Below are 72,089 nucleotides of genomic sequence, written 5' to 3'. Positions count from 1 at the left end.
TTATGCATTGTTTTCATATTTTTAAACAACTGTTTAACAACTTCAAAAAGTATCTTTCCTCCCTGGAAGGACTCTTATTCTTCTCCTGAAGTACATCTGGCTTCACACAACGAGCACCTTCCCACCCTCAGATGTGATCTAGGACCAGAACCACAGGATTATCACCTCTCCAAAGGGGTAAACTGATAATCCAAATAAATCCACAAAGCTTCAATCTGCTCTTACCAGGTCGAATCTGTGTATTTACAGATTCATACTTCAAGGCTGTCAAAATCCCACTCCAGTAGATGCTGCTGAGAATTTAAGTGCCCAGCTGTCTCTGTAAAGCACATATTAATAAGAATTAATAAGAATATGTACAAAACATAACCCATCCTTTTTCCTGCCATAGTCAAAATCGAGATGGTGTCTGTCATGGAAAAAAGTTTCAAGCTAGGTTTCCTTTTTACAGTACAGTACAGATTTTTAAAAATATTTATGCATAATGACTATCAATTTCCTAACCTATTTGTTTGATGGGGATTGGGAGCCTCTGCAATTCATTCTCTTTGTGATAGTGGTTCATTAGATCACTTCAAGGAAGGGTAAAAAATCAAATGTGAGTGAAGGACAAGAGCTGCACATAAGCCAGATTGGTTAAGGGTGGACAATATCTTCCCTGAAGAGGCTTATAGGGTTCTTGCAATTATTCAATCTCTTCATAATCCATTTACTGACACTATTTTCTTTTGTTAACTTATTAAATTCCAATTCTCACAATGGCATTTTTCTTTCTGAATCATATTCTCTGGATTATTATTTTAAATATCTGGATTACTATCCCAAAATTATAATCACTGAGTTAATATGCAGAAACACCTTTGTCTCAGTCATATTGAGAAAGTATGTACCATCTGAACAGAAATAATTCCTAGTATCTGGTTCTCCTGCAGTGATGGCCTGCCTCATATTTATCACTTGCAGTTCATAATGTTGTTACGGTTGACAGGACAATATGTAGTCATATCATCAATATTAGAATCAAATGCTGCTGATTAATAGTGCAATATATTGGTACTCCAACCACTTTTATGTTTTTGAGGAAGTTCTTACTAGTGTTTGATGAAAATGTTTGAGGAGGAGTGCAAAGAAGGGCTAACCCTTGCAATCTAAATCATCACGACTTGCAGCACATCTGACCAAGAGGCCCTGGCAGAGATAAACAAAGCAGCTTTAAACCTTTAAATCTTTAAGGACCGCACTTTCCCCCCACGGTGATCGAGAACGCCCTTGACCGCGTCTCCCTCATTTCCCGCGACACATCCCTCACACCCCGCCCCCGCCACAACCGCCCCAAGAGGATCCCCCTCGTTCTCACACACCACCCTACCAACCTCCGGATACAACGCATCATCCTCCGACACTTCCGCCATTTACAATCCGACCCCACCACCCAAGACATTTTTCCATCCCCTCCCCTGTCTGCTTTCCGGAGAGACCACTCTCTCCGTGACTCCCTTGTTCGCTCCACACTGCCCTCCAACCCCACCACACCCGGCACCTTCCCCTGCAACCGCAGGAAATGCTACACTTGTCCCCACACCTCCTCCCTCACCCCCATCCCAGGCCCCAAGATGACATTCCACATTAAGCAGAGGTTCACCTGCACATCTGCCAATGTGGTATACTGCATCCACTGTACCCGGTGCGGCTTCCTCTACATTGGGGAAACCAAGCGGAGGCTTGGGGACCGCTTTGCAGAACACCTCCGCTCAGTTCGCAACAAACAACTGCACCTCCCAGTCGCAAACCATTTCCACTCCCCCTCCCATTCTCTTGATGACATGTCCATCATGGGCCTCCTGCACTGCCACAATGATGCCACCCGAAGGTTGCAGGAACAGCAACTCATATTCCGCCTGGGAACCCTGCAGCCATATGGTATCAATGTGGACTTCACCAGTTTCAAAATCTCCCCTTCCCCTACTGCATCCCTAAACCAGCCCAGTTCATCCCCTCGCCCCACTGCACCACACAACCAGCCCAGCTCTTCCCCCCCACCCACTGCATCCCAAAACCAGTCCAACCTGTCTCTGCCTCCCTAACCGGTTCTTCCTCTCACCCATCCCTTCCTCCCACCCCAAGCCGCACCCCCAGCTACCTACTAACCTCATCCCACCTCCTTGACCTGTCCGTCTTCCCTGGACTGACCTATCCCCTCCCTACCTCCCCACCTACACCCTCTCCACCTATCTTCTTTACTCTCCATCTTCGGTCCGCCTCCCCCTCTCTCCCTATTTATTCCAGTTCCCTCCCCCCATCCCCCTCTCTGATGAAGGGTCTAGGCCCGAAACGTCAGCTTTTGTGCTCCTGAGATGCTGCTTGGCCTGCTGTGTTCATCCAGCCTCACATTTTATTATCTTGGAATCTCCAGCATCTGCAGTTCCCATTATCTTTAAACCCAAGTAGTTTTGACAGAAATATCCTTCCAAGTTGCCTCAAGAAATATTACTAGTATCTTAATTGCTGTGGTCCATAACTGCAACAAACAGGAAACAAATCCATTATTTGCCAGTGTGAAGCACTATATTGTGTAATTAGTTGATGCAAATGATCACAATGAGGGAATCTTAGTGTCCACAGCAAAGGCTAACTTTGCTGGAGCACAGTGTGCAATTGACTGCACTCTTCTTGCCATCTCCCATAATTCATTTCTCTCTCAGGAGATTAGATGGCTGTGGGTTTGTATGGCAAGATGGAGGGAAGAGGTGTTTGATCATGAAGCTCCAGCATTATTGAGCCTGGGACATGCTTTATGGGCCAGCTAATCTTTATTTGCCCATTAATGTTGTATGTTTGTATGTGTGAAAGCACCACAGCATCAGTTTTGGTAAATTCAGGCAATTTCACACAATCAATGTTCTAATGTGTTATCACATGTGAATTTGTTTTTGTCAGCCATTGTCCAATTGTTGAACTGCATTTCTTCATCCAAAGACAATCAGAAGCTTTACATCACTAATCACTTATGGATCAACAAATAGAGACATTTTTAAAAGACATTTACTTTTACAAAGTGCTCGTCTCCCTAGGACATCAGAAAGCATTGCAGCTAAGGGCACTATGGTATAAACGTACTCATCAGGAGTGGGGGTAGGCCATCAAGCCATTCAATAAGGTCATGGCTGATCTGATTATAACCTCAAAGCCACATACCCGCCTACCCAGGATAAGCTTTCAATCTCTTGCTCAACAAGAATCTATCTACCTCTACACTAAACATATTGAGGCATCCTGCTTTCACCACCATTTCAGGGAGAGAATTACAAATATTCACAAACCTTTGAGAGAATAAAAGTCACCTGATTTCTACTTTAAATGGATGGCCCTTATTTTAGCTGTAGGTTTTTCCATTAGGAGGACCATCCTCTGCATATCCACCATGTAAGGACACTTCAAGATCTTATCAGTTTCAATCAAGTCACCTTTCACCCTTCTGTGCTCCAGTGGATGCAAGCTTACTCTGTCCAATCTTTCCTGATTAGATAAGCCACTCATTCCAGGTATTAGTCTAGTAAATCTTCCCCAAACTGTCTCAAATGCATTTGCATCCTTCCGTACTGCTCACAAGTCTCCAGATGCGATCCCACATGTGCCATATAACTGAATCTTCCATTTTATTCTTCCTGCCAAAATTGACATCTTCTTGTTTCCCACATTATACTCCATTTGCCACATCTTTATTCACTCACTTAAATTATTGATATATTCTTGTGATCTTCTTGTCGCCTCTTCACAACTTATTTTCCTACCTAGCTTTGTGTCATCACCAAGTTTGGCAACCATACCTTCTATCCATTCTTCTAAGTTACTAATCTGAAATGTAAACAGTTGAGGTGCCAACACTGATTGCTGTAAGACATCATCCATTACATGTTGCCAACTAGAAAAAGATTCATTTATGCTAGTCTATGCTGCCTGTCAGTCAACCAATCTAGCTATGACAACATGCTATGCACTAAGCCATGATCTTTTATTTTCTGCAATGACTTTTGTTGTGGCACTTATCAAATGTTTCATTTTTGTATGGTCTAATCTACTTGCTTACTTAGTGCAACTCATTTTACACTAATAACAAGATGTGGCTTACCATAAGACATGGTTTATTGTCACTAGAACATCAACTAAGTAGATATGCAATTTTACATGACCTGTCTTTCCCTCTAATATCCCAAGGAACCTAAGCCCATTCATTAGTTTAGACTCGGCTTTGTGAGTGCAAGAGGGTTGGAATATAAAAGTAGCGATGTGCTTCTGAGGCTTTATAAAGCTCTAGTTAGGCCCCATTTAGAATACTGTGTCCAATTTTGGGCCCCACACCTCAGGAAGGACATACTAGCCCTGGAGCGTGTCCAGCAGAGATTCACACGGATGATCCCTGGAATGGTAGGTTTAACGTATAATGAATGGCTAAGGATCCTGGGATTGTACTCATTAGAGTTTAGAAGGTTGAGGGGAGATCTAATAGAAACTTACAAGATAATGTATAGTTTAGAAGGGGTGGACGCTAGGAAGTTGTTTCCGTTAGGCGGGGAGACTAGGACCCGTGGGCACAGCCTTAAAATTAGAGGGGGTAAATTTAAAACTGAAATGAGACGACATTTCTTCAGCCAGAGAGTGGTGGGCTTGTGGAATTCATTGCCACGGAGTGCAGTGGAGGGCGGGACGTTGGATGCCTTCAAGGCAGAGATCAACAAATTCTTGATCTCAGAAAGAATCAAGGGCTACGGAGAGAGTGCAGGGAAGTGGAGTTGAAATGCCCATCAGCCATGATTTAAATGACGGAGTGGACTTGATGGGCCGAATGGCCTTACTCCCACTCGTATATCATATGGTCTTAGGGTCTTAAGATGTAAAAAAGCTTACACTACCCAGAGCACAGCTGGTTGAACTGGAGCGGAGGTTGTCCTTCCTGTTCCCAAGGTTTTTGCTTTGTGTGTGTGTGTGTGTGTGTGTGTGTGTGTGTGTGTGTGTGTGTGTGTGTGTGTGTGTGTGTGTGTGTTTGTGTGTGTGTGTGTGTGTGTGTGCGCGCGCGCGTGCGTGCGTGTCCATCCATCCTCTGGTTTGACTTGCTTCTTTTCATTAATTATCCAGGTCATTTCCAAGTATAATGGCTTAGCAGTAGTTTCATGTAACAATGTAATTAGCATAATTTAAATTGAGTTTCCAATAATGTGCAAGTTAGGCTGATTGGCCATGCTAAGTTGCCCATAGCGTCCAGGGATGTGCAGGCTAGGTGGGTTAGCCATAGGAAATGCAGGATTACAGGGATGGGGTAGGGGTGAGTCTGGGTGGGATGCTCTTCAGAGGGTCCGTGTGGACTCAATGGGTTCAAATGGCCTGCCTCCACACTGTAGGGATTCTATGATTCTATCTCAGGAAGTGTGTCAAAAAGCATTGGATATTTTAATTTCCAGTATTGATTGAACCAGGCTGCCTGAAAAACATTTCTGCTGAAATTCAGATCTATTGTTCCACCCAAAACCTTCCCGCATTGTCTCATCAACAGCCCATTCAATAGTCTATTAAGGTGAATTGCTTACATATCTGTCTGTCTTGATTCAATCTGACGGTGAATACTACAACCTTCCTGGCTTAATATCTCAGTTCCACTGTCTCATTAACGTCTATTCAATATAATCAGCTGAGGTAACTGGTTTGCACACCTGTCTGTCTGGCCTGATCCAATTCCCAGCATGCTGCTCTGCTGGCCAGTTTTCCCAACATGCCTTTCAGTTGGCCAATTTTGCTTTCAGTGTCCCAAAAGGGCTGTTATTTTACATAAAAGGGACATTCCATTACCTACATTTCTTCCCCTTTGAACCAGTTCTTACGAATTTGGTTCACAGTTTACTTGGCTGGTGGCATAAGGTGGACATGCCTGAGGCATTGAAATCCATTACATTAAAAAAAATCAAAAAACTGTTACATCATAAGGTTATATAGAAGTTACACAAGTAAAAAGTTACATTGTTACAATAAATCCACGACTCTTGTGACTAGTAGCAGAATACATAGTTCACAGTGTATCTGCAATACAAGTCACCAGTTGCAATAATCAATGTTGGAGGTCCTTCATCATACCTATCTATGTAGATTGTTAATTTTGTTCCACTCCCAGGGATCATCCCACCAGACAGTGACTCTAATTTCAGCTATCCTACCCTTTGATTCTTAACGTGTTGTACTATTCAAGGAAAGGTTTTATGGTTGCTGGCTAATTGTAATCAGACCTGATCCAATCTCTTCAGCAGGAGTTTTACTCCCATGTCATATTTTTGGGAGTAATTCCCAAGTGTACCCATTAAATTGTCACCCGCATCAACAGGAGTTATTTCCCTGATATGAATGGCTGTCTGTGCAACTCAACCTATTTATGTGGGGATGTGAGGAATGATACTGAGGTGGTGTTGGGAACATTACACATCATTGCTTGAATGACATTATGCCACAATATTTACCCTCTTCCCTGCAGACAACTTGAGTGATGTTGGTTATTAGGCTCCGAGCTTTGCGGGCACAGTCTAAATTAATGCTTGTCCTGAATCCATACAGTCCATGTTCATTTGAATAGACCAGGCATGGACATATAATGGTCTGATCAATTTGTTCAGTCACTCTAGAGTGGTCCCCACCAGTGTCTCCTCCTTCTCAACTGTATTTGGTAGAAAATCCATAGCCCATCCCGTCCTACCCCGATACATCATTGATCAGGTCTCTTTCCATGTGGATATTCGGGGCTGATCCAGGCTTGCCATCATACTTCCTCATTCCCAGTCCCAGGATTGTCTAAGTCAGGTATGTGTGGGAAAGGGCTCCACTGTCACAGGTATCAACTTGTGGCAGATGTCGTTAAACAGCGTCATGCCTGTGGGTCTCAATGCAAGTCCATTCCGTGGACCAGGAGTGATGACAGATCAAGCTGGGGTGGCGAGGCGGGGAGGGCAGCCAACACTGCCAGTTTCAGTTCAGATTCTAAGAACTCTCCCCTATTTGGCTTTCTTGGATGCCAATGCCCTGTTTCTAACCCCTTCGCTGGGCTGCAGGCTAAGCAGTCTATCTCTCTGCAGCCATTTGTAGGAAATCCCCATCATTCCTCTGCAAACCTTACACTCGCACAATGAAGGGTGGAACTCGCATTGGGTTTCCTGTACACAGTCAGTTGGTTATTGCACCGAAAGTGATCATTTTGCTGGGTGAACCCATAGAATCCATCCTCACATACCGCAGTGTCAGCTGGATAAAGCCACAGAGACCTTGGGTACGTGGGCTGCCCATATGACCTTGTAATTTACAGATGTAGAAGTATATGTTGCCTGCAGTCCATCTGATCACTTGTATTTCTCCTTGAGGTAAGCGATCTGAAAACAAAATCAAGCATTGTTTCTGTGGGTATCACAGTTTAGTCTTTGAGTCCCCTTGTCATTTTAATGATGAGAAAATATTAAAGTTTGAAACCCCTTTAAATTTTAGGTTCCCAAATCCATCATCCATCTCATTTTAAAATTCAAATCAGTGCCATCATATCACAGGCCTCATGCTCCCTTCAGGACCAGAAGTGAGCTAGCTAATGATGTGGTCTAATCTGGTGTCAATGTACCACCCTTCTTTTCCTTCTTCCTCTTCCTCCTTTGTGGAGAAGTCTTTTGAAGTGAAAATCGCGGGGGAGCAGTGTCTCAATCTCTCTCTCTCTCTCTCCCTCTCACATTCTCTCTGTTCAGGTATGGAGGAAGAACTCTGAGGAGCCAGGCAGGTTGGATGCCCTGTCAGTTAGGTGTGGAAGACTGTCCATGGTTTGATTCTCAGGTTGCCTTAAGCCCGCATCTCCTGCTCAAGGGCATCAATCTGTACATGAACTGAGTAACAATGTATGGGTTGCCCCTGAACAATTTAAGCTGATTTATATGATACCATCTCTGTTTGCCTTTTTCCAGCTGTAATATGTAGACTGAAGGACTACAATGCCTGCACTCTCACACCCTCCTGTTGTCCTGTACACAAATACCAAACGCTATGTGCTGTTGGCCTCCTATCACCTAAGAGGAGCCATCAATAAAAATTCTTGGACTTTCCCTGTCAATGCTGTCAATGTTACAGGAGAACTTAGAAGAAAGAAAATCCATTTGGTTCAGAACCCTAACTTCCCACAGCACACGAAAGGCTCAGGCAGTGTGTGGCCATTTCGATGCAAATGATAAATGGTCACACAGAAGCATGGCTCCTACTGTTGTTGGTTAGGAGATGGAAAAGGGAAATGTAGGAGACATCATAAAGAAAAGCAACACACAGATGGCCCCTGTGGCCTGGAGGAATGAGGGGAAGGACAGAGGAAGGAGTCTGTCACAAGAAGCTTGGGGCTATGAGACAAAGGGGCAGGTCTGGGTGATAATTCCTGCTTTGTTTGTGGCCAGCTAGGACACTTTGCCCGGGAGTGCCTTTGAAAGGGCTCCAACCCCATAAGAAGGTATTGCACCCTTCCGCCCCTTTAAGGGCCAGACAGGTGAGCGCCCATTAGCATAGTTAATATAGAATCTGGGGACCCAGGTTCTGGGTCCACCCTCCAGCCACATGAATGGTCAATAATGTGTCCTCTTAAACCAAAATTGAAAGAGTGGGCAGTGATATTGATGGATCCCTGAGCTGCTGGAGACAGACCCCTTCCTCTGCCCTGCCCCTCATTCCTCCAGGCCTCAGGGGCCATCTGTGTAGTTGCTTTTCTTTATGATGTCTCCTGCATTTCCCTTTCCCATCTCCTAACCATCGACATAGGAGCCACACTTCTGTGTGAGCATTAATCATTCACATCGAAATAGTCACACACTGTCTGAGCATATGGGTGTGCTGTGGGGAGTCAGGGTTCTGAGCCAAATAGATTTCCCTTCCTCTAGGTTCTCCCATTCGAGAGCTGGCCCATAGAGAGTACTGAAAATAGCAAACAGATGAACTAGATAATGCTCTAGGATATTGTCCCTTTTTCTAAAGGCTTTTGTGAAGGATCTCAACCAAATTACTCTGATTGTATCCCCACTGCCTCTTTAAGGGCTATTTTCAGTTCCTATGAAGTCCCTCTACCAGTGTCTTGAGTCTCCAGAGGATGGGTTGATCTGACACTCTTGTCACAGCCTAACAATTCAATATTCAACCCCCATTTTAGGCGGATCTGGTGCATTTGATGGATAAATTCTTCTGCTGAATTACTTGGTTTAAAAGGATCATGCACTTTCAGCATGCCCCACAACAGGCTTACATTTAAGGGCATGCTGCATAGTAGGGATCTGCAGAAATTTTTCAGCCTTCCCCTCTGCTGGATGCGAAAATAACTATAGGGTTCATTGGTAAGGTATCAGAGGCAGTGCACTTTTCAAACGTTGCAGATTATACGCTGGAGGTGGGTCTGCATCCTGTGACTCCTACCCATCTCTGTGGCTGTCTCAAAGCGGTACTGCCAGACAGCCTCATGTACAGAATGTCCTGAGAGATGTCAACATCGACTAATTCTACAACAACACTGTCCACCCTATAGGTCTGCAGATCAATGTATCGGTTGACCTGAGGAGCAACAAGAAGACATGGCTGGCACTATCAAAACATTGACCAAAAGCATCAGTCTATGCATTTGATGCATTGGTCTCTCTAAACATGTGCAACTGTTAGAGCAGCAAAAATAGATGACACAGACTCCTACAGTGTCTTAGAAGGTGGGTTGCAGCTTGGATATGCCTTGACAGAGAACTTCATGCAAGTTGGGCTTGTACGCCTTCAAACATTCAGACATGGTGCTCAAGGTATTTGGCATATTGAGAAATAACTGCTAAACAAGCCACATATGTTTCCTCAGGTCTGGCAGCATCTGTGGAGGAGAAAACAGAGTTAACCTTTCGGATCCAGTGACCCTTCCTCAGAACTGAATATTCCTCAGACCTGTTCTGAGGAAGGGTCACCGGACCCGAAACGTTAACTCTGCTTTCTCCTTCACAGATGCTGCCAGACCTGCTGAGCTTTTCCAGAGAATAAAGGAAAGAACTGCAATGCTGGAGATCTGACACAAAATTCAGCATATCTGGCGGCATCTGTGGGGAGAAGCAGAAATAACGTTTCGAGTCCAGTGGCTCTTCATTAGAACGATTAGCAGCTCAGGGAAAAGTAGTATTTAGACTGAAGATGGGGTGGGGAATGGAGGAGTAGTGCACAGATATGTGAAGACAGAGGCCAAAGAGCTTGGCTATTCAATTTAATGGCGATTGATCTGATCCTCGACCAATTTCTTTATATTATATCTCATAATACCCTTGCCTAACAAAAATGTACCAATCTCTGTCTTCAAAGCTCCAACTGGCCTCCTGAATAGCATTGTAGTAATTTTATGAATAAGTCCACCCATTATTGCCTGGCCTGCTTGTGGAAATAATTCATAGTAGAAGTGAGAAAACATATCATTCTCTCGTAAACTGGTTCTTGCACACTGTCTGGTAGTCAATTGTTTGGAGTTCATGCCTCAAGGAAAATGGGAGCCTGTGCAAAATTATGACCTTCCTAAATGCCAATTATTTTCCATTATCTCCTGCCTCATCAGAGTGAAGATCATGATGATGGGTGTTCTTTTATTGGTCTTATCTCTATCACTCAATTTTTGCCACCATTTCTTGCAAAAGGTGAAGGAGAGATACATTATTTTATTCTTTTATGACGTGTGGGCATTACTGGCAAAGCTAGCATCTATTGCCAACTGCTAATTGAACTGAATGATTAACTAGGCCATTTCAGAGGACAGTTAAAAGTCAGCCACACTGCTGTGGGTATGGCATCTCACTGCTCAAACCCCAGGCGATTAGGAAATAAAATGGATTTTTATGACAATTGATGATCATTCCATGGTCACCATTCTTGAGTGCAGTTTCCAAATTCCAAATTTCATTCGTTGATTTTTAAATCCAACCAACTATCATTGAGAGATTTGAACTCATGTCCCTTGAATATTGGCTTAGATTTTTGGTAAAAATTAAGCTTACTCGCCCAGGATCATATCCACTGGGCCATTATCTCTTGCCACTGGCAAAGGAATTGCATGCATTTTATGACTTCTACAAGTCATGAGGATGAAGTACAAGGAAGACAACACAAGAATCGGAACCTTTTCTCTCAGAAGTTTTGACTGTGAACTGAGGAAAGCATCATCAACTTCAAATGAAAACATAGAAAGACAGAAACAGGAGTAGGCCATTCAGCTCCTTATGCTTGTTGTACTATTCAATAAGATCTTAGCTGATCTGTGCCTCACTTCATATACCTGCCTTTGGTCCTTATTCTTTAATAACTTTGCTTAACAAAAACGTACCTATCTCAAATTTAAAATTAACAACTGACCCTGCCTCTGCCATTTAATGAAGAGACTTCTAAACATTCTCCAACCTTTGTCTGTAGATATTCCTAAAATTTCTCCAACCGGTAAAAATATCTTATCTTTATCTACTCTATCTTTTCCTGTTTTTATCTCGAAGGCTTTGATCAGATCAACCCCTTCTAAATTCTATACAGAACATGCCTAATATATATAATTTCTCCTCATAATCTCTGATGCCCACGAATCATTCTTATAAACCTATGTTGTACTCCTTCCATGGCCAAAAGGACTTACTGTGAGTGGAAGCAGCGAATTCTGCAAATGACTGGGTTTTCTGAGTCAAAATTAGATATAGCCAGTGAGCAATGTGTTGTCCCTTTCTCAGCTCATCGGCTGTTGGAACCCTCGTCCATGCTTCATCACCTGTATACTCGACTACTCCAATGCAAACCTGCCTGATGTGCCTGATTTTGCCTTCCATAAACTTGGGATAATTAAAAAGTCTGCCTCTTGTATTGCAGCTCACAGCCGATTCTGTTCTGCTATCAACCCTCTGCTCACTGACTTACATTAGCTCTTCATTCAGTAACATCTTGATTGTAAAGTTTTCTTACTTGTTTTCAAATCCCCTCTCTGGATTTTCGCCTTTTGATCATTACAATCTCTTCCAGCTCTACAACCCTCCGAGATATTTGTACCTCAAATTCTGGCCTTATGTGTGTTCTCAGTAACAATTGCTCCAACATTGATAACCCTGCCTTTGCTGCTCAGCTTGTGAGCTCTGAAATGTCATCCCCACATCTCTCCACCTCACTGCCTTACTTTCCTTCTTTAAAATGTTTCTTTAAAATTACCTCATTGATCAAGACTTTGGTCATCTGACCTAATATTTCCATATATGGCTCAGTATCATGTTGTTTCATGATGCTTCTGTTTCTTGGAACTTTCATCATGTTGAAGGAATAACGTGAGCAGAAATTGTTGATATAAGGACAGTGGCTGTTTTAAATAATAAATAAGGAAGGAGAGAGAGTGCTACCAAGCATAAACGAAGATAGGAAAAGCTGTACACAGTATCCCAGTCATTGCTGTGATGGCTTGGATTGCAATGATTTCTTCACAACAATGCTAGCAATCATGTCTCATGTTGTGGGAGAAACACATCTCTCCTGGCTCTGATCTTGACCAGTAACACCACCAGGAATCAGGAGCAAGTTTTCATGTTCTTCCAGCCATCTGAACATTCCAGGAAATTCTCCAGGAGAAGTTGACAAAATTTTGAAAGTCAGTAAGTTCCCTTTAATAGTTGCATTCACATTTTAAGTATAAGACTTGTACATAGTTTCTGGTGAAAAGTATGCCAAATGGGTGAGTTAACAGTGTGTTGATCGCACGACCACATCAGTCAGTCATACATTTTACAATAAAGCAGAGCTGTTATCATTAACTGGACCTTGCACCAATGGCAGAATTTGAGTCTGTTACCCACCTTGGACTCCCCTCCTTCTCCACTCTCTTACTTATCTCAATCTTGCTTCAGTGACTCTTGGGACCTCATCATCATTCTTATTTTAAGTGTATCCATTTTTGTTAAGGAAAGCATATTAAGTCACTCAGAAGTTTTCGCATATCAGTTGTACTTTGTTCTTTGTGTATTCTATTCAATGCTAAACATACATTCCAATGCAGTGTTCACAGATATGAGACAATGTGTTATTTATAAAATCTGTATGGCAGCACATCATATGCTATTCTGCCATTAACATAATTTGTGCGTAACCTGGCACTTCACCCTTACACTACATGATCTAATGGCTCTAAACAGACATATCTTGAGATGACTTAAAGATCTCTTTTGACAGCATTTAGAAATTCTTTGGTCCTCTACACATGCAATAAAAACTCTGAAAGAAATTACAATTTTCCTTTTTAATTTATTTTTACAAAGATTGCTTAGTATGGTATTTTAGAGTATGAAATACACAGGATCAAAGTCAGTACAAGTTTGCAAGGCTATTAAAAGTGTAAAAGCTAATCTGATCATTGATGGTACAAATTAGCTCATTGAGAAATACGAGTAATGTGTAGTTTTAATAAGATATTGCAACAAAGTTTAATTAATGAAATAAAATCCAAATCAATCTGATCTCTGAGAAGGTAGAACTCAGTCCAACAATTGAACTACCCTGTCTATTTAATAAAGGAGTTATGGATAAATACCATGGTTTGAGTGTCAGTTGTTGTATTATACAACCTTACTCCTCATATGGTCAAAGGGTTATCATATAGCAAATGCCCATATGCCAGCATAAATTTCATGTGAAGCAGCATTGGCAACATTGAAATAAGAAACAAAGGAAGTGGGACCGTGCAATCCAGGTTAAAAATTCATTTCTTTGATAATACGATCCGCTTAGGCTAATTTGCAAGTAACTGGAACTGCATGAGTGACAGTGAAATGCAGGGCATAAACAATCTTAGCAAGCCTCTGAATTTGTGGGTATGTCAGGCAAATTTAAGTTCATCATAAAAGAATTCTCTGCAACTGTATTTCAATATGACATTTTTATGGTTTCTTATTTTCTAGCCCATTGCAGTCCCAAAGCCTTGGCATGATTTATGCAGCCTGGCAGTGGATAATCTTCTGTATAAGATATACTGGCCTCTGGAGATTTAATTTCTTTCCTCACTTCTGCTGACAGCATTTGCGCTTTCCTTCTATTCTATTTTCATTTCTAATGAGATATTGGACTTTGTTCAGCGAGAGGTGATATTTCCACATTTGCAGTCTGACAGGGAAAATCATCAGATCTCAATGGTGAGGATGCAAACCCATTTAAGCAGTGTCAAAATATTCATGGAAATCCATTGATTTGGTCAGTCAAAATTAAGAAACTATTTGGTTAGCTCAGATTTAATTTTGGTAGCATTCTGCTTCAAAACCAGTCAGTTACAGTACAGCCTTTGGTCTACACGGTTATTACTAATGGCTATAACAGTCTGCATTTCTTAGAATTATCCCTTGACGTTAAATCATATTTTATTGTGTGCTGTGTGGCAGTTTATGTTTATTTTACAGATATGAAATGTAATGGGCAGGACACTGTAAAAAAAAACACAATCTCACAATATAAAAGTATACCTTTTATGTTTACGACATGAGTAAATGGAAATCACAAAAGCTATACTGCTGTCATGTCTTTAAACCTTTCACTGCTGTTGAAAATATTTTTTGTCGCCCTCATGTACACTGAATTTAGGCTCACCATTTATGATTATTCTTACAACTTTGCTAATACTGTAATGCATGGTTGGCTGTACATTGCAGTAGGGCATACAGAGTTGATTAAGCCCCAAGTTAATATCTGAGGACTTTAATCAGCTCTTACTCCTCCACTCAATTATATAACTCATTCAATCACACACTAAAGCACACAGTCACTGGGATTCTAATACATTTGTGGTGAATTTTCAAAGGATTTTAGGGCATTTTCAAGAATAAAGTTATTATTCAAGAAGAGTCTAGCAAGCCTTCCAGTCGATAAACTCGACTTAGTCATTTTCTGACAGTAGTAATACCTATTCTCTTCAAAAAAGAGGATCAAATGAACTATTGAGCCCACTATATGAAACAATTTGGTCAAATTCCCTCTTAAAATAGAACTTCACTTGCTGCAGGTAGCTTAGGAAATCAAACATGAGGATCATTGGGCCCCAGCGGAATAATGAAAACCTCACTGGTCTCCATGCCTGAGATCCTAATCTGGACAAACGGCAACTGAAACTCCACATCAGGTTTCACATTTTCCTCTTCAGTTGCCTCCTCCGCAAATCAACTGTCTTTTGGTAAGAGCATTTCACTTTTAGTATTTCATTCCCATTTCTAACTTCTGTCATATTTTTGCTGTTTGAACCCGTCAACAAAGCTAAGAACATGTCAAATCATACCACAACTTTGGAAGCCTCATTTAAGCCACCTCAAAGATTTTTGTACAAAGAAAACGGCTGATCAAGCAGCCTTCAACTAAACTAACTTCTATCGTATGTTAAATATTTTGTCTTTTGTAGTTTTTGCAAAATTATGATTAGATGCTTATCCATATTGAAAAAGAGGCATTTGATCAACCATTCTGAATTTTAGACTTATTCATCATTTGCCAAGATATCAATGAAATGAAATTCTCTATGTATAAGTTTAATGTTATATTTGTCTTAATACTCCATTACATTGTAGATAACCTTGATAAATATCCAAAAGGGAAAGTAGGCAAAACAGCAAGCAGTTTTCATAATTTGATGATAACTGTAATACTCTGCATATGACAAAATGAATAGCATGCAATTCTATGTCATGGAATTCTATAATCTGTCAATCAAAAACTGTCAGTATCTTTTTATGTTGTTAAGCATCAACCTCCTTTGGAGTGAAGAGTTTCATCTTTGAATGAAATACTTTAATGTAGTAGGTAAGTTCCTAGAACTTGAGGACCATTTTCCATAAATTGGGGCGTAGGGATCCAGACCCAAAACGTCAGCCTTCCTACTCCTCTGATGCTGCCTGACCTGCTGTGTTCATCCACCTCTACACCTTGTTATTCCATAAATTGGGTATGTCTTTTCAACAAAGGTGGATAAAGATGTCAAAAAACTCATTATTGCCTTAAAGGTACTCATTCAGCCTTCAGCCAACTGAAGCAAAGAGTGTTTGAAGGCTAGGATTTCAAACCAAGACTGAGATCAAATTTCACCAAGCAACAGTGATCCCCGTGCTACTAAATATTTCGGAACACCTCAGAGTACTGGAAAACTACCACCAGCAATGCTTTCACAAAATCTTCCAAATCTGCTGGCCAGAAAAGCAATCTAACAGCAGTGTCCTTGCTCAAGTTAACATGCCCAGCATCAAATCTCTCAAAACCAGTTCTACAGGGCAGGACATATCATTTGTATGCTTGGAAACAGACTCACAATACAACTATTATGTACAGAACTTGGTCATAGTAGGACACTTCCAAATGGAAAGTGGAAAGCTTTAAGGAAGTCATCAAAGTTCCCCTGGATGAGCACACATCCTCACGGAGTACTAGCAGGTGTTGGCTTGTGATGGGCCTAAATGTGGAATGTTTGTCCAGAAATATGCCAAGAACACCAACAGACAATGTTGGAAACATGCAGAGTTGAAGCGGAGCTTCAGAGAAGGCTCATAAGCCTCTGAATGCCTTGCCTGTGGAACTGTTCAAACAGCACCTGGCCCAGATAAGGCAGGAACTACAGATACCGCATTGGATTTGATCAGTCATCTCTGAACCAATTGAACCAGAGTAGAATAAGGTCATTCTGTATTCTGATGGACTGCCTAGGGAGAAATATGCATTAGCTTTCATAGTAGCAGTAGATACAGATATCCATAAATAGTACATCTGCTTCCTTACCCCCAAGCATGAAAAATCCATGTGGTACGTGATGATCTTTTGGCTTTAAGAGGTGTATTTTGTCCTGGTTTTTTACAGAGAGGTTGAAACAGAGGTACCAAGTGGTCTGTTTCAAGCCAATAAAGTAAACAGCTTGTGAAGCCTTGGTTTTTTTTAAAAAAGTTGAAACAACAGTAGCAGCATGAAGGGCTAGGGTCAAGTTCGAACAGAATCAGGATTTTAGTTTAACTTTCTGTAACTGTTGGGGTTTGAAAGCTGCTATATGTTTCTCCCTGCTACAGCAAAATATTAGAGTTATCTTTTTCTCTCTGAGTTTCCTCTTGATGCTCTTTCTATCTGGACTGTTGCAGAGTACTCTGAACTAGTTTTGGAGACATCAACGTTATATCCTGTTTTGGCAGGAGTGTTGCTCCATTCTCAAAGGGTGGAGCCCTCTGGACGAGATGACCTTTCCACCTAAAGGCGTCAATATTTTTGGGATGTCAGTGTCAGTGCCTCAGACGGTAGAGAGAACAGAGGTTGCACAGGCAGCCATCTCTACAAGAAGCCTTCTGCCAACATAGAGCTGGTTCCTTCCATATTTCATGAGAGTGATAGGTGATTGTCTGGCGGGCGAATTTTAGTGTGTATGCCACCAGTGATCTCCTGAAAACCAGCCATTCAATGCTCTTATCTGTCACCTGCAACAGAACTTGTATGTGATCTCACCTACTATTGAGCTCAGAGCTGAACCAACCTTTACCCCTGGCCTGGCTAAGGACCACCTGTTTCCATTCACATGACTCACTACATTCAAATCCCAATTCTATACCTGCCTTTACAGTACATGCAGTGCCAGTATCTGCGTTTATGGCTGTAAGCGGCCAGTCTTTTCATCAATGCTGTTCTTGCTCCCTCACAAATTTGTCTTCATTTCATGAGGGCAGTTTTTACTTAATGCATTTTACTGTGATGAAATGTTTCTTTTGTTTGTATGCAATTTATACTGAGAGGAGCCTCCACTTGGTGAACATTGTAACATTCTGGGAGCAGACAGCTGCAAAAGGTTGCTACATTTGATTGTTCCCAAAATAGTTTTAGCTACAATTAATTTTGTCAATGAACAAGTGTGGAGCTTGTTGCAAAGTTTTCAACAGGTCACACCAAACAATTCCAACCGTTGGACTCACACTTCATTAAGGTCAGAGACATATAGAGGCAGAAGGCAGGATTCATGCAGAAAAGAACTGTTAATCCAAATTGCTGAGCAGCAGATATCGTGTGACTGGCTTTGTGTAGTCAGACCTCAGGAGGAAGTTGAGGAGTTCGTAAGTAGTAGAGATGAGAGAGATAGTAGAGATGGGGCTCAGAAAAATCAAGAGCAGTTGGAAAATTGTGTGTCAAAAGACAGGGAAGAGATTCTCAGAGTAGTTAGATTTTGGAGCTTGTTCTCTGGAAAAGTCTGAGGACCTGAGGGGGCTCGGAAGATGCAGTGTGTCTTTAATAGTTCAATGCAATTGTGAGCGAAAGTGAAGTAAACCCACATGCAGCTTTGAGCAACTGTGCAAGATTTGAGTGCAGAAAAAAATCCAGAGCTAACACTGCTTGATGATGCTTGCTGTTTCTGAAAAATTAGATTTATAGTTGTGAGTAAATACTGGGATGCAGTTTCCAGAATCCAAAGTGGGTGTAGACCTTGGAAAGGAACGTGAAAAACAGGAATGTGAGCAACTGCTGAGACAGACCATGACAGAACAAATCTTCAGGGTCTTCCAATGCCAGGTTGTTAAACAATTAAAATCCCTTGTGAAGTTTTTGTGATATTTGGTGAACCATGGAATCACTAAGATCTGAGGGAGTGGAGAGGGAAATCCATGAATCTGAATAAATTATATTTGCTATTTGATGTGCTCCATGGGGTGTTTCACTATAGCTTGCGAGCTGCTTATAATTGCCTCAAGTTAATTTTAGGATACTAGAAAATAAGACATATATTTCTTAGTGCAGGCTAAACCCTTTTTGTCAATAACCTTTGGTTGATTTGAGTTAGTTTTATTTGTAATGTAGTCAACATTCTTTGTTGTTTAAATAAATCTGTTTCTAATACTAAACCATATAGTCTAAAACCACTAAGATAATACCACTAACCTGGTTAAATTGAAAATTGGTTCTGACCAGTGGAGGAGTTGGACATGAAAGTAAACTGTGTAACCCCTCCAGCCTCATTTGTAATACTTAGTTCACTGGAATTCAAATTTCTGTTGTGGGATTCAAACTCATATCCTCTGCATTATTTCTACTTCTCTTTTCTTGTTTATTTTTTCTTTACTTATCTTACATACTTACTTCCTTTTACTTCTCATGGTCAGCAGTGAGGAATCCTTGCGCAGACTAAAGTAGGCCCAAAGCAGGTTCAAGTGAGCCCAGTTTGGACTTGCGTGAGCCCTGTGTGGACTTCATGGTGGCAGCAAGTGAGCCCAGCGCAGACCTCTTGGTAGTGGTGAGTGAGCCCCTGTTTTCTCAGGTGAACACGAGACCTGGCATTGGAATTGGCAGCTGCAACATCGGCGGAGGCAATGTAGGCAAGATAGGCTGGGCAGCGGAACATGGTGCCTGAGGATTGGCGACCTCATTATTGGTTGGATCTGGTGCTGGCAGCAGTGGAACAGTGACAGAATGGCATCACAGCAACATCATTGAGGTGGACCCAGTGGTGAAAGATGCAACTCTGATGTTGGTGGTCCCAGTGCAGGCAAGGTGTTGGCAGAGGAGAATTGGCCCAGTAGTGATAGATGGTGCCTGAAGAGTGAAGACTTCAGTGTCGGTTGGGTCTGGTGTGGACAGCAGTGCGGCAGTAGAAGGGGGGACGTTGGTGCAGGCTTTGTTGACGATAAGCTGGCTCGGGACTGATGGACTTTCTTTAAGCTACACCTTTCTTTTTTATTCCTAAAACTATTCAAAATGGCACTGAATCGTGGCAACAGTGGAAAAGCTTCACACTGTATTTGACTGTTTTTCTCACTGTAGAATATATGTGACAATAAAATCATAAATTGTGAAATCATTTGCAAAGTCATGCAATCAATATACTAACTTTTTTTATTTAGTCAGGGGAACGTGCGCTTCACTGGTTGCTTCGTATATATCTATTTGCCCTTGAGGAGGTGGTGCTTAGCTGCCTCCTTGAACCACTGCTGTTGATTTGCTGTAGGTAGATGCCCCACTTCCACTAGGGAAGGATATCCAGGATTTTGACCCAGTGACTCTGAATGGACATCAATAAGTTTCCAGGTCAGGTTGGTGAGTGGCTTGGAGAATGAGCACATGATGGTATTCCCATGGATCTGCTATCCTTGTCCTTCTAAGTAGTTAGTAATCATGGGTTTGGAAGGTGATGTCTGAGGAGACTTGATTAATTTCTGCAGTGCAGTTAGATAACACTGATGCTTGGCAGTGAATGAAGTGGATGCTTGTGGATGTAGTGTCAACAAAGTTGCTGTTTTATCCTGGATGGAATCAAGTTTCTCCACTGTTGCCGTCAACTTTTCTACATGCATGCTGTACAATTCCATTACTGCTCATAGTGTCCAGTTTACCTAATTTCAAATTTCCTATGGGATGTGATAATGCGATTGTTTTTAAGCCACTTTCCAAGTGTGAGAGATGCCTGCAGCTTTTATTGTTGTGTTGTTCTCCTATATATTTTACTTTTACCTGTGTGGCAGCCTCCTGGCTGCTAAAACACAGGAATTGGCCAAGCAGCAAGGAACTCTGGGTACATTGGCCAAGTAAACACCGAAATCACAAAACCCACACACCAGATACCGTGCAAACACAGCAGCCAGGTACTAACGAAATTAACATAATGTAAAAGACAACAGTTATTCTGGACAGACATACCCAAGACAACTAATCCACTAAACAACGGAAAGCCCAGACAGGAAGGCACCGGGTCCTGCTATGCAAACAAACTAACAGTAGTATATCTTCCAAATGATTGACTCAGTTTCAAATTATTAAGTTTATCTTCCTGATCGGCCAGAACGATAGAATTTTCCAGAAAACCATCTAAAAGGCATCAAATCAGGGTTCACCTGCAGACCACTCCCTTGGAAGACCTTGGACCCTCTTAGACCTTCTAAGGAGGCAGAGAGCCACTGACCATCTGGAGAGAGAGAGAGAGGAAGAAAGCAGTTTCGCAGAACCAGCGAGAGAGCATTTGTGTAAATCTACAATAGACTCAGGAAGTGTTGTATCCTTAAGGGGCCAAGTAGGACAAGACAGAGTATGTTAAGCATTGAAAGTTATTGCAACTTTGTTCCGAATAATTTTGCATTGATGCCGGCTAGAGTTCATATTAATTTGGCTGCTTTGGTATTGTGGGACACCTGGGCAAATTCATTCGTAACATTCTGGTTGGAGTTGTCAAACTTGTCTTAAGGAGCCAGGAGACAATACCTGATTCACTGAGTGCACAAAAATAATTTAAAGCTTTTAGATCTAATAATTCTTAAGTTTAACAGTTATACATTCCTGCAGTGACTTAATATGAAGGAGCATATAGGATGAAATGCTTCAACTTCCAAAATTCACCATCTTCAATGGTTTAAAGAAAAATCATCCTTATTAAGATTTATGTTTGCCAGTTTAAGAGTTCTTGTACATAACATTAATTATCACAGTGCATTTATGTCAAAAAAGCCACCAGATCATTTATTGGAATGCTTTAAAGAACAAAGAACAAAGAAAATCACAGCACAGGAACAGGCCCTTCGGCCCTCCAAGCCTGCGCTGATCAAGATCCTCTGTCTAATCTGTCATCTATTTTCTAAAGGTCTGTGTCCATTTGCTCCCTGCCCATCCATGTACCTGTCCAGATATATCTTAAAAGATGCTAACGTGTCTGCGTTTACCACCTCCGCTGGTAACGCATTCCAGGCACCCACCACCCTCTGCGTAAAGAACTTTCCACGCATATCTCCCTTAAACTTTCCTCCTCTCACTTTGAACTCATGAGCCCTAGTAATTGAGTCCCCCACTCTGAGAAAAAGCTTCTTGCTATCCACTCTGCCTATACCGCTCATGGTTTATTTTGGCATAGCAGAGCAGATAATGAACAAAAGCAACATGGTATCTCCTCTGAGTTCTTAAACTACATTAGGGCATTGATTCTGTTGAACGCCTCATAATAGGCTGTTGTTAGACATCGACCCTTCATCTTGATGATCTTTCCTGCTATAAATTGCTAGAAATGTAGCACTGGACAACAGGCCATTTCAAATCTTAGTGAATGATGGGATCAACAACATATCTCCTTAACTAAACAATTTAAGGATTAAGAAAAAAAAAGCCAAAAATCTCAGAAAGATAAATAAAAAGAAGGAAATATGGTTAAATTAGAGAGGAAAGGGGAAATAGGATGGAAAAGTAAAGGAAAAATAAATACTTTCCATATTTTAAAACTCTCAAGAACAATTTAGTAGGCTCAGGCCTGAGACTTGACAGTATGGCATCTTCCTAGTGAGGCAAGAGTCAGTTTTAGGGCAGGTTGACACTGGAGCGCTACACACCCTCTTCCTCCCACCTCTGCAATCACGTTCTTGGTAGGAGGATCCATAGCCAACCAAGCACCAACTCGACCCTTAACTGATCAATGAACCACCACATATAGGACTTTACCAATCTGCGTCCTGAATAGGTACTTTACCAACTGGTGAGGGATGAGACCATATTCCCATCAGAAAAATGAGAGGATCTGATTGCAGGGTTGTAAAATACTTGTGATAATAAAAAGTATTGGGTGGTAGGGGAACACTACATTTACTGCAATCTGGTGGCAATTGATGGCATAGATGCAGGCTGGGGAAGGTAAGTACAACCCAATCTCTTGCTGTTACCACTGCATACCCTGACCCCACTCTCCCCTGATATCTTACCCCACATTGCACACACAAGAAACGCTGTCCTTCTTGCTGCTGCACGTCTTGATGGCTGCAAAGCCTGAACTTTTATCAATGTTCTCCAGCCGCCCCACTGGCTTCTGGCCTCTCATTGGCCAGCAGCTTCAAGCAGGATGGAAACTCACCAAACTCAGTGCTGAAGAAAGGTTACTGGACTTGAACTGTTAACTCTGCTTTCTCTCCATAGATGCTGCCAGACCTGCTGAGTTTCTCCAGCAATTTCTGTTAGCATTTCAGGAACTCACTGGCAAGGCACCTGACATACTGAGTAATTCTCAGGTCAGCACCTAAATGCCTGATTGGTGTTGTTCCAGCCAGCTTTCCCATTGGAGTTGGCTGAGGGAGTTAGTCACTTTTAAAGATGTCAACCCCACTCTTGGTGCGAGAAACACAGAAACCAGCTCTCATTTTCAATTGTTTTTATTTCTGATTTGAGGAGTACTACAGGAACATAAATTAAAAATATCTTTAGGCTGTTAAATACCAGCCTTAACATTTTGCACTAAGTTCAACTTGTCTTTACAGCGAGTGGCCATTTTTGCAAGCTTAATTGAGGAAGAGCACAAATTATTCAACAATTAGTCACAATTTGCATTCCATGGGCTATCACTTCCCCATCGCAAGTTGCTGGACAATTTACACAGTAGTACATAGAACAAGTTAAACTTGCCACCAGTTTGCTGGCAAGTTCTCATCTATTATTATAAGCTGATCTGCATGTTGAACTCCAGCAATTGTCACTTGCATCCTTTATCATCTATGCCGAAAGTTTTAGTTGTTGTGATTAAGCTTTTATATGATAAGCATTATTTTGAGAAAAGATTTGAAAATGTGAATCAGTTTAAAGATTCAGTGCTTGTTCAATTCCTCATGGATCAAATGGGCTATCACCACAGTAATGATTGGCTAGTTAAATTATTGGGTCCAGCAGTTCCAGTTAGTGTTTGTCATCAGTATTTTCTTTCTGGCAAATGTACCTGCAATAAATTATCAAGCACTTACTTCAGAGTATCAATCAAATGTTCCACTAGTTCATCCAAATAGCTCTATGCCATGAAGGAAGGCATTAAGAAAGACATTATTTATTGTCAAGCGCATTTCCAAGTTGCCACATTGCATCTATAACTGATCTGAAGAGTAACATGTCCTTCATGCTGTCAGTTTTGTCAGTTGGCCCTATCTCATCCTGAAGTTATCTGATTTTTGAAAGCCTAAGTTTTGCTGGCTGTATTTTCTCCTAGGGACAAAAGAAACCTTGTTCTGTAGTCATCCAAACATGGTGTCTCTTTCATCCGGACATTAATATTGTGGAAGGATGACAACATGCATTTACATGGCAACGTTAATGTAGGAACATATTTTAACATGCTTCACAAGCATGAAATCAAACAAAAAATATTACTGTGCCTCCAGCGGGGATAATAAGCTATTAAGGTAGATGACAAATCAAACAGATTTTAAGCAGGATCATAAAGAAATAGAATAGTCAGGAGAGGGACTGAGGAGTCAGAGCTTGTATGTCAGAAGGCATGGATAGCATGAGTACGTAAGAGATGCATAAGATATTTGAGTTGAAGGAGCATAAAAATTGCTAAGGTTATAGTACAGGAGGAAATTATAGAGACCAGGTCAGACCAGGGTGGGACATGAACACAGTAATGCTGCAAAATCAACCCAAATCCAACCTGGTCAAGTACGGCTGTATTAGTCTACATTTGAGCAGAAGTAAAGGGATAGAAAGGGTTGTCAACAGTGCTATCAAGCTGCATTCAATTCAGCAATAACCTGCTCATTGGTCTTACATAACAAGGTGTGGGGCTGGATGAACACAGCAGGCCAAGCAGCATCTTAGGAGCAAGAAGCTGACATTTCAGGCCTAGACCCTTCATCACAAATGGGGGGGGAGGTGGGGTAGGGTTCTCAAATAAATGGGGAGAGAGAGGGAGGCAGATCGAAGATGGATAGAGGATAAGCTAGGCGGAGAGGAGACAAACAAGTCAGAGAGGCGGGGATGGAGCCAGTAAAGGTGAGTGTAGGAGGGGAGGTAGGGAGGAGATAGGTCAGTCCAGGGAGGATGGACAGGTCAAGGTGGGGGCGGGATGAGGTTAGTAGGTAGGATTTTCTCCCCTCCCCCTACAGCATCCCAAAACCAGCCCAGCTCATCCCCGCCTGCCCAATCTGTTCTTCCTCTCAGCTATCCCCTCCTCCCAGCCCAAGCTGCACCCCCATTTCCTACCTACTAACCTCATCCTGCCCCCTTGACGTGTCAGAAAAGAGAATCACATAGAACATAGAAGATAGAAAAGTACAGCACAGTACAGGCCCTTCAGCCCACAATGTTGTGCCATGGAATAATCCTAATCCAAAAATAAAATAACCTAACCTACATTCCCCTCAATTCACTGCTGTCCATGTGCATGTCCAGCATGTAGCTAATAGTGTTTGAATTATACAACAGTAAGATTAGAGTCTGGCATATCCCAGATTACCTTTCAAAATAGTAGTCAATACTCATATATAGAGTTTGAATGGGGCCCAAGCCTCATTGACCTTGCCTCTCCCTTGACTAGTTTGCCTTGAACCCAAACTCTTAGGACACACAAAAGATAGCGGTAGCAATGGAATCCACCCACAAAATCCTGCTAGTAATCAAGACGGCAACCATGAATATGGGCAGAAGATCATCAATATAATGGGTCGGGGACAGGAGGGCGATTACTTTTCAAAATTAAACATCTTTCTGCTTTTCACATTTTAAAGCAAGCTCCTCAGATTCATCTAATCTGTGGAGCAGTGTTTCTATTAGATGTCTTTTTGTTGCTCCTTATGAGTAATTCACCTCTGTCTTAATCATGGCCACCAACAGACACATACAGCAGTATAATTTAGACCCACGCCAGAAGTAATTCATCTCCCTCACAGCTAACGTTTTCCTGCACCCCTCTCTGTACTTCCCAATATGCTAAAGGGCAGGTCAAGAATCAGAGGCGCGCTGAACTCTAAACTCTACATTCTATGGAATCAATGTCCTCCAGCACACTCTCCTGAAAATGTTAAAATAAAGAGTATGGAAAAATATTTAAGTATTTCGTTATTAATTTTTTCACATACTTGTGAGAATGCTTGGGACTTAATTATTATGCAACAAACTTTGCAAGTCATTTAGTCAAACACATTGATTGACTAGTTGAACAAAATAGATTGTTCAATTGTGCGTTTCTAATTCTTGAAAGACTGTGTAGGACTGTCATAATGTAGCACTGTGGGAAAATTCTCATTGAGATTACTTAAGGTATGCAAACAAAAGCTAAAATAAAACAGTTAACAAGGAAAAAATGCAGGCAGCAACATGACCCATGCTTTGACCCATTGGGCTAGTGCACTGAAAATCAAACCATTATTTACATTGTTGTCTCAACTGTTAAGATTTGATAAAACCACCCCAAATGGCTCAACTTTGCCCAACTGTTGAATTCAGGTTAAATGAAAATGCATACAAGGTTTTTATTATTCAAAAGAAAATAACCACTGTAATCAAACTGCTGTTAATCAATGGCAAGAATGAAACATGGATTGCTAAATTATAATTCTCTAATTTAGATTGTAGCCCTTGTTAAAATACCCATATATGTACAAACAGGCACACAATGAGACAATTGACAAACAGGAAATGTTGGAGAAACTCTCCGGATTCAGCAACATTCGTGGAAGTATCATGCACAGTTTTGATCTCCTTTATCAAAGGAAGGATTTTGGACTAATAAGGATGCGGAACAAATGTTTACCAGACTGATTCCTGTGATGGCAGGTGGATGCACGAAGAGAGATTGAATTGTTTTGCACTATATTCAATGGAGTTTAGAAAAATAAGGGGGATCTCATAAAAACCGAACTGTATCCTGAATTACAGCCTCATAATCGGGCAAGGATGCCATTGTCAGTGGTTGTGAGGTTCATATTTATATCTGATACATTTAAGGCTGGAATTGGCAGTTTTTACAACATTTCCCAATTTGCCATCCGCTATTGTAAGCAGTTCACTGAGGTTCTGTACGCAGAAAGTAACGCATACATTATATACTTTATTTGCCAGGAAATAAAGTACCAGGAAATAAAGTACCAGAATACCAGTGGCAGTCAGAGCAAGCATTTGACTCGGCTAAGATTGCAGACTTCCCATGGTGCTAGACACTGTTGACTTGCTTTGCCAGTGCTGCATGTCAGGCCATAACATATAGGCAACGAAAGTGACCCCATTCACTCAACTTGTAGCTAATACCAGACGGTACACAATGTATTTTTGAAGATAAATGACTAGTAACCTAGTCACAATATTTCCATCTTACTGTTCTATTTGAAGTACCATGATATGTAAGATGTGATTATTGTGCAACATGGGCGATTTACTGAAGAGATGGCTTCTGGCTCCTCAGCATACCTGAAGTATATGTGGGGAGCACGCAGACAAGGAGGTGTATGTAGCCAGACAAAATCTGATGGACCACACACAGAAATACTGACAGAATGTTTTCACTGCCTGGATCAGTCTAGAAGACCCCTGCAAAAGTGTATGTGTCAATTGTCTCATTGTGTGCCTGTTTGTACATATATGGGTATTTTAACAAGGGGTACAATCTAAATTAGAGAATTATAATTTATGTGTCCAGAGTTGCTATGGTCTGCTGCAAGTGACGTAACCTCAGTATCATGAAGGAGTAGTCTGTTTCACCAGGTACACCATGACCAACTGAGGAGTAAAAGGAAGGGACGAGGTAACTGATAGGTTCACTTTCTGTCCAGTTTATCTGTAATCGCATCATTCCTCTGCGATTACAAACAACAGTGGCAGCTTTGTCTCAGTGTCAATAAATGTGAAGCTGGAAAAGTACGTCAGATCAGACAGCATCTGAGGAGCAGGGAAGTCAATGTTTCAGGCCAAAACCCTTTGTTCGGTCTGAAAGGTTGACGACTTTCCTGTTTCTTGGATGCTGTCTGACTGCCTGTGCTTTTCCGGCTCCACATTTATCAACTCCAGCCTCCAGCATCTGCAGTCCTCACTGTCTCCAAGCAGCATTTTTCTCAGTTGGGCATGCACTTGTCTCTGAAACAAAAGTCCTTTCGTGGAGCAGCGGTAGTGTCCCAACCTCTCAACCAGGATGCCTGGATTCAAATCCCACCCGAAAAAATGTTTGTTGTAACATCACTGGCCTGGTTGTTTGTAAAATACATGCCTCTAAATCACAAGGCCCAGGTTCAAGTTCATCTGGAGAGTGGCAGCACAAAAATCAATCTCTGACTTTTGTTGGGAAGGTTGGGCTCAAAGTTCTGTGCAAAGGTCTACATTACTCACAGGCTTGTCCATGCACCAGAATTGTGCGTACTGATCTTACCTTCTTCTGTAAGCCATCATGGTGTTCACTGGAGCCTTCAGCAGAAGAATTCCTGTGCAGCCTCATCCCCCAAACCGCAGGCCTCTCCACTGCTCACATTCCCCATCTTTGGGCGGAAGCAACTCATTCTCAACCTGCTTTTCACACTTTGTCTAAACACCTACAATCAGTATCTGAGCTTCTGCAAGTGTAATTGCTTCTTCATTACTATCTTCTTGGACCTGTTCTCTTTTACCACTGGCTGTGTTGCTGTTCTTGTGTATCTAAGAGGTGACGTGCACAATGATAAAATTGTGATGAGGCAAGGAGGAGAAACAAATAATTTTTACTTACAACGCCTCCTGCTGGAAAATCAGAGGAGATTTCAGAATGAGGCTGACATCTGATTTGAAGAAGGCATGAGGATCCCAACCCCATTGATGGTTTCAGTGATGGTGGTCTCAGTGATGATGATTAAAGTCGACTCCATTGCAATAAGGACGTGTAGCCTTCCTCGTCCTCTGTCAGTTAATTTCTGTTTGCCTCTGATCGTGGTAAGATAAAGGAAATTACCTCAACCGCGCCTACCATGGTTAAAGAGCTGACACTGTTTGCAAGCTGTTAGACACAGATGTTGAGGTTCGCAGCAATATGAAGTGTGTGAGGATGAATTAAAGCTATGAATATTAAGTTTGAGCCATAATTGATCAAGTTTGTTAATCAGTGAGTAATGGGGAACGGAGCATTCAGCAGCGGATAAGGCTAATAATGTTGTTGGTAGAAAATGGCCTTTGATGATACATTCACTGATTTTGACCATTTGTGTGGGCTAATAGAACATGTTGCTACATAGCAATCGGGTCTCATAACTAGACTTCTAGCATTGATCCCATGACTACTGCAACTGGAAAGCACCTCTTTTGTTCAAGGTGGAGGATGTCCATCTGCAATGGGAGCTAACATTAATTAGCGCTCATCTTGTTCTTGACCCATTGCTGAAGCTTGCAGCAGCATCGTTAGCACTGGCTGCACTGGGCCCTTCCATACTGGGGAGGGAAGAAGTAAATGGACAAGTGTTGCACCTTCGCCGGTTACAGGGGAAGGTGCTTTAGGGCGGTGAGTAGGTGTTGGGGGTGAAGGAGGTATGGACCTGAGCGTCCCTGAGGGAACAGACCCTGCCACCAGACACATAGTCCCCTCCCCTCCCTTGCCCGCCTTCCGCAGGGACCATTCCCTCCAGGACCCCCTGGTCCATACCTCCGTCCCCAGCATCCAAGGGCCCAAACATACCTTCCAGGTGAAGCAACACTTCACCTGCGCTTCCAAGAATCTAGTCTACCGCATTCGCTGCTCACAATGTGGTCTCCTCTACATTGGGGAAATGAAATGTCGGCTTGGCAACCGCTTTGCAGAACATCTATGTTCTGCTCACAAAAAAGACCCTGAACTACCTGTTGCCTGTCACTTCAATGTACCACCTCGCTCCCCGGCCAATATCTCTGTCTCCGGCTTGCTACAGTGTTCCAGTGAAGCCCAATGCAAGCTGGAGGAACAACAGCTCATTTTCCGCTTGGGGACCCTACAGCCCTCTGGACTCAATATTGAGTTCAATGATTTTAGGGCCTAAGCTACCCCACGTCCCAGCCCCCCACCCAACACACCAGGCCTTGTTACCACATAGCCTGCCACTACACACCCCCTGTTGTTAGTCACTAACAGTCCCCACTAACAACTATTCACCCTCCCAGCCTGATCGTTAGCAACTCCTTTGTCCAACTGTCTTTCTCTCTCTTTGGGCTCTATCCTATCGTTTACTCCCTACTTCACCCACCTCCCTATTTTCTGCAAATAAACTGTCATTTTCCCAGCCACCATCATTTCTGAGGAAGGGTCACTGGACCCAAAACATTAACTCTGTTTTCTTCTCCTCAGATGCTGCCAGACCTGCTAAGCTTTTCCAGCAACTTTGTTTTTGTCCCTAAAATTTATATGAGCTTCCTCCGCTGCTCTTCCACCAGTTTACCAATTTGGAACCATGCCAGCCTGGTTGTATTACATTTGTGGACCCTACTCCTTGACAGACTGAGTTGGTTTTTCCTACAATGTGTAGAACAGCGATTAATGTGGCAACAAATTATGGTCCTAATCATGATGGGAGATCCATTATACAATAATCAGTAAAGAAACACAAGATCAGTAGGATGAAATGTTGATAAGAACTACTCCATTGTTTCCTCATGTTGTTCATAATGATTTGAATGGAATAATATTTTGTATGACATTATGCAGCCTGCTCTATTAACATGGGAACTTGTCCATATGTGATTTGTAAATACAACAACATTTGAATTATGGGATAACAAAGTGTGGAGCTGGACGAACACAGTAGGTCAAGCAGCATCGTAGGAGCACAAAAGCTGACGTTTAGGGCCTAGAACCTTCATCAGAAAAACATTTGAAGTATGTTGTATCTGATTCTGAAAGGGTCTGAAAGGGTTAATACTTGATTGAATGTTGTAACCACCACCCACTGTGATACAGTCACATGGACTTGGTCACAGGAAAGAAGGAGCTGAATTGGCCCAGATCTGAGGCAAGCGTGCTCATTGTTGTATATAGATCTGAAAAAGTGTCTAAAACTGAGGAGTACCGTAAGTCCCACCCATTTTCATGATGCCATGTGGAATTGTGGGCATTGGATGAATGAGACCTTATATCTTGTCTTTTTCAAAGTTGCTATAACAATGTCTGTCATATCATTCCAGCCTGTAACTTGCTAATGTGCAATAAGCAATATCCTGTTAACTACAAGTGGCTTTTATTTAGACCAGGAGGTGATTTTCCTCTACCATGCAAGACCAAGTAGGGCCTGTAGCTTCTCATACGTAAACAGGATGCCAGCAGCAATCTTTACCTTTGGCAGGACTTCATGCACATAGTGAACCGGCATGTCCATACAACTTATCAGGCAGCAATATATACTGGCTTTGACTGTGAATACAAGATATGGTGACCAACACTGTAAGATCTCCAGATTCAGCTTTAGTTACCAGCAATAGGGAGAAGTTGGATATTAAGAAGGCTACAGCACAAACCCTTGTGGTAATCCTCAACAAGACAGAATACTCCAGTGAGTGGTAAGAACATTTACACTTGCTAAGAGACACGCTCCAACAAGAGAGCCATAACTCCCTGGAGACAGAGAATTAGTAACTCTAAACAGAGACAGGCTGCAATGTGAGGCAGTGAGCTACAGGAGCAGTCCAGAGTCGAAGTTCAGTGTTGAGCGAACAGACATCAGTGAGTAAAACTAAAGTCACTGCTGGGCCAGGGGCAACTTTAAAATAGAACAGGAATTGAGATGGGAAAAGAAAGGAGTTAAAAAGCTAGTCAAGGCTTAGAACATGCGTTACTGCCACAGCAAGTAGGCACCATGAGACATGGCTACAGAACAGGAAGCAAATGGCCATGAAAGAAATGAAAGGTTGTCAGGCCTGTCATTAAAATGATAGTATGAGGCAGATTAAAAGCAGAAACACACCTGGTCTAATAGGGAAATAAAGTTTTGAAAGACCTTATTCAAGCCATGGAAAAAGAATAAAAGAATAATGGATAAATTTGGGAATGATATATTTAAACTGCAAAGAGTGGCAATGACTCTCAAGGAAATCACGATGAAAATGGAAAATTATTATTAAATTTGCAAACAATGGGGTTCACACAGTGAAACCACAAGGAAGTATAATTTTCTCCAGTTTACTCATGAAAATGGCATACCTCCATTTTAGTTGTAAATGTAAGACAGCTCTCCAGTACTTCAGCAAAGGGCAACAGAACTGTTGTTACTATAAAATAAAAGACTATAAAGCAAGAAAGACACAACATCAGAAACAAAATTGCCAGGAAGACTTAATTTCAGAGATTGGCCAAAGTGAACTTAGAATTATACAACTCGGAGATACCAATTTGTGAGATAAAGATTAGCTTCCAAATTAAGTAATAAATCAGAAGCTGAATAGGTAATATGCTTCAATTTACTATTGGTGCTGATGATGTCATAATTTGCTAAGGTGAAAAAGAAGCAACAGATACTTTTAGAAACTGTTAAAAAAAGCAGATAGAGAGACCAATCAGCCCACCATTTCTGCACTGACAGAATAAACTAACTGCTCATTGTAGTCCCAATTTCTTGCATATATAACCTCCTAGTTTACAAGTACAGACCCAGGTTCCTTATAAACGAGGTGAGGATTTTTGCCTCAACCACCAAGTTGGATAATGAATTCCTGAAACCCACCACCCTCCATGAGAGAAAACTTTTCTTTGTGTCCCTTCTAAATGATCTATCAATGACATTAAATTTGTGGTCCTAAAAATTGAACACTCTGCTCTGGGGAAGCAAGTTTTCCCGGTCCACGAGATAACATGGTGTAGAGCAGGATGAACACAGCAGGCCAAGCAGCATCATTGTCCAACTCCTTCATAATTTGTTTCACCTTAATTCAGTCTTCTGAACTTCTTAACTTGCTGTCTTCTAAGGAAAACAACCCTAGCCTACAATCTTTCCTCCGAGTTGCAATCCTAAAGCCCTGGCAATATTTATTTAAAATCGCCTCTATGCTCTCGCTACAGCAATTATGTCCTTCCTGTAATATGGTGACCAAAACTGAACATAGAATTCCAACTGTGGCCTAACCATTGTCAATATGGTTCCATCATTATGTTTCTGTCTTCGTATTCAATGGCTCAAACAACGAGGGAAGGCATTCCATGTGCCTTCTTTACTATCTTATCTATCAGTCCTGCCAACTTCAAAGACATCAGACATGCACTCCAAGTTCTCCCACTTCTTCTACTTTTCTTAATACCCTCTCATTTATTGAGTATTCATCTCCCTGGTTTGTCCTCCCTTTTTGTTAAGTAGTGATGAAGGTTTTGAACAATTACTTCAAACTAGGAAAAATAAAGTTCTTGAAAAAGCAGACTCTAATAGAAGAATTCACCATTCAAGGGAATAAAACAATGACTTCAGTAATTATCTTTACACAACTGTGCATAAGTGCAAGAGTCATGATTTCAATAAGAGACAGAATTGTTGTAGGAATTGCTGATTAATATATTATGGCCCAAAGAAGACCAAACTCTAGAAAAAAAAATTCATATTGTGTGTGAAAATGAAGTTCAAAAATAACACAGATCAATACTAAGACAAGAAGACCAATTGTTGGACAAGACATAAGCAGGGTCATTGAATCTTAAAGTACAAAATCACAAACAACACAGGTAAGAAAAGAATCAGTACAGCAAGTAGGGCAGGTACCAAATATATAAACTATTTAAATGAGAATATAGAAGGCATGGTTAGTTGACACCAAATTTAGTGGTATAGTGGACAGTGAAAAAGGTTATCTTAGATTACAAAGAGATTTTGATCAATTGGGTCAATGGGCTGAGGAATGGCAGGTGGAGTTTAATTTGTATTATTATACCTTATTGTATAATTTTACTTTGTTGTATAATTTTACAAAACAAACAAGGGCAGAACTTATACATTTAAAAGTAGAGCCTTTGGTAGTGTTGTAGAATAGAGAGACCCAGGAGTTCAGGTGCTTAATTCTTTGAAGTTTGTGTCACATGTAGACTGGGTGGTTAAGAAGGTGTTTAGCATGATTGCCTTCATTGCTCAGACCTTTGAGTAATGGAATTGGAACATCCTGTTAAGGTTGTGCAGGACATGGTGAAGCCTCTTCTTGGGTACTGTGTCCAGTTCTAGTCATCCTATTATAGGAAGGATACTATTAAGCCAGAGAGGGTACAAAAAAGCTTTAGCAGGATGGTGCTGGGAACGCAGGGTTTGAGTTTTGCGGAGAGGCTGGGGCCTTTTTCACTGGAGCGTAGGATGTGGAGGGTTATAAAATCCTGACAGGTATAGATAAGATGAATGGCAGGTGTCTTTTCCCTAAGGTAGGGAATTTCAAGACTAGAGGGCATATTTTTAACAAGAAAGTAGAAAGTTTTCGAAAAGACAGGAGGGTGTTTTTTTTAACACAGAGAGGAAGTGGTGGATGCGGGTAAAACTACAACATTTAAAAGACATTTGGAAAATTACATGAATAAGAAGTGTTTGGAGGAATATGGGGCCAAGTGCAGTTAGGTGGGACTAGTTTAGTTTGGGATTATGGTAGGGATGGACTAGTTGGACTGAAGCGTCTGTTTCCTTGCTGTATGATTCAATGAAGGTTTTGGTTAGAGATACTATCTACAGCTGACAATAGTGTCTGCAAGGTGCAAGCAACATAAGACTTAAGATTAAATGATGTTACAGGCAACTCTCCAATATAGGGAATGCCAAAAAGTAGAAAACCTATACGTATTTCACAAGCAAGAAACTTCACTCTTGAATCAAAAGACGTGTCTGCATCTCAGCTTTGTTCCAACAGTAGAAGGAATTAAACCATTCAAAGTTAACGAACAGCTAGCTGAGGAACAACCAATCAAAGGACAGCCAGTAGATGATTTCATAGGCCCCCTAAACTCATGGTGGAATCTAAGCAAGAAACATATTCCATTAAGATTAGTTATGTTGGCAGGTCATGTAGGTTCCTACATGTAAAACGTTTATTGACAGCAACCTTCATCATGAGCAGAGCTCAAACAGTATAATGAGTTGGCATGTCCATTCAACACTCTTCATGGTGTCTGCATTAATACAGATCACGTTCAAATTGTCTGTAAGGAATTTTCATAGAATCATAGTATCCCTACAGTGCAGATAGAAGTCATTTAGCCATCAAGCCTGCACCGATCCTCTGAAGAGTATCCCACTACCATCTCCCCAATGTATCCCTGTAACCCCACATTTGGCATGGCTAATCCACCTATCTACACATCCCTGAACATTACAGGGCAATTTAGCATGGCCACTCCATCTAAACTGCACATCTTTGGACTTTGGGAGGAAACTGGAGCACCCAAGGAAAAACCATGCAGACACGGGGAGAACATGTAAACTCCACACAGCTGGTCACCCAAGGCTGGAATCAAACCCAGGTTATATTCAGATTGAGCTGTTAGTATCACTCTGGGAATATTAGGATGCTACGCTTAGATAAAGCTTTATCCTGTTCTCCTGATGCTTTCCCTGGAAGCATGCAATGCAAGCAATGTATGGAAGATCCAGGTTTCTTTGCGATCTGTACAGAGTTAGCTGATCCTGGTTGAGATACTGGAAGGGACATCCAATTGTCCTCCTGGGTATACATAAAGAGCATCGGTCTGACTTGCTAACTTGTCAGCCGTGTAAAACTTTATGTTCTCCAGGGTATTAGGTGAGGACCCACTTAGGCAGGCTTTGTTGCTCCCAAGATAAATAAGCTTGCTGGTGCTGTCAATGTTCAGATGTGCCTGATGGTTTCTTGGGTGAAGTTTCCATTAGCAACTTGTCCTTTGAAACGATACCCCAGTGAGGGGTCCATGTCTTCAAAGAGAGAAGGGGAGAAAATTGTTGAAATAAAAATTAACAAAAAGCACTCATGTTAACAAAGGGCTTTCATGTTGTGAAGAAATATTAAAGTAGGAGCAATGACATCGGAAGCATTATCGCGACTGTTACGTAACCAAATGTGGCAGCCAAATGGTGCATAAATGACGGTTAAGATAACCAATCAGTTAATCTCTTCCTTCATGGTGGTTCTTCAGGAAGCTGGATATTTTTATCCCATTTCTTTCCAACAGCCACAATTGAACCTGTCTCTGACACATTCTCAGGCTGTACATCCCAGTTGCTAACCACTGAAACTACCAAAAAAGAGCATTTTATTATATGACCCATGTTTCAGATGCCATTTACCATATGTGTATTTCCTCTTTTTATCAATTCTTTGCCGATGAAAACGGTTTTCTCTGTTTACACACCACTTTATTTTGAGCACCTCCATCAAATGACCTGTCAATGTACTGTTTTCCAAGAACAGATCCAACTCCTCCAATCTATGCAAGTAACTGAAGTCACTAATCCTTGGAATCATTCTTGCACATTTTTTCTACAACTTCTTTAAAACCTTCAGATCGTTCCAGAATTGGTCACAAAACACCAGTTGAGACTAAACCAGAGTTTTATAACTGTTTGTCATAACAATCTTACTTTTGTGATTTTATACCTCTTTTTATGAAGTCCATATACCACACATTTTTGTAGCCACTTTGTCAACCAGTCCTGCCATTTTCAACAATTTGGGCATGTATATCCAAGATCACCCTGCTCCTTCATCCTGTTTAGAAGTGTATCCGGTATTTTGCATTGCCTCTCCCCATTCTTCCTGATAAAATGTATCCGTTCATACTTCTCTGCTTTAAATTCCATTTGCCACCTGCCTGTCCTTTCCTCCAACCTGCTTAAAGTCCTCTTAAAATCTTCATTATACTCTTGACAATTCACAATACTTTAAAGTTCCATGCCATCTGTAAGTTTTAAATTTATACCCTGTTACAAAAGTTTAAACCACAAACATATATCGAGTAAAACAGTAGTCATACTGAGGTCTGGCAAACTCCCATATATAACCACGTCTAGTCTGTAAAACAGCTCTGTTTCTTGTCACTCAGCCTACTTCATATCCATGCTACCACTGCCCTTGGGATGACAGCTATGTCCTGTGTTGAGAGGCTGACTAAATTGGATCTACATTCAAAGATTTGGCAAGGATTTGTAGCTTGGTTTGTGGGTGAGGCGTTGAATTGCTTGCTGAGCACAAGTCAGTGGGCAAGTCAACAACTTGGGCCTATATTGTCTCTGAAACTTAAAAGAATGAGACATGATCTCATTGAAACATATAAGATTCTGAAGAGCCTTGACTGGGTGGACACTGGTTAAAGAATCTAGAAAAGGGGATGGTTATTTAGGATTGAGATATGAAATATTTCTTCCCTCAGCTGTTTGCAAATGTTTGGAATTCTCCATCCCAGACGGTTGTGAGTGGTCAGTCATTAAAGAAAAATAAGGCTAAGATAGGCAAGTGTTCGGTCCATTAGGGAATCAAGAAATATGAAGAGCAGGCAAGAAGGTAGAGTTGAAGTCAAATATCAGCCACGAACTTCTGAGTGATGAAGCAGGCTCGATTGAATGGATAGCCAATTCCTGATCCCAGTTTGAATGTCTTGAATAAATCCATAATTAAACCTTCTAAAAGCTATCCCATCACTGAGGTTAAACTGGCTGGCTTATAGCTGCTGGTTTTATCTTTACATTCTTTTTTGTACAAAGATTTGTTTTTTATTTGCTCGTGAGATCGAAGCATCCCTGGTCATTTACTGTCAAGCCCTAATTGCTTTGGAGAAGGTAGTGGTGAACTGTAGTGTCTGAACTGATGCAGCCCTTGTAGTGCAAGGACACACCTAGTATTTGTCAGAAGGGAGTTTCAGGATTTTGACCCAGAAACAGCAGAGGAACTGCACTATAGTTCCTAATCAGTGTGGTGTATTGCTCAGGGGGGCACTTGCAGTTAGTGATGTTCCTATGCATGTACTGCCCTTATCTTTCTAGATGGTAGGTGCTGTCAAAGGAACCTTAGTTAGTTGTTGCAGTGTATCTTGTAGATTTTACAAGCCGTTGTCACCATGCATCAGTGGGTGATGGAAGTGAATGGTGAATGAAGTAGTAATCAAGTTGAATGCTTTATCTTAGAGGAAGCTGAACTTCTTGAGTATTGTTGGAGCTGCACTTATCAAAGCAGATGGAAAGTATTCCATCATTGTCCTGACTGTGGATAATGAACCGGTAATGGGAAGATCGAAGGTATGTAACTTGCTATAGAATTCCCAGCCTCTGACTTGCTCTTGTATCCATATTGTTATTATGGCAGGGCCTGAGAGAGAGTCACTGGACCTGAAACGTTAACTGTGTTTTCCTTCACAGATGCTGTCAGACCTGCTGAGCTTTTCCAGCAACTTTGTTCCCAATTTACAGCATCCACATTTCTTTCAGTTTTTATTATTGTGGCAGTTAAGATTCCAGTCTGAACAAGTTTAACTTTTCATATCTTGAGCACTACCCCAGTATGTAAGGAGGATTGGAAGATTATGACAATTACCTCCATGTTATTTTGCTCCTACTTCCCATTGAAAGCTTAAACCTGCTTTATCAAATTTAAGAACAGCCAGCCATTCTTTTACCTCTGTTTAATCAATTTTTAGGTTCTCAACTATCTTGTCTTTCACAAAGACTTCAGTAACATCTTGTTCCTTGGTAAGAGAAGAGTGCACAGTACCTACTTAGTCATTCAGCCATACTATCTGCCTTCACCTGCAAGTCCTCTTTGGGACCCAGTCAACTCCATCACTTCCTCCCTTTGCTATTTACTTGTATTTGAAGACTTTTGGGTATACCCCACTTACATTACCTCCCAATCTCTATTCCTACTGTCCTTTTGTCTCTCCTATTTCTTTGCACAATTCCCTACTAACATTTGTACATTTCACCTGGTTCTCAATCATATTATCATAACATCCCTCATACATACCCTTTTCTATTCCATCCTTGTTATCATCCAGGGATCTCTGGCTTTGAGTGCCTTAACTTTCACCCTCAGACAGATGTACCTCGAACTGTACTTGAAACATCTCTCTAAAGGCAGTCCATTGTTTGATTTCTTGTGCTTTTCATGTTCCTGCAGTGTTCAAATGTTCAGTGTTTCATTATGTGTGCCAGTGGCTGTTGGCTGCTTGCCATGTATGATTAGTTTAGCCTGGGTGTGATCACTTAGAAAAATAAACAAAACTGAAGCAAGCTGTTATAAGCATGAGATGCCAGCCATTTTGAAGCAGTGAATAAAACTCCTGTTATAGACACAGAAGCTAGTTGATCATCTCTGTATATCTCTGAGGAATAAAAAGCAATAGGTTCCACCACAAATTTATAATGAAAAACCTGTTTGTAAATTTGTTTATCCTGCATGTCCACAAAGACTCTTAACAATTTTAATGAGTGTACCATAGGAAACATTCTATCTGAATGTGTTATAGAGTGGTATACCATCTGTTTTTCCCAAGACTGCAAGAAGCTACAGAGTTGTGAACACAGCCTGGTCCTTCACGCAAACCAGCCTTCCATCACTGACTTCATCTATACGTCCTGTTGCCTTGGAGAAGCAATAAAAATGGTCAAAGACTGCTCCCATTCCAGTTTTGCTCTTTTCTGCCCTCTTCAGCTAGGCAGAAGAAACATGTGCGAGCAGATTCAAGAACAGCTTCTTCCCCACTGTTATCAGACTTTGGAATGGACCTGTAATTGTTCATGCTGATCTCTCTGTCTGCACCTTCTCTGCAGCTGTAACACTGTTTTCTGCACTCTGTTCTGGTACCTGATATATTTTTTATGGTACGATCTGCCTGTAAAGCATGCAAAACGACACTTTTCACTGTATCTCAGCACACGTGACAAAAATAAATCGAATCATTTAAATCACTCAAAGAACTGTGATGTAACAACTACTGAGAAAATGTAATACCAAAGTTGCTGTGAAACATAAAATCCAGTTGTAACTGTGTATGTAAGACACATGACAGGAATGCAAAAATAAGGACAGGGAATGTGACTTTAAAATAAGGACACAATTACAGGTATAATTGCGTCTGATCAACCTCTTTTCTGTAATCGAATTTGATTTTAAACCTAATTCCACTTAGCTTCTGGAGTCAAGTGGAGATTGTAGCATCCCTAAGTGGGTGAGGAAAAATCCATGATGTTGTTGGTAGATGACTTTCTTGTGGCCGGCTGTAAGGACTATTAGTTGGAACGGGCAATGTGCAGAGTTCGTGCCCATCCTAATTCCTAACAATTCGGACCAAGCTGATGTGGGAAAAAGGAGCCAAAGGTATAAAAATGAAAGGAGAATTATGTCTTTCCATTTGAAATGAAAGTTTTTCATTGTGCTGGTGGCCATATAAACTGAGTGAATCACTTACTGTGCACGTGAGGAGGGATTATCCAAGATTTTTTTTTATTGAGTCACGCATGTGTGTGCAGGGTGCAAGTTTCAATTTTAACTTGATGCTCAGTTATTGAGGTCCCTTAATAGACTAAAGCAAAGTGCAGGATTGACAGAAAGCTCAAGTAGTGATCTTTCCTCTCAGTTGAGTTAGCTTATAGCAGTTAGCCTGTTATTCTTATGGTATCCTGGGCGAGGGAATGGAAAAATTAGTCACAGTCTGAATGCTATACAGTGACCCCTGTTGGAAAGTATGTGTATCTGAAAGTTAGCTGAGGTAAATGTTTGGCCTCACTGCAGTGCCTCCTGTGGTCAAATATTCTGGAAACATTGACCTTCTGACAATATCCACTTAGGTGATGGATTGGAATGTTTCCAGTGCCGATGGAACTGTCCCAGGGTGAGGATTTTCAGGAGATGGAAACAATGAGCAGATTCAACTTAGTTTCCAAAAATTCTTATTTCTGCCTTGATTTATTTCACATAATTTGTGCATGTCAAATTGGCTGCACCTACTGAGGAAATGTATATTCCAAAACTCACATAGGTTAAAGCTCTTGTGTGACATTTAAGATCTGATTTTATGGAAAGGTTGAGCTCATTCTATCCCAACAATCAGTGCCAACACCAAGGGAAAAAAAACAAATAATGAGATGACAGTATGTGACTGGAACACAAAAAGTATGACACATCATCTAAAAACCATTCCCTAGATGGAGATTGACAGTCCCTTTAATGTGGAATAAAACAGCTGGGATGAAAACTGTCTGTGAGTACATGCGCCTTGAGTCCTGATTGACAGAGCCTCTGTGAAGCTTTCTGTGTTTGCATGCATTTTCATCATAGCTAGATGATAGAATGACAGATACTGTGAAAATATTTCAAGCATTTTGCATTGGAGGAAAGATCATAAAACTCACTAATTGGTGTTTAGGCAGACATTGCAGATAGATGTGCTGTTGAGATGTCTTAACAGCGAGATTAGATAAACGTAGCTCATAGCCTTATATTAATATTGAAAGGCTGAAAGCAAAACTGAGTAAATTGGGACTATTGGAGGGTATATCTATGTGATTGAATGCAGGGGGACTGAAGGGAATTCCTTTCACAAATATGTGTTTGGTCATATCTGTTTATTGTTTTGTTTATTTGTAATAAATCCATGGATAGGACTAGGTGATATAAAACTGCTCTGAAGCTGCAATGGTAGAAAAATGCCCTAACTGGCTATACAGTCATCTATTGAGCTACATTACAGCTGGTTCCTCAGCAACGCATCATATCAGATGCCAGAAACTGTCAATGTAATTTCTGTGTAAAACAATCAGTTAAATAACAATATTTTTGCAATATCTGTTCCAATAGAGACAAATCAAATGTTACTTTAATGCAACTATTTATATCATTAAAGATATTAAAATTTAAATCAGGAAAATGACTTTTTGAGCATTCACTTATTTTTCTGTATTCCAAAGGTAATGTACCTTGTGTGTGTGCGTGTGTGTGTGTGTGTGTGTGTGTGTGTGTGTGTGTGTGTGTGTGTGTGTGTGTGTGTGTGTGTGTTGTGAGGGCAAGAGTACCGGCTGGGAGGGAGGCATGTGTATAGATATGTGCTGGTGGGTATAGTATAATGCATGTTCATATTTACGTAGATGAGAGATACTGTTGGTCTATAGACTGGTACATAAGATACTTTTCAATGTAACTTAGCTGTCCTTTTATCCTATAATTAGATATAGTGTGGTAAAATACAATCCTCCCTATCTCTTGGGTTCTCCAATGGTTTTTAACAGGTGACCCACTCCATCAGATAACCCAGCTACTCTCGCCCCAACCTCCATTTAGCAAGTTCAGGTTGCTATTCCTCAAGAAATATTCTGAATTCTACAGAAAAATCTCCACACCACTGTGAACAGGCAGGAGGAAAATCATGAAGATATTAAAGAAATCATTCTTCTTACATTTTATTTGAAGACTTTAGTTTAATACCTATTCAAATATTAGAAATGAGAAGAAAGCTTGTTTAATTGGGGGGTTACAGGTGGAAAATCATAAGATGGAACTGCTGAGAATACACAAAACTAAAGATATCAACCATACAGGGAGAAGAGATAACAATCATGCCAAAAGTTCTACCTGTCCCACCAATTGCTAATACAGAGTAATGTAGTAACATTTGGTTAGTCTGATTGTTAGAGTGAGAATCCAGCATGCTCAACACATGTCAACATATAACAGATCAATGATGCATTGTAGCTTCCATTATATACACATGTGCATACAACTAATATAACAAAGTGTGAAGCTGGATGAACACAGCAGGCTGAGCAGCATCTCAGGAGCACAAAAGCTGACGTTTCGGGCCTAGACCCTTCATCAGAGAGGGATATGCTGTGTTCATCCAGCTCCACACTTTGTTATCTTGGATTCTCCAGCATCTGCAGTTCCCATTATCTCTGCATACACGTAATGTCTGTTAAACTCTCCATCTCAAATGCTGGCGTATTTTAAAAGGAAGAATTTATTATTCATGTCACATTTCTCAGAATTTGAAAGGACGCACCACTTTGTTTCTCCATTGAAAGAATTTGAATGTAAAATGACAAAAATTGCCAAAATTAAGATGCCATGTTCAGGATTTGACTGCAGCAGCAGTTCTATGGAACTGCAACATAGCAGCATATAACACTATCGACTCTTACAACAAAATTTCATTCTGGGCATATTTTTCCTGCTGTCATTATGCTTAAGACCAACTATAATGGATGTCTTTGAGGCATTCCACCCAATATGGTCAATAAGATATATGCTTCCTGAGATCAGGCATAGGTCTTGCTCCAGCCCTATGTGGAACTTTATACAATCAGCAATCAATCCCATTGGCATTGTTTTATTGTTCACAAGTTGATTTATAGAAAGTAATTAAAATTTGCCGACTATTGTCTTCAGCCTGAAGATAGCTTAAGCTCTCCCATTAGAGTGGACAACCCGGCCAATTACCACCATATCAGTCTACCCTCGGTCATCAGTAAAGTGATGGAAGGTGTCATCAACAGCGTTATCAAGTAGCGCCTACTCAGCAATAACCTGCTCAGCAACGCCCAGTTTGGGTTCCACAAGGACCACTCAGCTCCTGATCTCATTACAGCCTTGGTTCAAACATGAACAAAAGAGCTGAATTCCAGAGGTAAGGCGAGGTGACATTGACAGCCCTTGATATTCAAATGGGTGAGGCATCAAGGAAACCTAGCAAAACAGGAATCAATGGGCATCAGGGGGCAAACTCTTCGATGGTTGAAATCATACCTGATGCTTGGAAAGATGGTCGTGGTTGTTGGAGGTCAGTCATCTCAATTCGAGGGCATCTCTACAGAATTCCTTCAGGTAGTGTCCTAGACCCAACCATCTTCAGCTGCTTCATCGATGACCTTTCATAAGGTCAGAAGTGGTGATTTTCGCCGATGATCGCACAATGTTCAGCACCATTCGTGACTCCTCGGATACTGAAGCAGTCCTTGTTCAAATGCAACAAAACCTAGTAAATATCCAGGCTTGGGCTGACAAGTGGCACGTAAACTTTGCACCACACAAATGCCAGGCTATGATCATCCCCAATAAGAAACAATCTAACCACCACCACTTGGCATTCAATGGCATTACCATCATTGGATCTCCCACTATCAACATCGTGGGGGTTATCAGTGACCAGAAACTCAACTGGACTCACCACATAAACAAAGTGGCTACAAGAGCAGGTCAGAAACTAGGAATACTGTAGTGAGTAACTCATCTCCTGATTCCTCAAAGCCTATCCACCATCTACAAGGCACAAGTCAGGATTGTGATGGAATACTCCCCACTTACCTGGATGAGTGCAGCCCCAACAACACTCAAGAAGCTTGACACCATCCAGGACAAAGCAGCCCACTTGATTGGCACTGTATCCACAAGCATCCACTTCCTCCACCACCACCACTCAGAGGCAGTAGTGTGTACAATCTACAAGATGCACCACTGAAATTAACTGAATATCCTCAGACAGCACCTTCCATATAGAAGGACAAGGGCAACAGACATATGGGAACACCACCACCTTTGAGTTTTCTCCAAGCCACTCACCATCTTGACTTGGAAATATATCACCGCTCCTTCACTGTTGCTGAGCCAAAGTCCTGAAATTCCCTCCCTAGTCGCATTGTGGGTCAACCCACAGCAGGAGGACTGCAGCGGTTCAAGAAGGCAGCTCACTACCACTTTCTCAAGAGCAACTAGGGATGGGCAAGAAATGCTGGCCTTCCAGTGATGCCCAGGGCCCACAGATGCAAAAACATGTTATGCTGTGCTGCTACAGGCATAGGTACACATCCAATTACATTCATGCCCTTGCACTTAGAGTTTGATACAGGAAAGACAACAGGTAAAAGTTCACTCCCACCCATTGTACACTTCACAGTACCAATGATCCTGCAGCATTGCATCCAATATCTTTCACATATTTCCATAACCTTTGTTCTCTTGTAATATCAAAATTACCTTTTATTGTCTGTTATTCTCATTCTCCCATTTTTAATATACTTTCTTTCATGCTTATCATGGCTGTCAATATTATCCTGAGATAAATGGGATGCATTTCAATTTGAGCATTGAAAGCCCAGGTAAAGCAGAGCTACTCATTCTGAAGTAAAAAACGTCCCCTAACAATGCGGTCCAATTCAAACTTAACATTTCTTTCATTTTCCGTTTATTTTTATCTACCATCCTTGTGAAATTACTAGTTTAATGTTAAGCATTAGTATGCAGCACTTATACCTCATCAAAAGGGTTAGATTCAAATCCAAATTCAAAGATGAACAAACAGTACAGTAGCCCATATTTCCTCCCGGGCCAAACTCGTCTTTTTATAAGTTGTGTTCAGGCATTTTGTTTCTCAAAGGTAAGTAGCCTTTGTAGAGTGTTGTTTCTGTCTCTCCTCCCTGCATCCTCGATAGATGTACTTGTATACAGTAATTGTTATATTGTCTCTGGAATTTACCACTAAGGCCTCAGTTTTAACAGATCAAATAACAAGCTTAACCAAGTGGAAATGAGCAAAGCCAACCTGCCTCCCTTGGTGAAATCAGGACGACTCTCTTGTCTGAGCATATTTTCATACTGATGTATGCATTAGAAATGACAAATGGAAACTGATCATATTAAAGCAGCAGTAGTCTCAAATCCCTGTCAGACTATTTATAGGCTAAATCAAACCATCTAATCCAAAGCACAGTTATGTCAGTATGCTGTATTTAGGGACTATGGTTAAATAAAATCTATCTGCTGCTCAGGTGATAAAAATGAATGTTAAGGACTTCATGTCTAATGGTTTATTTCAAAATTTACAACCACTTCGAGACTAAACACAGTAAACATCAGACAGACAATTGCATGGGGAAATAAATTATAAAATATTATAACTGAAAGGACTTAGACAATGAATTATGCAATATTATGGTGTTTTCCCAGCTTCATAATGTAGTAGTTACAAAGAGTAATTTGGCTTATGATGCCTTTCAATAGCAATACTGCAAAACAAATTCAAGTATGCAGCGCTTGTAATACATATTAAGAATTTGATTTGTACTGCATGAGACTGAGGCATCTGAACAGTATGAAATATCATTTCCAGAGGTGAGGGTGTCAATATTTTAATCCTCCCAAGCATTGACTGAATCGACAGTTCAACACAAATTGTAAAAATGACATTATTTCTCTGAGCAACCTATAAAGAAGCAGAATTTTGGCTTTAATGTTTGTTTTAAAAAATAAGCTATTTTCAGTTGTCCAATTACAGTAGAATTGTGTATAATTTCTTTGTTTCGCCTGGATTTTTCAGTCAGCAGTGAAGTGAAAGTGCCTTTTGCTGATTTTGATGAAATCTGCCCGCAGAGGTATTTCTGTGCCAAAAATGACCTTTTCAGGTGTCAATTTTAACCTGACTCCATGACAAGGGGGATCGCCAATTGTCCAGCAATAGTGGTGTTTCAAGTAGCATAAGGACCCAATTCCATTGAAGTACTCTCACAAACTGTAATCCAGAATGTAAAATCCATTAAATCCTTTGCTTTTAGTTTATACAATATAAATTCATCCAGAGCTCTCCACTAAAGGAATTACTAAGTACCACATTCCCTGGCCAATGGTCTACTGTGAAATGCAAAAGATATTCTTTGGGTGGCTTTTTTTCAGTTCCACTCACTAACTGGAATTTACAAGCCTGAAGCAATTAATTTCATGCATTCAGGCATCCTTCCATTCAAAGAATGAAGTTCCACCTCTAAGAACCGCCAACTCACCGGAGTGCCAGCAGCTTCCCAGGCTCAGCAGCACCACCAGGAGTACAGTATACTGTTGGGACGGCAGGAGGCCTAGGCAGCCTCCACAAAGGCAACCTTAGAATTAAGGTGAGAATGTGGAGTTTGCTGGAGCCAGTCAGGCAGACCTGCGCGAGGGGAGGGGAGGGGTCTGTTGTAATGGTGGAGGCAAGGGGTCTTTTGAGTGCTGGGGGAGGAGGCAGACTTCCTTGAGCCACAAGTTGCCAAATCAAGACAGCCAGGTGACTCCCTTGCCAATCCCACACCTGCAAGAAGGCTACTAGAATTTACCAGATCGTCTCCCCATGTGGCAATATTCCACCTATCATTGGTGAAATACCAATGGTGGAATTCTGTGGCCTTAATATGACCTTTAATCGACTTCTTAAAGAATTCAAAATAGCGCAGAGAAAATAATTTACAACCTTCCCCGCTGTTGGTAAAATGCCATCAGTATGAGGAAGGCAAAGGGCTTTATATCACCTTGTGCCTTCACGCCCAATTGTGTGCTCCATGTACCACTCAGAATGCTCCCAGAGCATTCTGTAAAGTAAAATGCCAACCATGTTGCACTACACATTCCTGTGTGTAGTCTATTGGTACATATATATCATTCATTTAAGCAGATAATCTGACCACTGTACAGTGGAGGATGTAAGAAAACCACATTACTATTCCACTAGTTTATCCCTCTATTTCATTTTAATATGCATATTTTCTTAATATGACAAATGTAGCATTCCATAACTTTAATGTTAATGCAAAATTGAAGATAATTAAAAAGAAATAAAAAGTAGTGTGGTTTGTTCAAGAAGAAGACCTTTGCATTTATATATCATACCAGCTGTCTTCAAATCATCTCTCAGCTATTCATCAGTAGTGAGTTATTTTTTAATGTACAAACATCGCTGAGGTGAGGCAAATGGCAGCTAACGTGCACAGCAAGGTCCCACAGCAGATTAGATAAATGACCAGCCAGTGTAATTTGAAACAGGGTACCAGACGGACTTTCATATTTTGCTTTAAAGAATGCCAATGGTTCTTTTACACTTATCCAAACAGACAATCAGAACCTTGATTTTGAATCTCACACAAAACATTTCCGCCCTGACATTGTCTGCAATACCCTGGTTTAATCCCATGGCCTCTTGATAAAGTGAAGGTAATGGACTAATTAATTCCTTGTGCAGCCCGATCAAGTGGCCAATCTATTGCTTTGATTACCTGAGACCAAGTTTGACTCCCAGGCTTACCCAAGTTTGTTTGCCTTTTTTGGGTACATGAGTGAAATATTTTCAGGAATATTAGATGGAGCATAACATGGTTCTAGCATGTTCCATTCTGTACTGACGAGAGTTGAAATCATTCACTTACAAAATTGCACTGCTTGAATTACGAAATGTGATTTAGGGATGTGAAGGTGCAACTACTTTCAATTTCAAGCTGGAAGTATGTTATTGCAAGTGGCCTGCAAGGAGGCAAAACAGCTAGGACATGTTGAAAAAAATAGCCTTGCATGAAACTAAAAATTGTAACCAAAGGGCACTGAAGCTGCACTACACACTCCTTTGTGTAATCTATTGGTACATATATATCATTCAACAGACAGAGCTGCATGCTATACCTATAATTCTATCTGTGCAGTTCTGCTACCAGAATTATTTGATCTGACCAATTTCTTTGCATTATCTAGTGTTTGCATGAACACAGGGGATCACTAGTAAATGGGTTGTGCCAACTGACAATGACAGTACCAAATGACGAAAAGCTATCACCAGCATGATTTCTTATCAGTAAAGCAAAATGGAAGCTTTTATGTGACTATTGGGTGGCACTGATAATGGACATTCCAGGACTCATCTTGTGTGAATAGCTCTGTCAGGACTGGAAGGCAATAGCAAGCAAGGGAAAGATACAGCAGGGGACCCATAGCAGAAATCATTCCAATGTCAAGACAATACAAACATAGCAGGTCCCGATTTGGCAATTTGAAGAGATGACAGCTCCAGGTAATAGCAACGATACAATTAGGAATGTGGCTAAACACTGCAATGTTTCTGAGAGACCTTTTTTGCCTGTAATGTGAACATTATAGATTGCCAGAAGGCATTACCACATGCTTTCAATATTCTGTGCAACTACCTTGATAGAATGGCTGCGTTTTCATAATCCATTTTGTCATAAGTGGGCAAAAACAAGGGAATTTGGGCTACTAAAATTTCATACAAGTCACCTCAGTCGCCATCAGTTCAGTGGTGATTTTTAATTCCATTTGTTTCTATGTTACTAAAAATTCCAATTACTGAACCTGCAGTGAAACCATGATGAGCATGTGCTGAATGTGAAGAAGGTATCAACAGAGGGAGAAAAAATGCAGTTTAGTGTCAAAACAATGCTTTAATAAATAATACATTTTCAAACAATATCGTAGATTACTCAAGTTATTTTAATCATTTTGGAACAATAAAGTCTTCCTCCTATTTAAATATTCTGACCACTTTCCTTCACATTCCTTTCTGGGTTATATTCTTAAACAGTGTTCTCTAAGTAAAATTATTTTCAAAATTTGCTAATCAGAAATCAATTAGCGTAATTTCATTACAAAGATTCACCTTGTGCCCTATTATATATGACATCTCCATTTGTAAAATGATTTTGTTTTGCAGATATTATAAATGGTCCAATTCTGCTTTTTGTCGGATTTCCTTTGTCCTGTTTTATTTCCCCTGTCTATTCCTAGCCGATAACACCGTGTTTTGCTAGAAGCTTGGCTGGATCATTTAGTCAGTGCAAATTTAACTATTAAAAATTGTCATGCAAATGAGAAATAGCTGATAAATTGAAAATACATATATTTATTTAAAGAAAAAAGAAGCATTGAGGCTGACTCCTGAACTGCTTCTCTGCTGCACTGATGTATCGTCACCCTTAGTCTTATGTGTTGCAGATCTGTCTTCCTGCAGTCCAGTGTTACTTACAGTTATTTAACTACCTTGTCTTCACCAAGAGACCAGGTTGCCATGCACTTTCACTTGAGGCATTCATCACCAAGGTCAAAAGGTGAATATTGTAATCTATTACACCACAAGAAACCTAATGAAAAGCCCCATCATTATCCAATTTAAACGAAGGCATGTAAAAAGACCGCACTATAATTCAGATTGTTTTGTTTCCCTGAAGCTAAATTTGCTACATGATTGACACCTCTTGATGATAATACTTATTGATATGGTGAAGTTAATTGTGTAGATATTTGAGCAACCCCATATTCCTGAGGTAAATGCATGTTCTTAACCTAAGACTGAACCTAATTTTGAAATGTGATTCAGGGATGAGGTAGATAGATAATTGAACTCAAGAGGATTTTTAGTTCTATACAGTGGGATGGAAATAACAATATATTCTGAATCTATTAGGATACCAATCCTCCAGTCACTTGAACTCTTGGTGGATGATGGTGCATATGTCACTATCAAAAGAAAATATTCCTTTCTTTTCTAGTTATGCAACATATCTTAGCTATCTCATATTAGCTGCATGAATGCTGGAGAGGCTTCAATTCTTTAGCTGCCTCTTTTACCTGCCTTGAGAAATGTAGCTTGAAACACAAAAGGTTAGAATGGCTGAGGGCAATCAATAAACATCTTTTACTATATATTGGATATGGAGAAAATATCCTGACAAAGTTCAGTAATCAATTTGCAAATTGTTTGTGATTTACTGCTCTATTCAAAAATATCTGCATTTTTTAAAACAACATTTTTGTACTTTGTTTTTCTGAAAATATGCAAGCTGCCTCAAAATGCATTTATTCTGAGGTTTCACTGATATTAGCTTGGCTATTTTGCAGTCACACCATGGTAAATATGAATTGTAACAAGGAACAGGTATTCATAATTCTGCAGACCTTTCTAGTTAAAATATTTAATACACTTGTTTGATCGACATTTGCTACATGGAAGTAGGATTCATTTTGCATGGAGCTGCATAATGACTTTCTTCTCATCCCTCAGTGCAATAGTCTTTTTCTGTCCCGTCCTGATGAAGGGTCATTCGACTCGAAACATTAACTCTGATTTTTCTCCACAGATGCTTCCAGACGTGCTGAGCTTTTCCAGCAATTTCTATTTTAGTCTCTTTCTGTGTTATATTAGTCTGTATTTTTTGATTTTACCAAATAGCTGTAGCTAAAATCATCTGAAGTTAAACCAGTTCAAAAAGAATAAAATTGAAGCAAAGAATCTGCCTCGGAATAGCTCCAGTCCAGGTACCAATGCACATGAATTGAACTTGATGTAATGAATAAATTAATAAACAACACAGTGGCCAGATCAACATTAGATTCCAGGCAAGGATCCTATGCTTGAAAGGAGCTCAGTTAGGAGGAGTTGTAGCTCAGACAAGAGATCCATGTCCTATACATTTATACACATAATTGGGATTTAGAGGCCTGATTTCAGCTAGAACCTGTCAGAATCCTGGCATCTTTCTCTAGCAAGAGCAGCAGTCACCTGAGAAAGGCATTACAATGCCACCTGAGTCATCTTCTGGTAATTGAAATGCACTTGAGGGAAGAAAAGATTGATGCTACAGTGATTATTACAAGTACAGACCTTGGCATTTGACAGTCGGACTTCGCCGAGTTTATCACAAGAGATGTTGAGCACGGTCTATATATGGAAAATGTAGTAGACATCTTTTGATGTGATTATCCTTTAACAATCCCCTTTTTAACCATATTAACCGCTTGATAATAGCAACCAAGTGAAACATGTTACAAAAGATGAACCTTGGAATATTCACAAATGAAGAGACAAATAAAAAGTGAACATTATTTGTACCACAATATACAGTACTATCACGGTTACAGGCAAACAATAGTCAGCATTTTAAAAAATACAAAGCTTCGACTGAATAATTTACACAACAGTTTATCAATATTTACTGCACAATAAGTGTGATTTTCCGGTTATTGGTAATATGACTTAAAAAATTAGTATGACTATTTCTGTCCTGCAGTTGTTTAGCCTACAATTATCAGCAGGAAGGACTTAATTCCTAAGGTGTATTTCTGTGGAGATGAAGTGACTGTACAATCTGCTGCTGAGTTTTCAAAGTTATTTTTTGCATTAAATGAAACAAGTATCTAATCATTTGAATTAAGCAAAATGTATAATGCAGCAAAATTGTAATTTGGTGCTCAAAATCGAATCTTGTAATCATTCTTAATAAGTGTCTTTGACTTAAGAATAAAAGACATAATTTGGAAAGCAATCAAAAACTGAATCATTCTAGTAATCAGTGATTACGCAGCACATTTTTATTTTATTTTCGAACATCTATGCAGCCATCCAATCAGAGAAAAATTTATGACAATAACATTGCCCCTATTATGTCGAAGGTTTCTGGAGCACCTCATGCCTTGAGATAAAGATTCTTCAACTCACTATTTGTTGTAACATTATTAGTATGTTGGAGAAAATTGCCTCTGCTTGGTATTTCTAACAAAATGAGTAATCCACTCATTTTGAAAGTGTTCCCAGCCTCACTAGAAACACCAGAGTTCATTTACGATGTTATTAAGCATAGCAACCAGAGGAATTCTTACTCCTGTTTTTCACTCATTTAGTTAAGATGGGCCTTTGTACTCCAAAATGCAATCAATATGATCTTATCAGATTTGACATGAGTTGAAGATTACTGTAATTAAGTTTCCTACTAATTGCTATTTTGCTGTTCTGCATAGCCGTGTGAATACTATTTGCATATTAATCTATATGGGTGGGTTCCAGCATAAATGCTATAAGCTCTGTTCAATCAAAATACAGAAGCAGTGAATTTATTTTCACAATGCTACAGTGACTATCATGATTTCAGCAAAATCAGAAAATTGAACAAGAAGAGTAAATTAAATAATACTGGAATGCTGCCGATAGAATTTTGAAGATTTACAAATATTTTGTAACTAGAAACCTTTGTACAACCAGAACTATTTCTGTTACATACGTGTTCAGAAGGATTGTTGTATATGTCAGTATTGCAGTGGGAATATTCAATATTTTTGTAAATCAACAAACACTGCTGTTGTCATTGGCGGCCATAAACAATTTCCCAGAGAGGTTGAAAGCTGTTTACTTATATGTTTTGCCTTAATATTTCTTTCCCACTTCTCAAACATGTGCAAAGTCTCAACCAGTAAGAAATGATTAATTATATGATAAAATAGATCCATCATATTATAAATAGTCATAAGAATGCATATAGTCTATAAATTGTTCCATGAGTACATCAACATACCGAGTGCAGTATTCCCACTTGTGTTTTTTTAACTATTTGCTTGTAAAAGTAATCTCCCTATTTCTAAGCATGACCTATGATTCCCCAATGATCCTCTAGGCAGAACTATTTATACAGACAGACTGTTTACAAAAGCCTCAAATATTATGGAAATAGTGGTTTATAGAGTTTGCCACATAATAAAAACCCCTAAAGCTATTACGACCTTATTATCCCAGTAATGTACAAGTCAGTATTTTGATCAGCTTAGTGACTGTCATCTTCAAAATCATTATGTCTTTTTTATTTCCAGGCCATGGGTCAATTTTGCCTAAACCCACACTCGTGACCTATAGTGCAGTATTATCATTTCCTACTTAATGGTCTGAAAATAGGAGCATGTCACTGCATTTTGAAACATGAATCAATAAGCGGAAAGCCACTGACGCAGTGTTTTAATCTATATTCTCTCTTCTTATTCCCACAGTAGGTCCTCTATTGTTGCCTCTCACCGTCAGTTTTCTCCAACAGCTAGGGGTCTGAATACAAGTTATATCAGACCCTAGTAGTTTTTTGGTTTGCCTCATTCCCAAATTGAAACAATTATCATCATGAGATGCGCCACCTAGTGGCTCTGTTAAAAAAAACAGTCAACATTAGGATTCAAACTCTTCACTATCAGGGCTGAGAATTCATTCCTACAGGGAGCAGCTCATGACTACCACAACAATATTTTAACCAATTGCCCTTTGCATTTGATAAAACGGTCTCATATTACTTTATTTTGTTTTCCACGTTACACTTTCATGGCATGGTAACTTTTACTGTGCCTCTTTATCAGAAAAACAATACATTCCGTTTTATTCTCTCATTTTAGTGTGCAGGCTGTTCTTTACAGCTATAGGCCATTCCTTTTTCAAAAAAAATCACTTCACTGAGACATTAAGCCACTCAATGCATTAATTTTTATTACATTCACAAAGTGGACATTTTGTCATGTGCAAAAAAAAATTAGAAATAACAGTGGGCTGATTTACCTGAGAAACATGCAATCCTCTGTATATAATATTATCCTGTGCATACACAGATCTCATTAATTAGTGTGACCTCCGTTCAGGAATGGAGCTGAAATTGGATATGGTTATGTCTATTTCAAAGGAAGGTGTTCTTATCCTACAAACTGTAACCCTGTCACTTTCCCATGTCAGCCATGCTGAATATGATATTATCTGGGGATTTCACTAACTGAGGTTATCAAAGCAATGTCAGGTGCTTGTTCTCTCAACCCATTGGAAACTGTGCATGAAGAAATGGTCAACAGCGAACAGAAATGGCATCAGCATTCAGAATGTGAGCCTTCTCTGGCCTAATGTGAATTTATGCAAATTGGGTTCCGTTGACTACAGAATAGGATTAAAATATTTTATTATAAAGAGCAGCAGAATACAAAATTCAGCGAGCAGCTGCAAAAGTGATTTTGATGAGAACAGGTCAAGATACAGAGACAGCAGATCACACCTAATTGTTTTAAACAATTTTTGTAACATGCGCGTAGAATTGTAGAAATGGTCTCTGCACAAAATAAATAATCACAGCAGATTCAGGAAGCAAATTTAGGCTCAGTAGCCCCTCTGAAAATGTCACGATAGGAACACAAGAGCTAGAAAATAGTACTGCCCTTGCTTTTGATCATTTGATACCTGACCTTTTGAGACATCCCATGAGGGGAGGGCATTAATGTAGGCATGCTTTGCGCGCATGCCCTCTCGCAAGTATCTGTACTCAATACAAACTTATGGAATCCAGTTGTAACAGAATCCATAGTGATTAAAGATAAACAGTTCATTAAAAGGCAGGAATGATTGTTTTTGGTTTCACTTGTTCAAGGAATGGCGGTGTCACTGTCTAGGCCAGTATTAATTAACGCTGGATGCCATTGAGAAAGTAATGGTGAGTTTGCAGCTCATGATGGTATGCGTGCGCATACGTGTGCGCGTGTGCGTGTGCGTGTGTGTGTTGGGAAGGAAAAGGATGGGATGTGGGAGTTTAATAGGCTTTGTTATGTTTCACGATGAATTTGCCAGCATTCCCTTTAAGGGACATACTCATGCTATCATTACTGCATCACAGCCTGTGACTTAAGGATATAAAGAACTCATAGTCCATCGTCCCTCAAATCACGTAAGTGAACTCTCCATTGAAAACAAGCTTTCTGTTGAGAACTAATAGCTTAGTGCAACCTAGACACGTATATGCCTGAGGAATGTCAGGTTTGTACATTATAGTTACCTGTAACGAATGTTTTTTGGATTCTTCAACACCGCACTAGCCATACCCACTTTCTAATGTTGTGGTAGGTCACATAAGCATTGTTGAATCAGGTATAAACATGCAGTAGGAGGTAAAAGCATATCATACATATACGCATAGTGCTGTTAGGAAGGGAGTTCCAGGACTATGACTAGCGACAGTCAAGGAACAGCAATATAGTTTCAAGTCAGAATGATGTGTGGACTGGGAGAAGCTTGTGTGTTCTCATTCAATCTGTCACCCTTGCTCTTTGAGCTGGTAGAGTTTGCAGGTCTGGAAGGTGCTATTGAGGGACTCTTGCACGGTTACTGTTTGCACCTTGTGAATGGTACATATTGCTGACACTGTCACTCACTGGTGGAGTAAGTAAACGTTGAAAGCGATGGATGTAGTGTCAATCAAGCAGGCTGCACTGTCCTGAATGGAGTTGAACTTCTTGATTGTTGTTGGAGCTGCACTCATCCAGTCAGGTTGGGAGTATTCCATCATACTTCTCACTTGTGCCTTGTAGTTGGTGGACAGGCTTTGGGAAAACAGCGTCTCATCACAGATTTCCAAACTCTGACTTGCTGTTGTTGCCACTGTATTTATATGGCTGGTCCCATTCAGTTTCTGTTGAATAGTAGCCCCCATGATGTTGATAGTTAGGCTTTCAGTGATAATAATGCTATTCAATATCATGGAGAGATGGGTAGATTCTCCCTTATTGAAAATGGTCATGGTGTGAATGTTAGATAACAAAGTGTGAAGCTGGATGAACACAGCAGGCCAAGCAGCATCTTAGGAGCACAAAAGCTGATGTTTCGGGCTGTGACCCTTCATCAAAGAGGGGGATGGGGAGAGGGTTCTGAAATAAATAGGGAGAGAGAGGGGGAGGCGGACTGCAGATGGATAGAGGAGAAGATAGGTGGAGAGGAGAGTATAGGTGGGGAGGTAGGGAGGGGATAGGTCAGTCCAGAGAAGATGGACAGGTCAAGGAAGCGGGATGAGGTGGTAGGTAGGAAATGGAGGTGCGGCTTGAGGTGGGAGGAAGGGATGGTTGAGAGGAAGAGCAGGTTAGGGAAGCAGAGACAGGCTGGGCTGGTTTTGGGATACAGTGGGGGGAGGGGAGATTTTGAAGCTTGTGAAGTCCACATTGATACCATATGGCTGCAGGGTTCCCAAGCGGAATATGAGTTGCTGTTCCTGCAACCTTCGGGTGGCATCATTGTGGCACTGCAGGAGGCCCATGATGGACATGTCATCTAAGGAATGGGAGGGGGAGTTAAAATGGTTCACGACTGGGAGGTGCAGTTGTCTATTGCGAACCGAGCAGAGGTGTTCTGCAAAGCAGTCCCCAAGCCTCCGCTTGGTTTCCCTAATGTAGAGAAAGCCACAACGGGTACAGTGGATACAGTGTACCACATTGGCAGATCTGCTGGATATGGAAAGTCATCTTGGAGCCTGGGATGGGAGTGAGGAAAGAGGTGTGCGGGCAAGTGTAGCACTTCCTGTGGTTGCAGGGGAAGGTGCCAGGTGTGGTGGGGTTGGAGGGGAGTGTGGAGTGGACAAGGGAGTCGCGGAGAGTGTGGTCTCTCCAGAAGGCAGACAAGGGTGGGGAGGGAAAAATGTCTTGGGTGGTGAGGTCGGATTGTAGATGGCGGAGGTGTTGGAGGATGATGCGTTGTATCCAGAGGTTGGTGGGATGGTATGTGAGGTCTCGGGGATTCTCTTTGGGCAATTATTGCGGAGGCCGGGTGTGAGCGATGTGTTGTGGGAAATGCGGGAGACACCGTTGAGGGCCTTCTCGACCACTGCGGGGGGGAAGTTGCGGTCCTTGAAGAACGCGGACATCTGGGATGTGCGGGAGTGGAATGCCTCATCCTGGGAGCAGATGCGGTGGAGGCGAAGGAATTGGGAATAGGGGATGGAATTTTTGCAGGAGGGTGGGTGGGAGGAGGTGTATTCTAGGTAGCTGTGGGAGTTGGTGGGCTTGAAATGGACATCAGTTTCTATCAGGTTGCCTGAGATGGAGACAGAGGGGTCCAGGAAGGTGAGGGATGTGTTGGAGATGGCCCAGGTGAACTTGAGGTTGGGGTGGAAGGTGTTGGTGAAGCGGATGAACTGTTCAAGCTCCTCTTGGAAGCAAGAGGCAGTGCCGATACAGTCATCAATGTAACAGAGGAAAAGATGGGGTTTGGGGCCAGTGTAGGTGCGGAAGAGGGACTATCCCCTCCTCCCACCTCAAGCCGCACCTCCATTTCCCACCTACTAACCTCATCCTGCCACCTTGACCTGTCTGTCCTCCCCAGACTGACCTATCCCCTCCCTACCTCCCCACCTATACTCTCCTCTCCACCTATCTTCTCCTCTATCCATCTTCAGTCTGCCTCCCCCCTCTCCCTATTTATTTCAGAACCCTCACCCCATACCCCTCTCTGATGAAGGGTCTCGGCCTGAAACATCAGCTTTTGTGCTCCTGAGATGCTGCTTGGCCTGCTGTGTTCATCCAGCTCCACACTTTGTTATCTTGGATCCTCCAGCATCTGCAGTTCCCATTATCTGTGGCGTGAATGTTACTTGCCTAACACTTACCCACATAGGCATGTGGTGTGGGCCTGCATAGAATACTTGTAGATGAGGCCCTTAAGGGCCATTAGTTGGTTAGTTAAGGACTTTATAGGTCCAAAGATAGGCAAGCCTCCTGAAGCCTTCGCTGTCGCTGTAAAGGTTCACTCAGGGAACGATGGGAAGTAGGAAGGCTGCTTACCCGCCTTCAAACCCACCAATGGAGGAATCATAAAGTGCAGGCCCAGGAGTTAGTCACCAGTTCTGCATTGAAAGGATTAGTTCCAAGCTCTGTGTGATGGCACATTGGAGCTGGATTCCTCCAATGACGGTGACGATGCTTTCTGGCCGGCCTGCCAATCAACCTAGCACCCCAGTGTGAATCTATATTTTCCTTTAGGCCATAAAACTGTTCATCTGTCACCAAACCCTTCTGCAACATTGCTCATGGGATAGCTGGTGCACAAACTGCTGTGTCTCCCGCTCGTACCCACTGACTCCCATGTGCAGTCCCTGGCACCATACTGCTGTCTAAGGCAGGGGTTAGCTATCCAGGGTTCTAAAGCCACAGCAACTCTTTAACATCTCATTGTGGCACCCACTTAATGGCGTTTTGGCTGCCAATTTAGAATGATGAGCGAGGTTAGAAACCTATAAGACCTCTTAGAAACCTATAAATTGTAACAAGATTAGACAGGGTAAACACAAGAAGGACATTCCTGGTGACCAGGGAATGCAGAACCAGGGCTCACAGTCTAAGCATACGGAGTAGGCCATTTAGGACTGAAATGAGGAGAAATGCTTCACCTAGAAACCAGGGAGTGCCAAAAAATTGAATGAGTTCAAGAAGTAGACACAGTTCTTCGGAGTAAAGGGAACAAAAGGTGTGGGGATAAAGCAGGAACTGTATATTGAGTTGGATGATCAGCTATGATCATATTGTATGGTAGACCAGGCTTGAAGGGCCAAATGGCCTAATCCTGCCCCTGTTTTCTATGTTTCTGTGTTTCCATTTGTTACAATGTGGCAACATTGAGTTATCAATGCTCCTGCTTCTATTGGGCTACTTTACAACTGCATTTTGAAACAGAAAGTGTGTAATTTTTAGGGGACATGTTCATTTATAACCCAGCTGTGAAAGTCAATTTATCGATCTTGGCCTGGAGTGTGGGTACAGGCATACGTAAGGATGAGAATGCCCCTGCCCCCATCAGGAAGAAACTCCAATGTATGAATTGCAAATCTTTACTTTATAGTGTTCCTTTGCTCTTTAAATATTTTCGTCTTATGGTTGCCAGTAGTTTTTATTTTCAAAAAGTGGTCCTTACATGGTTCTTCAGGTTAATAAGGCTGCCAACCCTTGTTCTAAAGTAGATACAGTGTCAAAATCTAAATGAGTAGTTGCTAGTGTCACAACCAACAGGTGTGTCCGCAATGCGGTTTGTCAACTGTAGATTAATAGAAGCCATGTGGGCCCCTTTTAAATTGTTCTGAATTGAGTTAAAGCAGGCCAATAGTCAAGCTTTTGTTTAAACAGGTTAAAGCTTAACTACTATAAGCTAGCACTGAAAGTAAAAGTTCATAATGAAAAGGCAACAGCAAGTTTCTCCTTGAATAACATTGCACAGCCTGTTCTTGGTGTATTGCTATTTGTATCATTTAGAAACAATATGGAGAAAGCTCACTGTGATAATGCCTGGTTTTCTGTTGACACAAAATTATGTAACTGCATGATAGGGGCTAGAGAAATTAATAATGTTAAATAATGTCACATATATGGGGTAGGTTAGCTCGGTTGGTTGGATAGCTAGCTTGTAACCTGCATGCTTACCTTCAGCAACTGAATCATCTTACTGAATTGTCTATGACAGGCAGATAGAATCTCGGTTAAGGTTTCATATTAAAGACATTGCAGCACTCCCTCAGTATTGTCAGCCAAGGTTTTAAATTTGAAGTGTTGGACATACTCAGCAGCTCTGGCGGCATCTATGAAGAGAGAAAGAAGGGCTATCATTTTTACTCCAGATTTCCTTCATGTGCTGTATTTTGCTTTTTAAGACCAGCAGTTGCCCACATGTCTGAAAATGGCACTTGGAGCCATGACTTTCAGAGTCTGAGATTTATAGTTGATTAGCTGTTTCCAAGGAATCTGGGCCTCATTAATGACATATCAGGAGAGAGGCAGAATGCAGAAAATTACAGTCACGTGCTGAATATGTTGAAAATTGAATCGAGAGAGCAGCAGCTATGAGAGGCAGGAAGGAGTGAAGGTGGATGGGGGACAATGACCCAGAGGCTGAACAGTCGCCAGCTATGCTAGAGTTGCAACAAGAAAGATGAATTTAGCAGCATATATTGGAAATCATTTCAATGAAAAAGTAAAGGCCTTGCTAAGGACACTTCTTGCAACAAAGCTCATACACAACATCACTTTCCACTTAATCCCTGCACTAACTTGTAAACATTCTTTCACTTTCCATGCAGAAATATATTCCAGTACAAATGAACCACACACAAGATCAAAATCCAAAGAATTTATTTCTTTGCCAGTGCGCTGTCAATGTATTCTTTTTCACTCTCATTCTTCCCTTTTGTGGCTGAGTATGGCAAGTGTCTCTATTGGTCATACTCTCCTACTTATTAATCTAATGCGTCTTTCTGGTGCAATCTTTTTGGGAGAAGAATGTGAAGTGGTTCAGGGGAATGTGCCCAAGACCTCACAGGACTTTTAGCGAAGCTGTACCTTCTTGCACAAGATGATAAAAAGGACCTGCTACTGCAGGAGCTATGTCTGACCCCTGCAATATCTGACGTTTCGGGCCCAGACCCTTCATCAGAGGGTGATGAAGGGTCTGGGCCCGAAACGTCAGCTTTTGTGCTCCTGAGATGCTGCTTGGCCTGCTGTGTTCATCCAGCCTCACATTTTATTATCTTGGAATCTCCAGCATCTGCAGTTCCCATTATCCCTGCAATATCTGCCAGGTCTGTCAGTTTGCTGTTTGATCATGCAGCATTTCAATACATGCAACGGCTAAAAGGGTCACATTAAGGAACAGATTACTCATTCATACTGAGTTCTTTAGTATTGCATTTTACCTTCTGCCAACTGAACCTGCAAGTTAACCTTGAGTTTCCTGAACTAGGACTCCCAAGTCCCCTTGTGCTTCAGATTTCCAAAGTCTTCCCCCATTTAGAAAATAGTCCATGCTGCTATTCTTCCTATCAAAATACATGAATTTACACTTTCCTGCATTTTATTTCATCTGCCATTTCTTTGCCCAATCTCCCAGCCTGCCCAAGTCCTTCTGCAACCTCGCCTCTTCCTCAACATTACCTTACCCTCTACCTATCATTGTGTCATCTGCAAACTTAGCAACAATGCCCTCAGTTCCTTCATCCAGATCGTAATGTATATCATAAATAGTTGTGGTCCCAACAGGGAGACCTGCAGAACTCCACCGGTCACTGGCTGCTATCCTGAAAAAGATTAGTTTATTCCCACTCTTTGCTTTCTGCCAGTCAGCTATTCCTCTATCAACGCCAGTACCATGCCTCTAGCACCATGGGCTCTTACCTTATTGAGCTGATTCCTGTGCAGCACCTTGTCAAAGACCTTCTGGAAATCTAAGTAGATCATGTCCATTGTCTCTTCTTTGTCTAATTTGCTCATTACTTCCTTAAAAAATTCTAACCGATTTGTCAGGCAGGACCTCCCCTTGACAAAACCATAATGACTGTACTCTATTTTACTTTGCACTTCAAGTACTCCATAATCTCAACCTGAATAATGGCCTTACCAACGACCAATGTCAGGCTAACCCTGCCTATAGTTTTCTGACTTCTGTTTCCCTCCCTTCTTAAATCAGGGTGTTACGTTAGCCATTTTCCAGTCCCCAATGATCCTCCCCAACTCCAGAGTTTCCCAAAAGATCACCACCAATGCTTCTACAATCTCCTCAGCTGTCTCCTTCACAATTCTGGGATGAAGTCCATCTGGTCCAGGTGATTCATCCACCTTCAGAATTTTCAGGTTCCTTAGCACCTTCTCCCTAGTGATGGCCACTACATTCACCTCTGCCCCCAACTCTCACGAAATTCTGGCTGTTGCTGGTGTCTTCCAATGTAAAAACTGATGAAATCTACTGCTTCAGTTCCAGTGCCATTTCTTTGTTCCCCATTACTACTTTTCCAGCCTGACTTTCCGGTGGTTTAACATCCCCTCTTGCCTTTCTCTTACCATTAAATATCTAAAATAACTCATGAAATCTTATTTTACGTCACTAGGTAGCTTGCCCTGATATTTCATCTTCTTCTCCCCTCACCCCTTCCATTGCTTTTTTTTTAGTTATCCTCAGCTGACTTTTAAAAACTTCCCAAACCTCTGGCTTCCCACTAATCTTCACGAATTTGTATGCTTTTTCTCTTATCCTGTCCTGGCTTCCCTTGTCAGCCATGGCTGCTTCATTTTCCCCTTAGTATGTTTCTTCATCCTGGAGGTGAATTTCCACTGTGCCTTCAGAATTACCCCCAGAAACTCCAGCCATCGATGTTACATTAACTTTCCTGCTAGGCTCCCCTTCCAATCAACTCTGGTTAGGCCATCCTTCATGACTTTGTAGTTGTTTTTACTCAGTTGCATTACATGATATCTGTTTCCAGCTTCTGAGTCTTAAGTGCAGGGTGAATTTTGTCATATTATGGTCACTGGCCCCTAGGGGTATCCTTTACCTTAAGCTCCCCAATCAAGCTTGACACATCAAACCAAATGCAGAACTGCCTGTTCCCCAATGAGCCCAACTGCAAGCTGCTCCAAAAAGTCACCTTGTAGAGATTCCACAAATTCCTTTTTTTGAGATCCACTACCAATGTTTCCCAGTCCACCAGCGCATTAAAGTCCCCCATGACACTTGTAATAGCTTTTCTATTGCTTGGTTTAGTTTATTCCCTCACTTCTTGACATTTCTGTGGGTCCAGAGTCATACATAGGCCAGACCAGGTAAGGACAGCAGGTTTCCGTCCCTGAAGGACATTAGTGAACCAGTTGGGTTTTACAATTGACACTGATTACATGGTCACCACTAGGCTAGCTTATTAGTTTATTTGCCCTGTGGAGTTTGAACCCCAGAGCATTAGCATGAGGTTCTTGATTACTAGGTGCAGTGAAACTGCCATGGCACTATCATCTTAATCCATTTGCTTGCAATTGTACTACACTGCTTTCAGCATCTGAGATACCACTGCATAATGAGGTATTGGATCCCTCCATATCAGAATTGATTCCATATTGACTGTTTACAGATTGCCCAGTGACATTTTACAGGGAGTTGGGCAAATGATTTGTTGTTAGCAGCATTGCCTTTAAAGAACAGCTGTATACGCACAGGAGCTGCTGAACAATTAAATGGCCAGCAGCTCAGCAGGCTCTGTAGTGCCACCATGAGTGAAGGCCACTTCTAGGACTGCACCTGCAAAAGCAGTGCACCATGGAATGATGCCCCCTGCCAAACAGGTAAGTGGGACCTGGACATACAGGCTTGGGAGATTGAGGGGAATGAATTGGTACGTGCTGGACAGCAAACTGCAGGCAGATAGCCAAAGTGGTCAGGGGAATCCCTCTGTTTGCCAAGGAGTTTCTGAAGAGAAGGGACCTCAATCCAAACGTGCAAGGGGGTTCCCAGCATTCACAAGACAGTTCCCCTTACCCTGTGACAGTAGCCGTGACAATATGCCTTAGATGACATGTAAGAAGCTCAGAATTTGTCCGTGTGGAAGGCTCATCCTCCACTTTCCCTGCCACTGGTAAAATTGTGTCTGTCATTGCAAAGAAGATGTGTCCAATTTCTCCACCTTCCCTCACTTCGTACAGGCCCACTGCCTCCCAGCCATGTCCCAGGGGGTTGATAAAATCTAATTAGCCTGCTCTATTGACTGAAAATAAGAAGCCAAAGCAATTGCCTTTTGTGGAGGAACCCCACTGAATTAAGGGTAGTAAGTATTCCTTTCAGTGACTTCTCTCTGCTTGATATTTGGGGCTTTGCCAGAAAGGGAGGAGTTATCTTTCCTCCTGATACCACTCATCAGATACCCTGAAGGATCTTCTGCAAAGTAATGAGCAAATGATAAACATTTAGCCACGGCAGGAAGTGCTGGCAGTTTGTTGAGGGGCAGCAGCTGCGATTTTATAGTGCTGGCATTGATATCATGGAGTACACATGTAGTGCAAGACCAAATCAACACTGGTATGCTCCATAATTAAGAAAATGAAGTAAACTTGGAAATTGCTGGTGGTTTTGCACCCAACAGTCATGGCTCAAGATGTAATGCTGCTGAGATAGTAGGAACTGTGTAATGTTGCTGACCTCCTATTGGAGATTCTTCAGAATTCTATGCTATTTTGGACGTTCCAGGCATTAAAGATAACTCAAACGAGAAAAAAATCTTGACCCTAGAACTCAGAGCTTTCACTTCTACAGACATCTGACCTGAATACATGTTTTGCCAAAAAAAAGACACTGAAGAAACAAAAGATTTCTGAAGAAAGGTCTAGACGTGAAACGTCAGCTTTCCTGCTCTCCTGATGCTGCTTGGCCTGCTGTGTTCATCCTGCTCTACACCTGGTTATCACAAAAGAAAGAGAAACAGTTTTGGAGTACAGAAGCTGAGAGGAGCTTTGGTTTTGGACCCAGACAGCAGAACAATGTTATTCATTTTGATATATGTCCACAAACCAGATAATGTTAATAATGCTGCCTCAGTTAACAATATTTGACAAGAGCTGAGGAATATCTAGTCAGAGTTGAATGGAGAATCACCGTAATAAATTCAACTCATCATGAGTTGCAACATGATTCCGGAACATGCTGATTAATCCAACTGTCTGGAAGACATTACAGTGGATATTAAATTTGATCTCATTGAATTTTGTTTAACTTTTGTGAACAGGAAAGTACCAGCTGCAGATTAGATGATTTGCATAGACATCAGCTTATGCAAACTTGGGCACAAACCTGCCAGCCCCTGGATAGTGCGAGGATTAGCAAGAAAGTTGGGAAAATTGAGGGAGATGAGCCGTAATTAGATTCTTAATACCCAGAGCAAAAAAATTGTATTCTCCAACCAAGTGTTGAACAGTGAAACCAAAGTTTTGCGCGTAAGTGGCTTATTCAAAACAATTTGCATTCACTAGCAAGTCATTCTTTGTTAATCATGTCTCGTTGACATGCAGTATCCCAGATAGAAACTAAACGGCATCAATTCTCATCAGAATGGGAACTTAGCCACTTCAGCTTTCCACCTGATCCTCCAAGCCACCATCTTGAACAGCAGTCACCAACATCTCAGGGCAGGCTCCATTCCTGTGATCTCAAGCAACCCACCTTTCACAATATGTTAGCATTGGGCTCATGCCAGCCTCACAGCACCCTAACAGCTCATCACCAAATCAAATACAATGTGGTTCTGCACGTCAGTGCTGCACTTTGGAGTGTACTGGCAACTCTCATTGTAATGCTGCTGGCAGGACACTATGTGCTTAGAGACAGGCATGTAGCTGTTGGATTGGACCACGTTGCACCTCAAAATTTCTCAGTGTCTTAGTATTCACTCACTTTGTGCTCACTTCAATGCTTGTTGCGTCCATTGCCTTTTTGTGCTTTGACTGCCTCAGCCAGAGGTTAAAGGCTCACAGTACTTGTAGGTTGATTTGGGTTATAGTGTGCCCATAAAGCCAGGCAGTTTATCATGGTTGTGAGCAGTAAGCAGTTAAGGGGGTGAACATGTAGCTGTATGGCACCCTGCCAAGTCAAGCTCACACCTGTACCACATGCCACAGTGAAAATGGAAAACACTCTCATGTCCTTCAACCAAATGATCATTTCTCAAAGTCTCAGGGCAGTGGTCCTCAGTCGAGACAACAGAGACTCTTCTTAACCAAAGGGTCCCATTACAGTCAAGAACAGTCTCCAGTCTTAGTCAAGGGACTCAGACATGGTCAATCAAGGACTGGAGATGGTAAGGGTTAGGAGGTCCATGCCTCTACAGTCTGGAGAATAGTCAACAGCTACCCCTACACCTCCCCCTCACCCCAATCCCAGGCCCTAAGAAGACGTTCCACATCAAACAGATGTTCACCTGCACATCTGCTAATGTGGTATACTGCATCCACTGTTCCCTTTGTGGCCTCCTTTACATCGGGAAAACCAAGTGGAGTCTAGGGGATCGCTTTGTGGAGCACCAACGGTCGGTTCGCAACAAACAACTGCACCTCCCAGTCAGAAACCATTTCAACTCGCCATCCCACTCCTCAGACAACATGTCTATCCTGGGCCTCCTGCAGTGCCACTATGATGCCACATGAAGGTTGCAGGAACAGCATCTCATATTTCACTTGGGAACCCTGCAGCCCAAAGGTATGAACGTGGATTTCACAAGCTTCAAAATCTCCCCTCCATCGACTGCATCCCAAAACAATCTTAGCTCATACCCGCCTCCCTAACTTGTCCTCCCACTTGTCCACTCCTCCCACCTCAAGCCCCATCCCCATCTCCTACCTACTAGCCTCATCCTGCCTTCTTGACCTGTCCATCCTCCTTGGACTGACCTAGACCCTCCCTAACTCCCCACCTACACTCACCTTTACTGGCACCCATCATGCCTCCTTGAATTGTATATCTCCTCTCACCCTATCTTCTCCTTTATCCATCTTCTATCTGCCTCCCCCTCTCTCTATTTACTTCAGAATTCCCTTTCCCTCCCCCATTTCTGAAGAAGAGTCTAGACCTGAAACATCAGCTTTCCTGCTCCTCTGATGCTGCCTGGCCTGCTGTGTTCCTCCACCTCCACACTGTTCCCTCAGATGTGTTCTCAGCCAGTTCTCTGAGTGCCAGCAATCTGCAGCATTTCTTTCTGGACCAGCTACTGAGACACGGCAATGATGTGCTCACCAGCATGTGTTTCTGAATTGAATCTGGCTAAAGTCCCCATCAAGGCGTCAGTATCTGAGCTGCTGAGCAGTGCAGGAAGCAGCCTTGTCGGTGCATCCTCTGAGAGATCTGTGTCTTCTTCCTCAGAGATGGAGGAGGAGGTGTTTCATGGAGCTTCCCTCCTGATGGTGAAGGCAATGCAGATTCCACTTCTGTCTGCAGCAGACAAAAGAGAGAATGAATCGCAAAATAGGGCATGTTAAGAATGCATTGACAGTGGCAGTAACAGGACAACAGCACAGCAATGGACCATGATTCTTACTTCTTTGCCAGGACGTGACCTTTTTCAGTATCATCAATTGAGTAATTATGGTTCACCAGCCACGGCAAGGATCCTGTCATTGTAGGAGTTGAGGAGATGAACACCAGGTGCCATCCCACCCATCATGGCTCTTTCTGCTCTATTGTAGACTACATTCTCTTGGATTGGGACAAAGGGAGAAACTAAGTGAGATGAGTGGGCACCACAGAGGGCACACAGGGTTAACTTTGAGAAGGGATTGGGTGGGAAAGTGCAAGTGAGGGAAGATGTAATTGCCAGAGCATTTCAGAGAGAGTGACCATAACTCAGTAAGAATTAAAGCAATCATGGAAAAGGATAAACATGTACCAGAAATAAAAGTTTTGAATTGAAGGAAGACTAATTTTAATATTCTAAGACAGGGTCTGGCCAAATTGGGCTGGCAGCAGTTACTTGTGGGAGAATCTTCATTGGAACAATGGGAATCTTTCACAGAAGGAAATATCAGCCAGGGATTTAACTTCACCAATATTAACCGGGCTGGACGATGTGTAAAGAAATGTATGCATAAGAACTTTATAAGCCAGCATGGAAAAAGTCCTACAAGAGTGGAGGGTGGTGCTAGACCTAACTTTGGGGAACAATGTCTAAAGATAGGAGTGTCATTGGCAGTGAGCAAAAGTGACAATAACTCAGGAAGATTGAAGGTAGTTGTGACAAAGAACAAATTACTGGAAGTAAATGTTCTGAAAGCGGGGGTCAGGGGTAAGGGGTGGGGATGGAACTGGTTCTCATATGAAAAGACAGGATCTGACCTAAATGGAACTTCTACTTTGTATGAAAACCTACATCAGAGCATAGAAATCATTCAGAAAGGAAATAGTTAGAGTGCAGGTCCAACATATTGCTGCAAAGGTAAAGAGTAAAACCAGCAAATCCAGAGAACCCTTCATATTAAGGGTTGTATAGAACTGGATTAAGGAAGCTTATGGCTCAGATACTGAGGGATCAAACAGCAAATGCCCTCACGGAGTTACTTGAAAAATAACTGTGGAGAACCAAGAGGAGACATGAAGAAACACTGACGTGTAAAATAAAGGAAAATCCAAAGGGTTTTTTTAAAAGTTTTTTTTTCTGGGGTAGAGGATAATCAGGGAAGGAGTAGGGCCCATAGGGACCAAAGTGGTAAATTGCGGGCCCGGCTGGAAGATGGAGATGATGTTTTAAGTGAGTGCTTTGCATCAATGTTCAGGATATAATGTAGGTATAGAAATCAGGGAAGGTCACAGGGACCTTGGCATGTCTGTCCACAGATTCTTGAAAGCAACAGGCCAGGTGAATAAATAGTTAAGAAGCATAAATGCCTTTGTTAGTCGAGACACTGATTATAAGAGCAGGAAAGTTACAATGGAACTATAGGAGATATCAGGCCATGGCTGGAGTGCAGTATGTAATTTTAATTGTCACACTACAGGACAGAATGTTTACAGGCAGCACGGTGGTTCAGTGGTTAGGCATTGCTGCCTCACAGCGCCAGAGACCAGGGTTTGATTCCAGGCTCGGGAGACTGTCTGTGTGGATTCTCTCGTGTTTGCATGGGTTTCTTCTGGCTGCTCCAGTTTCCTCCCACAGCCCAAAGATGTGGAGGTTAGGTGGTTTGGCCATGGGAAGTGCAAGGTTACAGGGATAGTGTAGGGGTCTGGGTGAGATGCTTCTCAGAGAGTTGGTGGACACTCGATACACCAAAGAGCCTGTTTCTACACTGTAGGGATTCTAGGATGTGATTGGACTGGAGAGGGTGCAGGGGAGATTCACCAGCATATTGCCTGGGCTGGAGCAATTCATCTGTAAAGACAGAGTAGCTGGGATTATTTTCCTTTGGGTAGAGCAAGGCTGAGGCTGGGAATCTGATAGGGATATACAAAACTATGAGCAGATAGTGGAGGGAGGAAGAAAGATTTCGCATTAGCAGAGAGATCATCAACCACGGGGCAGAATTTTAAGGTGAGGAAAAGATGGTTTAGGGGTGACTTAAGAGAGATTTTTATTTCACCCAGACGATGCCGGGTATCTGGAACTTGTTGACTGAATCAATGGTAGAGGCAGGAATCCTCAAGAAACTTAAGAAGAATTTAGATGATCATTTGAAATGCCACAAAAAGGGGCTAGAATAGATAGGTACTTGATGACCAGCTCAGACATGATGGTCCAAAGGGCCTCTTGCCATGATGTAAAGCTTTATGACTCCATGACTCAATGTTGCATGCAATTATGTTGCACCATGAACCTTGGTGTGCATGTTTTATCAGGTCATCGGAGGAGACTGCATAGTAGGAGGACCCAGTGACCTCTGTTTTATATTAAATTTGTAAATAATCGAAAGACATCAAGAGGCCTTCCAAAGGATGAAGAAAATTACTCCAGCCCCTTCCTCTTCACCTTTCTCCCAGTTCTATGCTTCCTCTTGCTTCAATCTTTGTCGCTGTACTCCCACTGCAGCTACAATAAAGGATGCAGGTGTCCCTAATATCAGCTTCTGATTGGCTCTCCCACCCCACACTCCAATGAACAGCTCATGTGAAGGCAACAGAATAATTATTTAGAGAGTGCACTTTTGACTTGCGCAGGTACCAGACTGGTAATAGCCCTTAACTCAATTTACATGCCTGAATTCAACGCATTATGACACTTCATCAGAGCAATCGAAAACTAATTTCACTTCCCCACACGTTCTTCACAGCCTTTTATTTACTGTGCCTCAAATGTTTCTGTAAATTTTCTTTCAAGGAGTGATAATGTGCTCCATAACTGATCTCTGCTGGAAGGTACTCTACGCTGCAATAATTATCTGTGTAAATAAATTTCTCCTCAGCAGCCTGATCACATTTGTAATATAAACTTTAAAACATTATAACACTAGATCCCTCATTCCAGGAAAGAAACTTGCTCTACTAAAATCCTCTCACAATTTCTTAAAATCCCAGTCCACTTCCTCTTAACCTCTGCTTGAGAAAGATGTTGAAACACCACAAGCTTCCCCTGCTGTCATCCTGCTAAACAAAATACACACAACACTTCATATAGCGATAACATCTTTCATAGATTGAATGTCCAACAACAATTTGTAATTGTATAGCACCTCAGCATAGAAAAATATCCTAAAATGTTTCATGTGGTGCAATTAAAACATGGATACTAAGACATAAGGCATAAGAAAAGGGGCATGAGGAGAGGGTTCTGAAATAAATAGGGAGAGAGAGAGGAAGATTGAAGATGGACAGAGGAGAAGATAGGTGGAGAGAAGACAGACAAGTTAAAGGGGTTGGATTGGATGAAGGCTTTTCTGATGAAGGGTCTAGGCCTGAAATGTCAGCTTTTGTGCTCCTAAGATGCTGCTGGGCCTGCTGTGTTCATCCAGCCTCACAATTTGTTATGTTGGATTCTCCAGAATCTGCAGCTCCCATTATCTCTGAACACAAACTGGGGATCTGTGTTGACTATCAAGAACTCAACACAAAGGCTGCTGACCCTTTACGTAGAATTTAGGAACTAGTTCTCAAATGTGTAAAATATTCCTGCAGTCTCCATTTGAACCACATTTATAAACAGCTACCCATCCCTGAACAAGACACTGTGAAGATGGCATTCCAAATGGGCACCAATGAACTTTATGAATACATGACAGTGCCATTTGGGTTCTGTAATGCCCCTGCCACCCTCATGCCTGAGATGTTTAAAGCTTTAGGTGAGACTTAATTTCCAGTCCCTCCCGACATATCAGGACAAAATGTTCATATTGGCCTTTGAGAAGACCGTTGCTGAACTAGACACTGCCCTGGTCCAATTGTCATAGTTTAATCTGAAAATCAAACCAGAGAAGTGACGACCTTTCCGGACAAATGTATAGAATCCTGAGCACTATGTTACCAAAGAAGGCATTCCTCCCAACAACGAGAAAGTCTGACTGATAGAGGAGTAGCACAGGCAGAGAGGCAGGTGGTTGCTGTGTGAGGTTTTGTCAAGGCTATGTGCAGATGGACATTCCACTGATGCCCTTCATGGAAGACTGACCATGTGAGGGAACCTACTCCTGCCCATTTAGTTGTGAAGTAACTTCATCCCAGCATGGGATCCCTGGATGGCAAGAGACTTCTAGAGGTCCATGCAGTAACTTGAATTGAGTCATAGAATCCTACAGCATGGAGATGGGTCCTTTGGCCCAAACTGGTCTGTGCTGACCAAAATATCCATCCACGCTAAACTCATTTCCCTGCATGTGGCCCATTCCCTTCTAACCCTTTGTTATCCATGTATTTGTCTAAATGTCGTTTAAATATTGTTAATGTACCCACCTCAAACACTTCTGCTGGCAGCTCATTCCATAAGCGCATCAACTTCTGTGTAAAAAAGTTACCCCTCAGATTCCCATGTGTTCTTTCCCCTCTTAACTTAAACCGATGCCCTCTAGTATTCGATTCCGCAACCCTGGGAAAATGACTGAGGGCGTTCATCCTATCCATGCCTCTCATGATTTTATACACTTCTGTAAGATTCCCCCTCAGTCTCCTACACTCTAAAGGAAAACATCCTAGCTTGCCCAACCTCTCCCTCTAATTCAGCCCCTTGAGTCCTGGCAACATGCTTGTAAATTTATTCTGAGCTCTTTCCAGTTTAATAACGTTCTTCCAATAGCAAGGTGACCAAAACCCAACACAATAATCCAAGTGAAGCCTCACCAGCATCATATACAACTGCAACATAACTTCCAAACTTGTATACTCAATGCCCTGATTGATGAAGGCCATAGACTCCATAAAGTGTGGTAACAGGCCTTTCAGCCCAACAAGTCCACACTGACCCTCAGAGCATCCCACCCAGAGCCATTCCCCAAACCCACCTAATCTACACATCCCTGAACACTATGGACAATTTAGTATGGCCAATCCACCTAGCATGCTCATCTTTGGATTGTGGGAGGAATCCAAAGTGCCCGGAGGAAACCGAAGCGCCCAGAGGAAACTCACACAGACACAGGGAGAATGTGCAAACTCCATACGGGCAGTTGCCCGAGGGGGATTGAACCCGGGTCTCTGGCCCTGTGAGGCAGCAGTGCTAACCACTGAGCCACCGTGTAATAAGTAGTTAAGATTTTGAAATGTATTGATAGAGTAGATGCAAAGAAACCTTTTCCTCTGGAGCAGAACTTGACAACAAGAGAGCATCACCTGAAAATCTGAGAAAAGCTAATAGAGGAAACACTAGGAAACGTTTTCCCACAAA

The sequence above is a fragment of the Stegostoma tigrinum genome, chromosome 2, assembly GCF_030684315.1.
Source record: "Stegostoma tigrinum isolate sSteTig4 chromosome 2, sSteTig4.hap1, whole genome shotgun sequence".
Classification (NCBI taxonomy): Eukaryota; Metazoa; Chordata; class Chondrichthyes; order Orectolobiformes; family Stegostomatidae; genus Stegostoma; species Stegostoma tigrinum.
The sequence above is the reverse complement of the archived record's forward strand: the minus strand, read 5'-3'. Positions refer to the sequence as shown.